Source organism: Aulonocara stuartgranti (assembly GCF_965226115.1).
Source record: "Aulonocara stuartgranti genome assembly, chromosome: 11".
Classification (NCBI taxonomy): domain Eukaryota; kingdom Metazoa; phylum Chordata; class Actinopteri; order Cichliformes; family Cichlidae; genus Aulonocara; species Aulonocara stuartgranti.
In genome coordinates this window covers 8036319-8108245 of record NC_138947.1, presented here as the reverse complement: position 1 = coordinate 8108245, position 71927 = coordinate 8036319, and the positions used below count along the sequence as shown (strand labels likewise).

The 71927-nt window shown below is 38.2% G+C and overlaps 4 protein-coding genes across 4 annotated transcripts; 2 read left to right on the top strand and 2 right to left on the bottom strand.

The window, feature by feature from the left end:
- The first annotated feature begins 17750 nt into the window (after positions 1-17750).
- Positions 17751-32354, top strand: tmod4 (tropomodulin 4 (muscle)). The gene is made up of 10 exons (XM_082552022.1): positions 17751-18026; positions 24091-24265; positions 24968-25124; positions 25648-25767; positions 29738-29830; positions 29985-30115; positions 30382-30489; positions 30967-31110; positions 31824-31968; positions 32093-32354. Exons 2-10 carry the CDS (start codon positions 24164-24166, stop codon positions 32113-32115), a joined length of 1023 nt encoding a protein of 340 aa, XP_082408148.1. The 5' UTR covers positions 17751-18026; positions 24091-24163; the 3' UTR covers positions 32116-32354.
- Positions 32355-35082: 2728 nt separating this feature from the next.
- Positions 35083-39325, bottom strand: scnm1 (sodium channel modifier 1). Its single transcript, XM_082553051.1, has 8 exons — positions 39173-39325; positions 38925-38995; positions 38745-38833; positions 37305-37399; positions 36868-36968; positions 36653-36777; positions 36446-36566; positions 35083-36310 (listed from the first exon to the last, which is right to left on the bottom strand). Exons 1-8 carry the CDS (start codon positions 39221-39223, stop codon positions 36199-36201), a joined length of 765 nt encoding a protein of 254 aa, XP_082409177.1. The 5' UTR covers positions 39224-39325; the 3' UTR covers positions 35083-36198.
- Positions 39326-39581: 256 nt separating this feature from the next.
- On the top strand, positions 39582-42828 carry lysmd1 (LysM, putative peptidoglycan-binding, domain containing 1). The gene is made up of 3 exons (XM_082553052.1): positions 39582-40160; positions 40588-40895; positions 41550-42828. Exons 1-3 carry the CDS (start codon positions 39930-39932, stop codon positions 41722-41724), a joined length of 714 nt encoding a protein of 237 aa, XP_082409178.1. The 5' UTR covers positions 39582-39929; the 3' UTR covers positions 41725-42828.
- tnfaip8l2b (tumor necrosis factor, alpha-induced protein 8-like 2b) lies at positions 42605-49202 on the bottom strand. Its single transcript, XM_082553053.1, has 3 exons — positions 48708-49202; positions 44010-44333; positions 42605-43411 (listed from the first exon to the last, which is right to left on the bottom strand). The coding sequence occupies exons 2-3, from the start codon at positions 44325-44327 to the stop codon at positions 43169-43171; spliced, it is 561 nt and encodes a 186-aa protein (XP_082409179.1). The 5' UTR covers positions 44328-44333; positions 48708-49202; the 3' UTR covers positions 42605-43168.
- Between the last annotated feature and the right edge of the window lie 22725 nt (positions 49203-71927).

Sequence of the window (71927 nt, the reverse complement as noted above, 5' to 3'; positions counted from 1 at the left end):
GATTTAGTCTTTTCTCTGTTTGCCTCTTCTCCCAGTTCTCCCTCCTTGCTTTAAACTTATCTTGTCTACGTCTCTCCTTTTCCTATCCCCCAGTCATTTCTGTTCCATTTGTAATAACTTAAAAGTTTAAAAGAAATTATAAAATAAAATAAATAAATAAATATCAAGTTGACCAGTATGGCAAAGCCATAATGATCCACTTGGAAAAGTAAATCCGTTGGGCATCTTTCTTGGCCTTCAGACAGTAATTCTGATTGCTACAGTGCCGAACGGAACAGGCAAAAAAAATCAATTATATTGAGAAAAAAATTGAACATTATTCCCCTTTTTTCTGAAAAGTTACTGGTAATATATAACCTAACTGACATTTAAAGGGTAAAAAAATCTTAATTTGAAGAAAATTTAGGTTTTCACCTCAAGGACTGATGCCAATTTGAAAAATCAAGTTGAAATTGTTTAATATATATTCATTTTATAGCATTTTGTGACCTTAAGCAGGAGGTGGCCACTTTTGTCCATGAACATGCTAAGTGGGAGCTTTTCTGTTTTTCTGTCACTGCACAAAGAAGTAATGATGCATATATAATCATTGATACTATTAATTATTGATGTATTTGGCCATGAACAAGCTGAGTGGGAGTTTTATCTATTTTGCTTTCCATGCACAACAATAACAATGCATAATAATCAATGTTGATGTTAATCAATTACATGTCCCAGACTCGACTATTAATAATACAAGAAAATCCAGTAGCACTGCGAATTTATGAAATGGTCATTTTTGAGGTTGTCTTCCAACAAGTGCAAACTGGTGTTTTAAGGGTTAAACAAGTAAAAAGTCATGTCTATTTTATATTTCTGAAAAGAACTGATATTAGTAAAAAAATTTATGCAGAAAAAATAGCAAAAAAACATACAAATAACCAACCAACAGACCTAATCTGTTGGTTGGCACTTTTGGCCATGAACAAACTGATAGGATTGTGATTTTGAACAAACCCAGAGGGTTGTGTGGGTGTGTGTGTCATTCTAGATTAAAACTCTGCAATGATTTGTTTTTGTGCATGTTTCTATACAAATGCAAATGAGGTTGTACTGCCATGTTGTGCACTTTTGTAAAATGTTCACCTCCTTTAAATCCCTCCCTACATCCTTAAGCTATGATTTTTTAGAATCCGAAACGTTACCCAAAAGCTCTTTTTCTGCAGCCATAAATGATTCAATGGAACCAAATACCTGTGGGCGGGCATGTATTTCTTCCCCCGTCTCTTTACAGTACAGTTGTTGGATGTCTCTGGGGAGTCTGCTGGATTATGGAAGGGATTTCTGTAGGATTTCTGTAAAACAAAGACAACTGTTTTTTAAAACACTAAAGAGCTCGCCTGTTGCATCAACCAATCACAAAGCCTGCAGACATGACATACCCTTAAGTGCTGTTTACATGCATTTTTAACAGCAGACGTCTCAGACTGTAAGCCGTGTATAATAGAGTATTGCATCAGTGGAACCAGAACGGCTGTGAGTATATAAACCTTTTAGAACAGCATTGGCCTACTTTGTTATCTAAATGAATAGCATTACAAAACTTCATCGGGATCTATTGTCTATGATGACATTTACACTAACCCAGTGACACCAGCTGACAAATACGTGATAAGACTTTCAGATAGAAATAAAGGACAAAGTGACAAAATGACATCTATGTAAAACATGGTTATATTTAAAAAGCAGAGGAGGTAAAAAACACAAAACAAAACCCATCTATACAGTGAAAATATATATATATTGAAGCCTTACAACCACAAAAGCTGATATTAAGATAGTATTAAGTTGACCTCACTCACAAGAACAGTGACGTGTCCCCAATGAAGAGTCTAGACAACATGTGTTCTGCAGGTACTAAATATGCTTACCTACATAACATCGGTTTAACAGTTGTGCTGACTGTCACAAAAACCCAAAAAACATGACAACTGCAGTCCATATACACAAACAGACTGTCTTGTGACTCACATTTTGCTGCGAGACTGGGCTGAGCACTCTTAGGAGCTATACTGACTACATCCTATCCTGTTTTCAGTGATAACTGAATAACTCCTGGGAGAAGATGTGCTCATCTGCAGTTTGTTTATGTGGTTGCCTGACATTCCACATGCATGCTGCATCAGTAGTTGAGAACATTGTGTTCTGAAGTGCAGTGGTGAGACAGATTCCTGCTAGAAACTGAAATAACTGCTCAGAAACACATGCCTGGACATGTATGCCTTACATAACAGGTCAGTGTAATCTCATCAGATGTGACCTGGCCTTACAATAACAAGGGAGGTACAAGAAGTCAGGCATTCACAATTTGAAGCTTGACTGATGACACACCGCAGCAAGAACAGGGCAAGAAGATCTGAAGACACGCTGCAGGGCATTTTCATTTGAAACACTCTGTGTCAGCCAAACAGCATCATTAGAAATGCTTAGCCCAACTGTGTATCTTAGATGTTCAGCTCAGTTCAGATTCAGGCATGTTGATAGTGTCAGTATAATTTTTTCATATTACATTTAAAATTCCCGAGTGCCTCCATCACACATCCCTAGCATCCTCTTCTGTCACAGCAACCCTCTGCATGTCCTCTTTTACTACATCCATGAATATTCTCTATTTCCTCTTGACTGGCAGCTTCATATTAAGCATCTTTGTTCACTTTTCCCACTGTCCCTCCTCTACAAATGCCCAAACCATTTCACCCTCTTGGCCTCTCTAACTTTGTCTCCAAAATCAGTTGTGTCAAGCTGGGTGAGGATTTACTAGGTTATGAATGTGAAAGCATAAAACATTCTGTGCTAAACAGACAGTGTAGGGTAGTTTCGGTAGATGACAGGAGCTTCAGGCATGTATGTTAAATACTAAGACGTAAGAGGTAGCATGCTTTTATTTAGATCCTCGTGGTTGTTAGGTGTCATCAAAATAAGTCCCCAACCAGGCTTTACCCATATCCGTCATTTTTCTTCCATATTTAGATATTATCACACTGGACTTAAGCTGTCATTCTCTCTGCTCATTTCTAGAGCTTCTACTGACTATCATTCCTCTTTTTTATGCAGAGCATACCTACCTTTCTGCCACCTGCATCCTGCTCTCACTACAGGTCACAATGTCTGTAACATCATAGTCCACTGAGACTTCTGCCTAACCTTATCTTTCAACCTGGCCGGTGTAAACAAGAAGGGGCTCAGAGCCAACCCCTAATGTAATCCCACCACCACCTTGAACTCATCTGTCACTCCTACCACACACCTCATCACTGTCCACACACATGTCCTGCATCACCCTCACATACTTCTCTGCCACCCCCAACTTTCTCATACAGTACCACAGTTATATCCTGGAATATTTTAAAGTGCTATTATCTCAGTATCCTCACCTTTTAAAAAAAAAAAAAAAAGCTCTCAACAGAAACAACTTTTTTATTACACTTATTTTCAGTATTTCTTTAGGAAAACAGAACTAAACCCTCTTCCCCTTTCCCCATTCCCCTTTTGTTTGGTTAAAAACAAGCACTGTGGGTCAAAACAGTACTGATTTTCTCTTTGTGTGCGGTAAAAACAGGCCCTGTGAGTGAATAGAGTAATTGCAATTTGTATTTAAAACATATTTGCTGTTTCAGTTCAGATGTATATAAGCATCACTTCTGGGGGAAGGTTCACAGCTGGGATTCTTGTGTGTTGTTTCATCCCTTTAAGGGTGAGCCATTGTAATAGTTTCACCTGCACACACAAATCTGTTCTGTTTAGGTAGAGGAGATCGTTGACCAATCAGAAGACTGATGTTTAGATCCCTGGATGCTTTAGTCCAAATGCCAAAGTATTCTTGGGCAAGATGAGTTTTGCAGAGTGTGCATGTTAGATTAAAACACTTGGATGCAGAAAAAAGTGCTAAGATAAATGAGCCATGTTGTATAAAGCAGCGGTCCCCAACGGGTCAAGGACCGGTACCAGTCTGTGAGTTGTTTGGTACTGGGCCATGAGAGTTGAGGCTCGGGTGTGAAATTTATGGTTTTCAGGGTTTTTATTGATATATTTTAAACTGTTTTTATCGTTATTTCGGTTTCACTGAGTCTTTTCCTGTGTGTTACGAATCTATTTTTCTTTTTCTGGGCACCGGTGCTGGTTTTATTTAGTTGTATTTATTCACGACACCTTAAAGGCCGGTCCGTGAAAATATTGTCGGACATAAACCGGTCTGTGGCGCAAAAAAGGTTGGGGACCCCTGGTATAAAGCACTCAGTTAGATTAGAAACATATGAACTACTTCTTCTACCATGTGTGTTTTAAGGCTATTGAAAAAAGAAATGGAAAATCTTCATCCATCTTTTTTTCCCATCTTTTCTCCAATTTTTTCAAATCTTAACTTTACTTTGCCAGGTTCAATTTAATATCTTAAATCCAAAAGGATTGCAGTAATTTAGTGAAACTAAGCTCAGCGTTTCATAAATTCAAGTTAATCACAGTTAATTCATGATTTAACAAGAGTTAACAAGAATTCCTCCACAGCAATGTGAATAACTGACAATTACTGCAAACACTTGATTGCAGCTCTTGCTACCAAGAGTAGCACAACCAATAATTAGGCTTAGTGGAAAATTACTTTTTCATGTAAGGTTGGGTAGGTTTGGGTAGGTTTTTCATTCAATAAATGAAATCAGTATTTAAGAACTACATTTTGGATTATTCAGGCTATCTTTGTCTAATATTTACATTTTTTTAATGATCTGAAACATTTAAGTATGACAAATATGGAAAACATTAAGAAACCAGAAAGGGGTCCAGTACCGTTTCACAGCAGTCACGACAAGAATGCGACAACTGCATCAAACTGGGTGAGGACGCTCATCAGTGTGAAAAAATAGAACATTGTGTCCTACACAGACAATGTTGGGTAGATGACAACAGCTTCAGGCATATAGGTTACGCACTGAGACTGAGGGAACATTCTTTTATTTAGATAACTGTGGTTGTTAGGTGTCACCAAAATAAATCCCTCCCAGGCTTTTGCCAGTAAGTGTATGTCATTGTTCTTGTGTGTTATGATGTCATCGTGTTCCTACTTGCTGAGTTCTTTAAAGTTCACTCACATTTTTTAATGTTCGCTTTGATACATATCTGTGCAAAATCTTGATCTGCATTTGCTTTTATTTTTATAAAAAGAATGTTGTTTGCAAAAATAAAAAAAAACTTAAAATCCAACTTCATCTGGTTGTTGTAATTCAAGGTGCAGGGCTTTCCTGGGCATGTTCTGATATTTGCATGATTCAAGAACAGGTTTCTCAGCTGTGTTATGGCTGGGTTTTGCCAAAGGCTTTTAAACAAGTCTGTCCTTTGTGGTTCTTTTGCTTTTATTTTCGCATTCTGTTTCGTTTTCAGTCAGTCTGTTAATTTAATCTGTCTGTAATCATGATTGCTACATCTAACTTAAAAAAAAGTGTCTTATTTTGGATGTTTAATCTTTGTTATTTTTCTGATAGTTCATTTGATCAACATTTTGGTGATTTCATTATTAACCACTTGTCAATTGTCTTGATGGATTTTTTCATATGTAAGCAGGTATCTGTGTTTTGAAAGTGGCTGAAAATATTTCAGTACATAAGAAACCCTCGTGTGATGGCTGCTTCCGGCAGGATTATGAACCACGTCACAAAAGCTTAAACTATCTCAAACTGGTTTCTTGAACAAAACCGTTAGCTCACTCCATTGAAATGGCCTCCACAGTAGTTGGATGGTGATTCATATCATGTATCAATTTAGTTTCACGTCCAGCACTTCTTATCAGTGACCTCGTGTGCTCTATTGCATCACTAGCCACACCCATCAGTACTTTCATGACATATGCAAAAATGTCATGAAGAGTACATTCCTATAGTAAAAGAGGCGTTTAACGAATGGAACGTAAGTTATTCATTTACTGTGAAAGAATTGTTAGAAATACAGCTTATTATGCTAGAATCAGTAAGAATAGAATAGACTAGAATAGAATAGAATAATCCTTTAATTGTCCCACAAGAGGAAATTTGGTTGTCACAGCAGCAGAAGAAAAGCACATATACAAACAGAACAGGACACAGAGCAGACACAATCACACACAATCTTTACTGAAAAAAAATATTTACATCTTGGACAATAGTAACAAAAACAGAGTACTGTACAGTTATTAAGATTAAAGTACAGTTTTTTTTTAAAAACAAAAACTTGGGTCTGTTAAAAGTATAAATAAATGTCAGTCCCATCACCATATTAATAAAGCTTAAAAATGTAGTTTTCAAAAGTATGACTTCTTAATTGATGTACATATATGAGGAAAAGAATGGGATCAAGTCATGAGCCCTGTGGAACGCCCAAAAATTGGGAACTGTGTAAGCAGGCTGTTCTTCATAATTAGTCAAAGCTCTTGCAGTCTTCAATTAGCAAGCACATTTTTTTCATTTCATTTTCATTGTGAATCAAACATAAAATAAACTTTTCACATATTTTTACTTTTATTTTTTACTTTTATTTAATGTGAAAATGTGTAAAACTATTAATTTGGATGACTCTGCTTTGAATATTTAAAAAAAAAACTGAACTTCCAAAGAGTGTACTTTTTGTCTCAAAATTTGAATTTGAAAAAAATATAAAAATATTTAATTAAAATGATATCCATTTACACGTGATTTTTTACAGCCGTTTCTTTTCGAAACATGACAGATCATCTCGTATATATTTCAGACATATCTCCTCAGACCATCAGGCAAAGTACGTCTGTACTACCTCAGACTGCTCTCATGTCGCCAGTATGTTTTCACTGTGTGTTATCCACAGCCATGTGTCTCAGGCCTCCCTGCCCCCTCAGTCCGACTCAGGCAGCGTGTGTGGCATGTGTTTTGGATTCCTGCCCAAGGCCTATACAGAGCACAGGAACAAGGGCCCCCTGTGTGTTCTGTTTTTCACATTCCTCAGCCCTGACATCAGCCCAGTTCCAGGAAGGACGCTGAAATGACTGTGTGCGGGAAGAGGCCCCCTTGACCTCTGCAGTCTGGCTAGCGTACCCTGGTTTGGTGGAGGCCCCTACCATCCCAGCCAAAGCCCCCACAACAATGCAATCAAAGGGATGCTTTACATACCACATGTTGTTTTGCAGCAGAAGTTAGATGGGTAGCCAGTGATCGTTAAGATGGATTATCCCCCCTTAGACTGCCATATGGAAATTTAGGACACATGCTGAATGTAAATATTATGCTTCACTAAAATGAAATATCAAACTAACTGAAAACTCGTGGCTTTTTTTGTGTTTTAGTTTTTGGTAGTTTTGGCAATAGTTTTCTTGGGTAGATACTATTGCCACTCTATCAGTGTCTGAGTTTCTTTTAATGTCAACAAATATGCATGCATACTGTAATATATCAGTTTGTTTTCTCAGCTGTTGTTCTTCTCCTCGTAATCCTGCCCCTTTTTTGTGTATCCAATGAATGATCTTCACCTGTGGGGTTGTTAGCATCTCATTGGCTGATTTAAACTCGAGTTAGCTGCTAGAGGCCTCTTCAGAGGAGACAAAGAATGATGCTCTTTGTCCCCTTTTTCACCAAAGGAGTATTTTTTTGTATTTCTGCATTACTTGATGGAGTTTAAGCTTTTATTTGGAATGTATTTACAGAAATGCGAGATTACTTTAGCATAAGATTTGTTGAATGACCATTATTTAATTAAACAGTCATTTTGACCTATCCTTCCGGTATTTACTTCTCTCTGTCTCTTGTCTTGTTATTGTTTGGCTTTTTTCAGTATTTTATTTGTTCCTGAGTAAATCGGTTTGGGTGAGATTAAAGTTATAGTTTTTACACAGCTGAATAAACGTCAAGCAGACAACTGATTATCAGAAGTGTGAGATGCTCGAGAATATACTCCGGTGTGCTGTTATATTTTAGATAGCAAGGAGTTTATTAAACTTCCCCGAAACAATCTGCAAATTTCATTAAAATTTAATAAACTATGATCTTGTCTTTATTTTTAGTTAGCACATACCTTAAACACTTACAGCTGTAAGCTAATGATAGTTATATAAGAGCAGATGCTGCTGGTGCAATAAGCTGTACGTTTTACATCCAATGGATGCGCGATCTGATTAGTCGACTAATCGCAAAAATAATCGGTGACTAGTCGACTATCAAAATAATCGTTTGTGGCAGCCCTACTACGGTATCAGTTTCAAAATCCTACATCACCTCATTCTCAAATGATCACATTCATAATCATGCATGTCCACCTGCCCAGCCTTGTGACGACAACACCGGCCGTTTATAGCTGAGCACATAAAAACACAGGCTCAGGTAAAACATTAAAAGGCGTTTGTGTCTTCCTGTCCAGAGACATTTAGTGATCAAATTACACTCCCCCCTCGAACCTGCTCATACCAGTTTGTGGTAGTTATTTCCTAGAGCCAGTATACTCTGGAAAATGGAAGGATTTAGATTTACTCGAGGTATTTTCCATGAGCTCACAAAATGGCTCAGATGGGTTTAGTTTGGATAATGGTTATTTTGTTCCACAGTACACTGAGAATGACATATTAACTCCAGAACCAAACTGTATGAAAAACAAAGTCATGTTTAAAAAAAGAATCGGTTTATTGTGCCAAAGTTTTTTCAGTACACGGTTTTCAGCACACATAATGTTTTATATGAGGACAGGAAATGTAAAAGCATTCTGTAATCGGGCGCAGAATGCTTTCAGTTCTGTTATTTATTTCTGGACTCAAAGCCAATGGCGTCGTCAGTTTCAAGTTTCCTGTCTGCTATATTTCATCTCGACTGCTTCATACATGAAGTCATTCGATGAGGTTTTCGGGCTCACGGCCAGCTTCGCCCACCAGATGCAGCCTTGTGTCGGGTTTCACACAAGCATAAGGCACAAGCATGTGAGTGAGTGAGTGTGTGTTCATGTTCATGTGTGTGGGTGAACAAGTGGGTGCCTCAACAGAAAGGAGGGTGGAAGCTTGGGAGGAGGAGACATCAAAGCCTCGGGAAATCGGATCCCCTCTTTCAACAAAGCAGGCCATGGGGTTTGGAGACAAAGGAAACGCGATCTGCCATGTGACTGTGAACGCCATGCATGCCTCCCCCAGTCTGGCTCCATTCAGCTTTTCACTCATTCAACTTTATCAGGCCCCACCACCACAGCGAGCATTTGGAACAAACTAAATTAACCTTTAGAGTAATGTTGTGGTTTGCATGTTTCTTTCTTTTGTTTTGTTTTTTGTTGTTTTTTTTAGCGAGAGCTTGGGTGCCTCTTTTTTTATATCTTGTGAGGTTCTTTTGTTTGATGTGGCTACTACTTTTGCTTTCATTGTTACTCATGTAGAAGCATATTTGTTTACACTGACACCGTGGGGGCTTCCCACCCTTTTTGGGGGGAGGGGGGAAAGCAAGCCTCGTTACATAAAATTGAAGTTTATGTTTAATTATTTGTTTCAGGTTGGCATGATTAAAGCATGTCTTTTTTCATGTTTTTAAGCACGTGTTAGTAAACTTGAACAATAATTACTTACAACTACCACAAAAGAAAACTACAAGTGTGTAAGCACTGCTACACATTTCATAACAATTTACTTTCATCCATATTCATAAATCTACTCAATGCTTTCTGCTAAAGATTTTCAGCTTTTCATGCTGTAGTCTCTCAATTCAACAACTACAGCATTCCCTGCTAAATGTTCTTATGATTTTGTATTAACACATACATGTCGTAATCAGTCCAGCTTTTCTAGTTTTGTTCTAATACAGATACCTTGGCTTCAGTTAAGATCAGTATCGGCTTATGGGTGGGGGGTATGACAAAGTCAAACATCAGAACTTCATTTGTTTCAGCATGTCTTGTATGACATGTCATCCAGCTGACTGCATTCTTAAAAGCCACTTTACCTTTAGAGTACAGGCTCACGCCCTTACCTGAGGTATTGTTAACATGTTCACAGGTGCTTGAGTAATACAGGAATTTGTTCCTCCTTGTCTAATGTCTGGATGTTAGTTTGGTGTGCTCTCCTGCAGATCATTCCTTCCAAAACAGCACATAATAAAGTGCTGGTGAGCAACTGCATTTGCAAAACGACAATATAAATAATTGCATTTCATTTAAAAATGAAGAAAAATCTGACTCATAAACTGTTGCAAAGAGCAAGTACCATCAGGAATGGAAAGGATTCATGACATGCAATGATGTGAGTTTATTAGAAACGACTGCAAAAACATTAAATCTATTTCGCTTTTATGGTAACTATTTCCACAGTGGTGAACCTTTTACTGAAAAGTCGACTAAGACCGAAAATTGTATAGGGATCTGAAAAACTCAACACCTATGTGTGTATTTTGTTGTGTCAGCGGCGCTTGAACAATCTTTATGTTTGCTTAATATGTCACCTGTATTTACGCAAAGTGTGATAAAGAACATCCGGACTGCATCCTTTGAACCCTGTGGGTCATAACTGCCACACCTCAAATGACACAGTCTGACCACACCTTGTGGGTGGTAGGTGTAATAACAGCATGTTCTCTGTTTAACCCCTTAAGTCTGTGTTGTTTCTCCGGACCCAAATGTAACTGAAAGAAAATACCCAAACTTAATCAGTAACAGCTCCTCAACTGTATGACGATTCTTGGAAAACAGACACTTGGGATACCAAATATTAAGAGATGGCCTAGTCTGAGTAACATTTATTAATGGTGTACTTTCGTAAAAGTCATGTCATGCATGACAGAAAGTTCCTGTTTTGCTTTTAAAAAGAACAATGATAAAAGCCAATATAAAAAACACTAACAGCAAATGTTTGCCTTGAGTCAAAGTGAAAAAAAGAAAAGAAAAAAAAAGGACCAAATTATTCAAAGACTTCCCGAGTTCACGCTATTGTAGAAGAGGCATTTCCGGCTCTGGTCAGTTTTCCTTATCAGTTTCCTTGCCCTTATTTGGAAGTTCCGGAAATTTCAACTTGTTCCCAACAGTTGATGTATAAATAAATTTTGTAACGAGATGCAATAATCTACAATCTCTTTGTAGATTATTGTAGATTAGACAATAGAGTGATCAATACAGAACATTACTGATCATAAAGCTGGTAGATATAGTCTACTCTGAAACTCAAACAGCAACAGTACAAACATGATGACTACAGGTCTACATATAGATCCTATACTGTGTATATATTGTATATTGCTGTAAAAGGGATAACGAAGGCGAAGATGGGATGTTTTGGAAATAAGAAGAGAACCAAAAGTACATTTGAAAAGCATTTAAAAGCTGAGAAGAGCTAAAGACAAAAAGAAAACTAAAGTTAAACAACCCAGTGTGGGCTAGGCTTTCACATTCCACATAATTACTATACAATCCTGAGTCCCTTTCAGTCATGTGCAGTGCTCGGCCTCACCCAATGCTTTATCTAATCTTTTTCCAACTTATATTATAATAGAGTTTAACCATTAACTCTTTTACATTATTTAGGTAGCTTTTAAGCAGATGCACAGATACTATTGCATAACAATTTTTTTTTCTGCACAACAAAACAGCAGGTCTGGTATGGCTGAGATTGAATCAGTCTTGGTAGATGTTCTAGAGATCCTCGTGCAGTTTGGCGTTGCCTACGTGAAAAGCATGCAACATTGTTGTCAACAGCCAATGTACCTTAACAGCTCTTGTGAGCATGCTCTGCACGTAGCACACACACAAGAGAGACTGGAGGCGGGGCGACAACACAGAAGAGCCTCTTTGTTTCACTGCACACGTGTCATTACGCCATCTAGTGGTGAAAAACACTGTATTTGCAGGAATCTGAGGTACGCGTATCCTCTTTTAAGTAAAAGAGGAACGAGGCATACTGTAGTTCTCGTCCTGTTTCCACTACCCGGTTGGCTATGAGAAGAAATCATTTAGACGTGTGATTGAGAGCAGAGCGCACACACAGGGAAATAACAGAGCGACGGATATTTGCAAGAGTTGGGAGCTGTGGCAGAAAGAAGGAAGAAAGTAAAAATGAAAGAAAAAACCCCTTTGTTGTTGAAAGTGACTGTCAAGGGGGAGCCCCCGCCTCTTCCTGTCAACGCGGGGCAATCCCCGCCTCTTTCACATCTCCGAAAAATTCAAATTAAATTCAGATTTAGTGACAGGATGCAAATACAGTGTATCAATAGCAGGCTTCAAAAAGTCTATGTAAAATGTATAATTCATGAAGAAGTGTCTCACTCGTGTCATTTATTGTGAAGTAAAAGGCGCACATTCACTTAAAGGACAAGGTTAAAGTATTTTAGAAGCATAAAAAGCTTATTTCCCAAAATATAGAAACATTTTTAGCTCAAAGTAGCAGCAAGCATCACTGCATTTGTTGGCACACGTAAAGCTTAGTATTATTAACTGAGAGCATAAACCTTAAAGCGGGGTAATATCAAAATTTCACACAAACTTGAACTGAGGTGTCACGAAACGAGTCATGTTTGATTTTGGAAGAACAAACAACACCAAGGTTGATTTGGCTAATCCACGTGAGCTGCACTTCCTGTTACTCAGAGCCCAGTCAAATTCCAGCGTCTCACACCTAATTTCACTTTTCCTGGTAAAACCCCAGATGGTAAATTTTTGACTTCTGCCAAAATGTGATTGGGCCATCTCCGGGGGATCTCGTTCAGGCTGGCTTTTTTTCTTTCTTTCTTTCTTTTTAAAAAAAAATAGTTTTCTAAGTTAGTATGCACTTCCTCTTTTCTTGTGGTTGCAACCAAGTGCCATTAACTGGAAACACCCCCACACCACACGTATGACGCACACACAGAACAAAAACCTTTTGTTTGAAAGAATTCCACTGACCTAAACATCTGGAAGGAAATTTTCAGAAGCGATGCGTTGTTTTGATTGTGTGGGCGAGGGGGCATCTATAAACCAGAGAGCGCATAACATTTAAAAAAAAGTGTCAAGTTGAAAATGACAACAAGAAGGAAGCAGACCTTGAGGGGGAAGAACGTATAACACTTTGATTATACTGCAGCAGTAAAACATTGTTGATTACTACTGTGTGTATGGACTATAAAGCTCAAAACATTTTCAGCGCCACGTGAATGTGAATGCTAATGTTTGATCATTTATCATTGAACTGCAGTCAAATGTTGCAACAAGCTAAAGATAATGTTGTTGTGGTGTTTCATCAGACTTCAGTGGAAATCTAATGCGAAACCGATAAGTCAGGTCAGGTTGGTATTTAGCCAAGTAAAACACACACACACACACACACACACACACACACACACACACACACACACACACACACACACACACACACACACACACACACACACACACTGTATGCTAACAAGGGGAACAGGGGAACACAAAAATATGTCTTCTTGTTATTCCTTGTTGTGGTTAGTGTGGATAATCCCTATTCATGATTGTTGGCAGGTCAAAGGGACTATTTCTTTGCAGAATGTAGTCCCTATAAAAAGGATGAGATGAAAAAGAAAAGCCCAGTATCAGGTTTGGGACAGCAGACCAGTGCAACACATCCACTGGTGTTGGTTTGGTGTTGATGCAGTTAAGTCCAAACCTGTGCTATACACCAAGACAACCTGAAAGGGCATGTCAGAATAATAACCAGGGATAATATTTTGAGTGTAACCTGGAGCCCATCTAGTTTTGTGTTTTGAGTGAATTTACCCTTTTGACACAAGCACATTTTATTTGCTTACACAGGCTGCAGGTGCAATAGATCACACCACGAGATCAAACAGACACCTGCACACTGAAGGTAAAAAACAGAACACAAACAGTTTGAGAACTCAGGTGTTTTTTTGTTTGCAGTCATAGATGATGCTGAGTTAATGCTGTGCTTGTTGTTGCTATGATTGGTATCTTTAAAGCGAGCGCAATGCAGTCAGTTGGAATTTCTGACATCTTTGGAATACAGAGAACTTGGAGTTACTCCTTTTATAACGACTAAGGATTGGTCATAGGGATGACTCTGCATGGATGTGCAGAAAAAAGTTACCATCATGACTTTGCAAAGTACTTGACCATAATGCAGAACTTTATAACAAAGTCATGTATCTTCACAACTGCTCTTTGCGTGACATTTTTTAAAACAGTGTTTGTTCTCATATATCGACACATATTACAGGCTATTGCCTAAACACCAAAAGCCGAGTCCTGGCAGGCATCACAGAGAGAAACACAAAAAAGTGTTAAAGACTTTTTCACAAGCCCTCGAAAGGTGCTGGGCTGTATTTGCAATGCCATCTAGTGGTGAAAGAGAAGGGGTGTGAAATGTATCTACAGTGAAGAGCACAATTTACATCTGTAGCTTGCAGATGTAAGATGATGGACTCTAAATTAAAGCAAAAATACTAAGAAAAAAATAGTAAAGGAGTGAAACCACGAGCTTCTTTTAATGGAATTCCCAAAGGGTTTTTTTGTTTTGTTTTTTCAGGGAAAACAGGGAGATCACAGTGGTTTTGGTGATTTCCCCTCCAGGGGAGAGTTTTTATCATGTTGTTTTTACATAAATGACAAATCCAAAGCATTATTGTAAATAATGATGTTATGATGTGCAGCAATCGGGTCTTAGTTATCTTAATTACGTCATAGTACTGTTACCGTATCACCCCCTGCTTTGGGGATTCCCATGATGTCACTTTTTTCCCACACATTTGTTTATTATTATTATTAATCTCTGGCTCTTTAGCCTGTCTTCCTCCCTTCACCCCAACAGGTTTCGTCAGATGGCTGCCCTGAGCCTGGTTCTACTGGAGGTTTTTCTTTCCAACTGTGACCAAAGCAGTTGCTCAGCGGAGTTTATATGATTGCCAGTGTTTTATCTGTGTTCTGTGTATTATTGGAGGGTCTTTACCTTACAATATAAAGCACCTTGAGGCAACTTTTGATTTGGTGCTATATTAATACTATTGAAATGAAACTGGAATTGAATCCATTGTTTACTCCATTCTATTCTTTTATAAAGTTCCAAGCCTTGTTGTGTTTCAGGGATTTGTGTGTTCCAGTGATCTGAGGAGCTACGCTATATTGCCAAAGTGTGTTTATGGGATTTTTTTTTTCTTTTACCATTCTTCCAGAAGTGCATTTGTGAGGTCAGACACTGATGTTGGGTGAAAAGGCCTGGTTCGCAGTCTCCGCTCTAATTCGTCTCATAGCTTTTCTACTAGGTTGAGGTCAGGACTCTGTGCTGACCAGTCAAGTTCTTCCACACCAGACTCCCTCAGCCACGTCTTTATGGACCTTGCTTTGTGCACTGGTGCGCAGTCATGTTGGAAGAGGAAGGAGCCATCCCCAAGCTGTTCGCACAAAGCTGGGAGCATGAAATTATTCAAAATGCCTTTGTATGAAATGGCATTAGGGGTTCCTTCCACTGACACTAAGGGGCCCAGTCTAACTCCTGACAAACAACTCCATACTATAATCTCCCTTCCACGAAATGTTTCACTTGGCACAATGCAGTCAGACAAGTACCGCTCTCCTGCAACCGACAAACCCAGACTTGTCTATCAGATTGCCAGATGGAAAAGTCTGATTCATCACTCTAGAGAACGTGTCTCCACTGCTTTAGAGTCCAGTGACATCGTGTTTTACACCACTGCATCTGACACTTTGCATTTTGATTGGTGATACAAGACTAGGATGCAGCTTTTGAGCCATGGAAACCTTTTTTCATGAAGCTTTCTACACTCTATTCTTGAGCTAATCTGAAGGTCACATGAAGTTGGAGGTCTGTAGTGACAGATGCTTCAGAAAGTTCACTTGAGCATCTGCTGATCCCACTCTGTAATTTTACATGGTAATACCATTTCATGGCGAACTTTCCGTTGTTCCCTTATCACTTCCATTTTGTTATAATACTTTGTTACAAACCAGCTCACTGTGGAATATTTAGTAGTGAGGACATTTTATGATTATATTTGTTAGACAGGAAGCATCCTATCATGGTACCACACTGGAATTCACTGAGCTCCTGAGAGTGACTCAATCTTTCACAAATGTTTGTGGAAGCATTTTGCATGCCAAGGTGCTAGATCAGTGAATACTTTTGGCAATATAATGTATGTTGTTGGGGGCAATTCACCCCTGGTAGGGTCTCTCAAGTCTAATTGATCCTGGGTGAGAGGCCAGACCAAGAGCAAATTTGGCAGCTCCTATTAGTAAAAAATCAAGGGTCCAATTTACTCTGCCTGGGACAGTGTCGCCAGGCAGGCCCTTCTGGAGCCCTTTAATCTGAACATTGGCTGCTGTTCTCTTAAGTTGCATTACATTTGTGGGCCACTGGAGTAAAAACTCTTTTGACAGTCCCAAGAATTATTATTATTTTCATTTTATTTCAATAATTATTCATTTTTCATATTGACAAGACAATGAAAAAAAAACATAAACTGGATTAAAAAGTAACCAAACAACAGTCTCGTCATAGTCATTGTGCTTTTATGGAACATATTAGCTGTACATAAAAACAACAACAACAGCAACAACAACAACAAAAACTGTGTAAGATAAAACCCTTAAATGGTCGAAAGATATATACGTCACATCTACTGATTCTAAAGTAAAAAACACTTTAATCCATTCTGCAGTCAAAGGTCACTGTTACACAGTTATTGGGAAATGCAGTTAATCTAAACAGTCATACGGAAACAGCTCAATGCATGTAGATATGGTCAAGACAACCTGAGAACGACCACACTGCTTCAAGTCAACAGGACAGTGCTCAACAGTGACTCAGACAACCACTGGTTACAGTTAAGGTAAGGAGCAAATCTGAACACACAAACTGTACCTTAAAACAAATGGACTGCAGCAGCAATATATTATAATAATAAATAGTAATAATACAGGATACCACTCCTGTTAATAAAGAACACAAAACTGAACATTTCTGCTGTGACATTCAGAATTTGGTGAAACATTAAAATAAAACATGAAAAAATGTTTTATATTATGTCAATATGTATATATGAACCAAGGTCATAGATTTAGACAGCAACCTGTTGAATCTGTGCTATGAAGAATTAAAGCACTTCCGTAGACAAAAGAGGGTCCTGCTACTTTCAAGGTCTATCTGATTGTAGTGTAAAAGTGTATTTTGTGACACTTTGACTATTTTAAAAACATTTCTTATGTACAAATCTTTTATTATTTGTTCAATTTGAAGTCATTGCAATAAATGAATAGAAATAAAATGATGTATATAATGTTTGCACTAAAACACTAACACATTCAGCGTCATTACCACTTGTTAGCAACACCATCTAAAACCAATTCATGGCACAAATGTGAGAAGCATCTATTGCTGAAACAAAAAATGATCTCAAATGATGCCAACATGATGCTTTCTGAAGTACAATTCTTCACTTTATCAAAGCAAAAAATTTACAATGAAGCAATGATAAAACAGACAAAAGTGTGATAAAGGTGCTGTTAATGTGAGTGTGTCATCTCATTTCTGATTGAAATGGCAGTTTTATTTATATACCACATTTCATTAAAAGCAAACTTAACTTCAAGAACATGAATTGCCAAATGAAGTAAAAAACAATAAAATATAATCAAACAAAACCAAAACACCTACTGAAATAAAAAAGGTTTGAAGTTTTACCGTTTTGATGTACATCTCAGCTCTGACCACTAGATGTCAGCCATCCTCCTTCTGCCCGCCGCTAAGTTTTAATTGAAGGATGAATGTGGTTGATTCCCCACTTCAGTCTCTCTCTTTCTCTCTCTCGCCCCCCTTTCTACACGACTCTCTACCATCTCCGTCACACAGCCAAAATAATAAAATGCTGACTTCTCAAAGTGCTGTCAGTATGCCGGTCTCAGCATAGCAGCCCTGAAGCTTGACACACAGGAGAGAGGGGTGGGGGGTGGGGAGAGAAATAGGGGATCGAGAGAGTGAGAGGAGGGAAAAAAGAGAAACAAGTTTCTCTGACAGCAGGCTCTGCCTTGCCCAGGGGCTTCAGCACTGCACTTCTGTGAAGGTAGGTGTGAGGCTGCTCTCTGTGTCTGTTTCAGTGAGTTTTTACTGGCATGTTTTAATGGCACCTCTTTGCCTCTTTGTGGGGCTTTCCTTCATCCACACTCTGTTGTGTCACTATGAGGTGTTTGTAAAATAGGAGAAAGGTGCTAGACAAATGGTATTGTCCAAAAATATGGTGTTTCTGTAAAGTTCTGTGCTTTTGTGGTTGATTTAACTATAAATCAGAAATGAGTTTTTTGGGGTTTTTTCTCCCAGATATAGCATCTAAAAGACATTCACTTAAATGAATCTATCAGTATGGTATTTGTAGGCTGCCCATCACTGTGTAAGTAATTTGTCACCGGGGATTTGGAGATGTTGTCTCAGGAGTCTGCAAAGTTTGGAAACCAGAAAAGGCTAAAGTTTACACGTGGCCTGCTCGTCCTCTCCATTTAACATCCATTAGTGCCTGATGTTTTACTATTATCACCAGGTCAGATTGTCTTTTTGGGATTGAATGGTGTAATTATATTAAAAGCAGGGACCTTTCATTTTATGTAGATGGGACCTTTTGGGTTTTTTGGCTCAGGTACAATGTTAGTGAAAGCCACAGTATGTCTTAAAAATGAATTTCTTCAATGGAACCCCCCAGCAAAGTGGTTCTTAGGGTGCTCAAAATGGTGCTCTGACTTGGTCTCACGGAGCAACCCAAGCTGGGGAGGATTCACACAGCTGTAAGTAGCTGACTTGTGAAGCTAAAATTAAGCTGAAGGGTGATTTGGAATGTTACACTTGGTCGGTAAGACGTGGAGAAGATGGCTCGCTGTTGGTGACAAATCTTCTGAGCTCTCGGTGGCAGAACGAGGCCTTAGCCTGCTCACGAGCAAAAAGAAAAAAAAACTTTTTCTGCTAACGTTACAGAAAATTGGATCTACCAAAAGAGCAAGGGAAACAGTGCAGTACAGTATTTGGAATCCCTTTAAAGTTTATTTATGTTCCAGGAAAGATAATGCACTGACACAGAAGCAGAGTGTAAATCATCTTGGAGCATTTATGAGTGCGTAACCTTTGTCACTGTGAAATCTAGACGCTTGTAATGGTCTTTTACTTGTAAAATGCACTGTAACTCATCCCTGCTGCCTGCTTAAATGCAGTACTTTGACATGTATTCATTAGAACTCCTTGCATTTAAATTAAATATGATAAAAGTTATACGATGATAAAAGTTACCTTATAGTGAGTCATGGTTTTAATGCATTCACAATAAGTGCTTCTATCCTTCAGACCTCTAACAATCGTTGCTCCAAAATGAAGCTGCACCCATTTTTTTCTTCAAATAACTTCACAGAAGTTCAAGCATTGAAATCTCTCAATACTGGAGCTGCTGTAGACAACATAGTTGTGAAAATGCTTGTAGAAACTCAATAGATGGCTTGAGATGGAAGGTTTGTAAGGGCAGGATTTTAACTGTTGCAGACACACACACTGACAGCTGCAGACACCATGGATGAGCAGTTGTTCTTATTCCACTTTTTTCAGGCCTTCTTGGCATATGCCTGGAGACACTACATTGTGCCTGAGCAGTGCACAGTGTAGTGTAGTGTCTGCTAAAACAAGTTTGTGTGATCAAAACAAATTTATGTCACTTGGACCCAAGCGGGCATAGTTGTAGATGCAGAAACTGTAACACTGGCTTAACACTGGTTTAATAGGTGCAGTCATCAAGGGGAGTGGAGACCAGGCGTCTGTTCCTGTTGAGGAAAACTCCGTGTGCTTATCAGTCTTAGCTGAAATTTGCCCTGTGAGCTCAGTTATTCTGACTGACTGGACTTTTGCTCCCTTTGAGCAAGTTATATGAAGTTGGCCTGCATAGGTGTGATCTAATCAAAGGAGAGTGGGGGATACGTCAATAGCGACAGTCTTTGATTTACAGCTAAAATAACATTTAGTTTCTAGTTTTAATTTTTAGGAGGTAGAATTACTTGATGCAAAACAGTTTATACAAATGAGTCAAAGCAATGGGTTAAAAGGGACCTGGATTGAATGCTGCTTACAAAAGCAGTACTTATCTCAAGAGACGGTTTAAGGTTTACGTAAAATGACACAGTCTTATCTGAAACAAAGAATCAAATTTATCTGAATTTGAAAAAAAAAACTTTTTCAGATCAAAACAGAAAAAATATGACCCATTGGACTTTTGTGATCTCACTAAAGGTTAAAAACAAAACTGTATTTCAATGAAACATCAATAACATGTAGCTGTACATTTATAGCCAGGCTTAGCTGAGATCACGACTCCTATAACTAGAGCAGCTGCAGGTGCAGGACGTGGTTGAGATTTTAACTGGAAAAAGAACGGTCCAGAGCCAGCTGGCAGCGGCAGGTGACGGTCGTTGCACTGCTCCACACCCACTTTGCTTTCTATCATGCAGAAACCCTGCTGGGACTGCTGGAGACAGATGCACATGCACAAATACACCATCTGTTTCCAATGTGGACAGGGGCTTCCTGGAATGTGTCAAAACACATCATTTGATCAGACTGTTAGTTTACCAGAGTGCTATTTTCTATAGTCTACCAAAGCTGACAGCAAGCAATTCCCTCAAAATTGTAAAGTTTTGGCTCTGTTTTGTAGTTTTCATGTCTCAGTGGTAGTTTTGCCTTTTGATACTTTGAAGGTTAGCTTTCTGATTTGTCATTTTCCCCCTAATCTATCATCCCTTTGTGATTATGTGACCCTTCAAGCCTCTATAAGTTAAGAAAATATGTTCTTCGGCGCTGGCAGGCTGTTGGTATCCAGTTGTCTGAGCCCTCACTCTCAGCTGGTCAGAACAGCCATGTATTTAGCTCATCAATAAGTAAGGCTCAAAGGCTTGACAGCAGGCAAATCACATGAGCTGAGTTTGGCCAGAAACCACTTTAAAAAAAGGGAAAAATGAATGATCTAGTTAGCCTCATTTTTTTTCATGTCACAATGTTTTGGATTTATTACACTGTCTGCTTCAAATGCATGAGTCAGACTAACATAAATATATATGAATAGGTAAAAAATGACATTTATCAGGCATTGCAGATTACATCATTAGTTTTCTTTTGATCATAGAAAAAAGCCCCACAATGCATCTTTAAATTTACCAATTTATTGATTTGATTTGACAGATTACCAGATAGTGTTCTGTGGAAAAAAAAGGCATTTTAAAAAAGGAGTTCACTGTAATGACTTTTATTGATCTGAAGTCACATTAAAGCATTTTTGTCTGCATCTGTGACATGATGGTCCAGCAAAAGATGAATGACTCTGTAGCTGACTGATATTTAGTGGGTTTTTTTTATAGCTATGAGTCTACTTTAAAGAGCTGGGGGAGCTTTACTGTCAAGAGACTGGTAAAACCTTTCATCCGTGGTAAAAAGTGAGTATAAGTAGATTGATGCCTCACCTTGACCTGTAAGCTGCATCTTTTAAATCTCCTCTATCTTCCTCAACACTGGTTTATGCGATCCAGTGTTTGCGTCCCTGGCTTTACACATTAGAGGCACGCAGTGTTGATGAAAATAAAGATATACTTTAGTACATGTTATTTTGTGGGGTACAATATAATTTAATGGCCTATATTTTGTTTAAAAAACTCTGAATTCAGAGTTTTCACACATATGTGTATACACAGTACTCAGTATTACACAGTCACATTATGTGTGGGGACTAGACTTTACTGTGGGCATGAAAAGAAATCCCCACAATAAAGATTTGAAATTTTATGGGTAGAAACATGGCTTTTGGTTAGGTTAGGTCTGTGAAATTGATGTATGTCATTGTTTTGTCCTGTATGTGTATGCGTATTTGTGTGTTTGTGTGTGTCTGTCTGCCCTTTCTAATAAAATGTAACCTGATCGGTGACTCTAAGAACACAAACAAGCTTTCAGTCTCAGACGTTTATGAAGAATAGAATAGAATAGAATAGAACAGAACAGAACAGAATAGAATAGAATAGAGTAGAATAGAATAGAATAGAATAGAATAGAATAGAACAGAACAGAACAGAACAGAATAGAATAGAGTAGAATAGAATAGAATGGAATAGAACAGATTAGAATAGAATAGAATAGAATAGAATGCCCATTAATCGCAAAGTTATTTAGAGCTTCTGGAATAATGCAGAACAGTGCAGTTCAGTTCTATTTCCATGGTAACCAAGTTCCCATGGCGTCGTCAGGGAAACCAACTCATTTGGTTGTGTTGTATCACGACATTATTTTTTACTGATTTTCTAGAGAAACTCTGGTGACACAACAAACTCACAGGGCCTTACAAACAAACACAAGGTGTGCCTTTCCACCTCAGGCCGATGTCCTTATTCAACTTTTCATATCAGAAATTTTGTGTGTTAAATGTTTCAGCTTTTTCATGTGTTTGTGCTTTTGTTTTGAAAAAACAATGATCAAGAAAACAAGTGAAAATCCTAAAAGGGGATGTGGCTCATTTGTATGTTGTAAACCATTGTTATAAATAATTTATATCTTGATACACAGCTTTTATTTTCAATTCATTTAAAAATGGAAATGAGAAACTTGACATCTGCTGCACATATGCAGTCACTAATTTGGACCATCTTGAATGTGTTTCGACAAACTTTGTTTCAGTATAAATGAAAATAAAGAGCAAGGGCTCCCTGAAACACAAAACCCCGCAACCACAATAGAGTTATTTGAGTGCTGGAAAAGTACACTTTTCAGATCACTTTGGATAGTGGAAAGTTACTCTGAATTATGCTGTCCTAATCCATCCTTGAGCACGTGATTATGTTGTCATGCAAAAGAACTGCCTGCTATAAAACACTCGGAGTTATAGATGTGAGTGGTTTCTGACATCACGCTAGCAGACTGCCTGCAAGATACAATATTGTATGACCTGATCTGCAATGGTTTTCGCTCTGTTACCAAGTTGGGAAAAAATTTGGAGTAAAAATGAAAACACTGGCCCTTTAACCTGATAGCTGTATTACTCATACTTTGACCCAGATGTATACATGTTCTGTCACTGTGGTATTTTCATGTTTGGGGAGCCCTGTGGTGTTGTATGTAGACCACACTCTTTGTTATTTGAGGCTGGTGTGAATTAACTGCAACGTTTTAATGTGTCAAAAGCATAACTGTGTCACTGAGTTTTCATCCCTGGGTGCAGATATGTTTCGGGTGGGTCCACAACTGTATCAGCGAGTGTCTGTCAATGATAAATAAGGGATTGCACTTTCCACTCCTCTCTTCTCTCCATTTGACTATTCTTAGTCACTGTGTGGTAAGCTGAGGGTTTAAAGTTACAAAGACCTCATTCTCGCTCTCAGTCTTTCGTTGCTTACACTTCTTCGTGTCACTGACTCTCTTCTGTTAAAACTGCAAAGCATCAGTGGGCTCTTCTGCTGCAGTTTGCTTTAAGGTGAAAATAAAGACTATGCAAGAATGTGATCTGGGGGCTGCTGTAGCATATTTCCACAGACACTGCTTTCCTGAGTATTGCAGATGTATTATTGGAAGCGCATCTATTATTATCATAATAGCATTATTGAAGCACTCTGGATAGGGCAGCTGATAGGAGATCATGATGCTACTTGCCAAGGACAGTGGTTGACAAAATACAAAGAAGGGGACCCCTTGTGGTCCTTGACAGGTTTCCAAGAGGATCCCAGATAAAATAAGAGCTGGGTGGTTTACCATTCACTTATATAGTCAGTAGATCTGCGGATTAAGCTTTCTGACCATGAGCTGTAACATCCTCTGTTAGCATCTGGCTGAGGATTTCAAAAGCCTGTGTTTACACTGCAACATGTTTAATGTAGGCTATAGTAATGCTAAAACAGTACTCAGTCACTCCTTTGTCTTGCATGATTAACAGTCAAAGCTAAGCTTTTTACAATGAAACTGATATTATTGTAAGAGTTTCTAACATAATAAGTGACAGCACAAGATAAGTAAAAGAGGGTTGGAAATAGGACACAGTAAAAGAAGCCATGGTATGACAGAAAAAAGATTTTAGATAAAAGAGTATAAAGATTGATTGTCCTCTCTTCTTTTCCCCCCTTTTTTACTGGCAGTGCCCTCTTACCCAGGGGTGCGCAGCAGTGTATGAGTGTGTGTGTGTATATGTGAGTCACAGCCTCAGGAACCATGTCAGACCCCAGGGACATTGATGAGGATGCCATCCTCAAAGGCCTTAGTGCCGCGGAGCTGGATCAGCTGGAGTATGAGCTGCAGGAGATGGACCCTGAGGTATGGATGATTTGACCTAAAACCTGCTTTTCCATTGTCATGGGGCTTTAATAGCTGGTTCCTGACATTCACAAGTCTTACCTTTGTGCCGAAAATCTACCCGACATCAGGAGTAGCTTGTTAACCATCAGACATGTGGGAAGTATGTGACATCTAAAGCAAGAACTACATTTTTTGTACCCTTTGTTACTTGTAAATTTTTTACTAGTAGGAGAGTAAAAGCAAATGATGAAGTTTTAAAGCATACCTCTCAGTCAGTAAACTGTAGTGTTGCCATATCAAACATTACCCAATTATAAAGATAAAATAACATGGTTCTACAATGCAGAAAGTGCATGGGTTACAAATTACATTTCATTTTAGTGACTTCTTTCATAAAAGAAAATTTTTTTAATGGGTCTCTCACTTTTCACATTAGATGTAAAAAAAAAAAATAGCATCCATTTGCAGAAAATGTTCATTTGATGCACTTTCAGTGCAGGGTAGAACATTACCTGCAAGAAGAGTGAGTCTAGACGTTTTATATAATTCTTAGAAGGAAAGTAAGATAACAAGGAAGGAAGACAACAAGGAACCTTCTCAGCTATCTTTTGGGTAATAAATTCTGCTGCTTCTCTGTTCAGATCATTTGATATACCTAAAACTTTCTACTAATTTAGTCTTATTTTCCCATCAACATAATATGATCCGATGTTCTCCCAGAATGCCATGCTGCCGGCTGGCTTTCGGCAACGAGATCAGACAAAGAAGACCCCGACGGGGCCATTTGACCGTGACGCCCTGATGAAGCACCTGGAGAAGCAGGCCATGGAGCACGAGGACAGGGAGGACCTGGTGCCCTTCACCGGTGAAAAGAAAGGTGGGAAAGCAGATTCTTTGTCTGAGGATTTATGTAGGTGTCCTGTTACATAATATGCAGCAAGTCATTTAATTTTGTTTTCAGGCTAAAGTTTGAACATACAGTAAAAATCTATCTAAGCACTTTCAATATCTCCCCTTTCAATTGGGAATAGTTAGTCACTAATATCAACAATGGAATTTGCAATAAATGGAAACTAGTGATGCGAAAAGCAGATGTTCTTGGGATTCACCACTGAAATTGTGAAGATAAATGAGCACAAAAAAGAGCTGAGAAAGCACCGTGTAGGATTAAGTGAAACCTGAGTTTATTAAAGCTCCATTTGTGATATGTTTTGGGAAAAATCATACAAATAAAGCTTTCATGAGAAGTGAAATTATTAGATAGATAACTTCATTAAGAAATATATATATAAACAAACATCAGATATTTTGTAGTTTTTTTTAACTACCTTTTTTGGCCTTTGCTACCCTTTTGCCTGCCTTTGTCTTCTTATTTATCATCTTTTTCTTTCTGTATCTAGGAAAGCCTTTTGTGGCCAAGAAAGCACCAGAGATCCCCCTGCATGAGCAGGTGATCCTGGAACCAGAGCTAGAGGAGGCCTTGAAAAATGCCACTGATGCAGAGATGTGCGATATTGCAGGTAAGATTTACTATTGCTACTGTTTACTATTACTACTAATTGTTTGGCAGCACTATACTTATGTAGTATATATACTATATACACATTGGTTTTTTACAAGTGCAACTTAGTAAACAGGGCGCTTTTATGACAGGCTTTATCAGGCTGCAGATAATTCCAAAATCTATATTTAGTCTGTATTTCAGGAGCTAAACATCTAACGATCCTACAGGTAATCACAGGTAAAAGGGAACTGCAACTACTACTCTGACCACAAGTTCTTAGAAAAAAAACAACTATGTTTCCATCCATCCATCCCCTTATCCAGTGGAGGCTTGCAGGGAAGTTGGAGAGGTTGGGTGCATACTGGACAGGGTGGCAGTTTATCCCAGGATGCACAAAAGACAAAACATAACAGCAATCTCATATTTAAGGAATAGTCCTTTAGTTTGTTCTCTCCCTAATACTGTAATGAGGGGAACCAGTGTTGCCTTCATGAATCACATACATACAATAGGAGACAGATTTCTCAGTCAGATCTGCTCATCGTTTCCAGTGAACAGATCTGACTGAGAAATCAAGGAACAGTGCATGCTCAGCAACTTGTGAAGTAAAGCATACGTTGCTTTATCATTCATTCCAACTGTAATGAGGACCATTAATTTATAAAATGAACATTGTTTTTATTTGATAAGATTTGGAACTAGAGACCGAGACCGTAAACTTGTTAGGGAAATGTTTACTGAGATCACAGGCAAAGGAGCTGGAGGGTCATTTTCTCATAGACTTCTACATAACCAAACATCTTTTTGAAACCAGAGCCATTGCCCTCTTGTACTTTTGTGAGGGATGAAATGGGTAAAATAAAGTGTTAAATGCGAATATTAGCAACGGTTCTGTCCCAGTAAGCCGTACTAATGAGCCGGCATTCATAATACCAAGACCCCGACTCACCTATGACATGTAAAAATGTCTGTAATTACATCTTTTTTATGTGTGATGTCATCTGTTTGTCCTCATGCAATTTCCCACCAGTCGGTGCTTATTAACCAACAATGACATGCACAGCATACTGTGACCTCAGTGTTTTCATCACAGCGGCTTTGACCCACATAGTTCTATTATACAGATCCATTCTCTTTCTACTGCTAGCTTTATATTGTTTCCCTCAACACTGAGACAGCTCGGTTAATGACATGGCCAAACATGTGACGGGGTCCAATTCCCCACGCTCAGCAACACAAAAATAAATAGGTCTGGCTCCAGGCCACCGAAGGAAGGGTGGAGTGGACATGGGGATGGTGGAGGCAAAGATATTGTATCTGTTTAAAACATACTGTGTTTGCAGATAAAGCCTCAGTTTTCCATGTTTCCAGAAACTTGAAATTAAAAAAAAAGTTCACACTTGTTGGATTGCTTTGTTCTTGAATAATAAAATAATTTAAGAGGTGATTTTGACATTTTTTAATGTACTAATGCATCTTAGGTTAGTAGTAATGGTAAACAGCCAAACTAAAGAAAATGTAGTGACAGTATGACAACTGCAGCTTTGTCAAAGTTAACAGTATCCTGTGCAATGCCCTTTCTGGGTTTCTTAAATGTTAGAGAGAAATCAAAACCCTTACAGCCTTCCTCAGTGAGTTACGTTGCTCATCAGTAATTGGACAAGACCTATTTGGGGGAGCTATTTTACAAATGCAGAAAAAATGAAAACGGAAAACCTTAGATTTTCTAAAATCCTCTACACACCATTAATCCTAAATGCCGGATGGTATTTTAGGCAAAGTCAAACTGAAGCATAAAACATGCTTTATTGAGTGTGAAACCCTGAACAGGCGGTTAGACTCCCCTGATGTGCCAAACAGGCAGGCAGGCATCCGGAAAGGCATAGTAGGGGAACATGTTTGTCCAGCACCATGAGTCTGACAGAGAGACCGCCGTTTTAAGCTTGGATAGAGTCCAGATGGGGATTAAACCTCGGTTAGCCTCTGTCAGTCTATTGTTGGGGCTTTCTGGCAAACAGACTGAAGGGAGTGAATAGCCTGGCTGGCATGTCCAACAAATCACTTAAGGATTTTGATTTATATAAGACAATAGCAGTTTATTTGAATTGGTTTAAATTGATCTTGTCTTGATTTATTTAGATTTATCTCAGTTTATTTAAAAGAATTCCAGCATTAATTTTTTTTTAGGTTGCTGTTAGTGTATTTAGCCACTTTAGGATGGCATGGGTGTCCATGGCAAATACTCCCCTTAACCGACACACACACACACACACACACACACACACACACACACACACACACACACACACACACACACACACACAAGGACCTTCCCATGGTTAGAAATACTCCGACGTTGAATGAGGAGGTTGGTGGGAAGGTGCTATGCAAGGAGGTGTTGCTGACACAGCAGTTGGTTTGTCAGAGACTTTGGACCTGGCAGGTTTCGACAAGAGCAAAAAAACACACAAAACAACTTGAAGTCTGCCTCCTCCTGGTTGTAAAGAGTAACAGCAATAGAAAAAGAAGCCCCGATTCAACAGCTGTAGAAGGTATTCATTAGTAAATATTTTATATAAGTGTAAGTTCTATTTTTTTGCGTGAGTTCTATTTTTTTTCTAGTTCACATGAATATAATAATGAAGACAACAGTAATTTTATCCAATGATAAACTGCAGAAATTGGGAAAAAAATTATCACAGTATATTGTCACCTAATCTTCAAACTACTAAAACTACCGTGAATATTATGATACTATAATATTACAGTGCATATTAAACACAATAAAATAACACAATACTAACTCCTGCACTAATATGCAGATTGTGAGGTTCTTATTTAATATTTTATTATTTCCAGTTTGGGTTCCTCTTTGCTACATTTCAGCAGTAAATGCTACTTTGACATTACTACTCTAATATGACAGGTATACTTTGTATTTTGAAATGGTCTTTATAGCATTTATGGTCAGCTCATATTGCTATACAGTTAAGCTTAGAGGTATAACATGTAAAAGCAGGAGAATATCTTTTTACATCACAATTTTAGCATATGTTAGCAGTTACTGTAAAACAAAAAAGGTATAAATAATTATTTTTAACATCTAACGCTGAACACAATTATTGTGCATCACGTGAATGTCTTGGTTTTATTGTCCTGCAGTGTTATTGTTTTTGTTTTGCTGAGGTGTCAGCTGTTTAAGAAAATCTAAATGCGATACGCCCGTCCTGCACTACCACATCAAACAGCTGACAGACATGGGTCAGCGTATTGCTGATTGTGACCACTGGCAACCTCCATAACAAACCTAAAAACAGGAAAACAAAAAAGCCAGTGAACACTGAACTATAACTTCAACTTAATGCAACAGGAATGATGCAAAGATATAGTTAGTGTTACTTAAGAAAAGCAGTACTTCCTTCACCTTTTCTAAATACTTGCTATTGATGTATTTTTAGGATTAGTTTGACCTGACAAATACTTTAGGTGCCCCTAAACAGAGTCTTTTCTTCTTTTAACTTTGTGTTGTCACAAATTAACACTGTCTCAATGTCAGCTATAATAACACTAAGAATTCTAGAGGCCCGCAGCTTGACCCTGAAAGTTGTGTATTGTGCAAGGTATCTTTACTTCCTTGGGGGCCCCTCGAAAGTGTAAGATTAGAAGTCCCCACTGAACTCAGACAACAGTTTCCTTATCTCATCAAACACCTGTGCACACACACATAGACACACACAGGAGATGAAGGAAAAGGAAAAACTAACTGTGGCACTTTAGGTTTTGTCCTCGCCACAGAAACATTTTTTCCTAGCAAAGCAATATTAACAAACTTGCCTTTGGTATATCAGTACAGGGACACAGGACACACCATTAAAACTAGCTAAAAAAAATAAGTATAACAGGGGCACAACTCTCTGATTTTATTCAAATAGTATAGATATTTTTATCTGAATGTATTCATGGTGATTGTTTTCCTGTATTTACAGCTATCCTTGGAATGTACACGCTGATGAGTAACAAGCAGTACTACGATGCTCTGGGCACCACAGGCACCATCGCCAACACCGAGGGCATCAACAGTATGTCTGAAAGCCAAAGACATTTATGAGCTATTGCTTATACTCACACAGACAGACGTTAAAATGAAATGCAGACAGACATGTGACAGTACTGTATGTTTTATTGTGTACCGTTTACACTGTAGCCAAAGTTGTGATCATTTATCTCCTTCAGGCGTTGTGAAACCAGATCCTTTCAAGGTCTTCCCTGAAGAACCTCCAAACCCCACCAATGTGGAGGAAACCCTGGAGAGAATTCACAACAATGATAGCAGTCTGACTGAAGTCAACCTTAACAACATCAAGGTCAGCTCATTGGAACGTCACAATTATGAAAAAATTATGCACAGATAAAAAAAAAAAGTTTGTCAAAGGGAGCTTGAAGCTGGACTCAGAGTCCTTAAACGCCCAAACAAGATTAATTTCCCATATGACAACAAATATTACACAATCGTTTCAGTGAACCAGCTCATGTCATATGCTATACTGATCCTTGGCTGCAAAACCCGGATCTGCAAGCTTATCAAGTATTCCTTGTTTGCGAACTGAACATCTCCGTATTTTCCTTGCAGGACATTCCCATCCCAACACTAAAAGAGATCTTTGAAGCGATGAAAGGAAACTCTCACGTGGAGTTTCTGAGCATCGCTGCAACCCGAAGCAACGACCCTGTGGCATATGTGAGTAAATTACCCACTGTAATTATCAACTGCTTGCCAATGACAGCAAATTTCCTCAAAGTTTAAATCAATTTTTATGGTATTTATTTCTTTGATATAAAAATCTTAGAAATGTCTTACAGTTTATATCTCGTTCTAGCTACAGATCTGTTTGTTTACTGAATGACTCTTGATTGAGGGTATTAGAGGATATTTATTTGTAGTGTAAAATATCAACTTAAGGTACTGTTGTACCTCTACTGTGTAATATTGTTTCACATAAAAAGAGATTAATTGCAATGACTGAAGTTTTCCTTCAGATTCTATAAAGATCTCCTTTTCTTTGTCACCTGCTCTTCAGATGCACTGTGGTAAACTATAGTTTATATCCGAATGTGTCTGCCACCTGACTATAAAAAATATTTTTAAGTCCTTAAGAGCTTTTAAAATGTGGAAGAAAAATATAGTTTCAATGTGCGTTTCTGTCTGTGTTTCTAGGCATGCGCTGAGATGCTGCAGGAGAACACCAGCTTACAGAGTCTTAACATCGAGTCTAACTTCATCACTGCAGACGGCATGATGGCGATCATCAAAGCAATGGCTAATAACGCCACACTGATGGAGCTCAAGATTGACAACCAGGTTAGAAACAAATTATTGGACATGCTGTGCATCTACAGCTGATAATTTGCAAGCCACTTTGATACTCACCTGTAGAATAATTTAAGCCTGGCACACAAACGTACCATTTGTGTGCAAAACAATGCCAACATCTACAGTTTTACAGACATTAAATTGTAATTTTGTACCAACAAAGTGATTCCAAAAGAGCTATTAACCGAAGACTTGGCATATTTCAGCATGATGTGCAGTGTAATCTAAAAAAAAAGAAAGAAATTAAATTGAAAAACACAATGAAACATGGAATGACCTCCCCAGAGGCTGGACCTGAACATTACTGAAGCAGTGTGGGATCGTCTTGGCAGAGAAGCTTTAAATGTCCTTCAAGAAGCCTGGAGAACTGTTCCTGAAGACTATTTAAAAAAAAATTATAAGTCTGCCTAAAAGAAGAAAAATGGTGGTAACACCAACTATTAATTTTCAAGCTCATTAGAACTGTGCAGACTTTGCCATTTCCATCAATGCATGCATTTCCCATTTTCATGGTAACATATAAAAAAAGACTTATGCACAGCAACCAAAACAAGACATCCTAATTTTTATTGTCCAAGTATGAAATAACTGAGTTAATACTCATACCCAATGACATGCTTTTCTTACTGCTTTCAAATTTAATTCACAATGGAAAAAAGGACTCAGTGCTTGATTGTGTTATCCTTTCATGTATCATATAGCGACAAAAACTTGGAGACTCGGTTGAGATGGAGATTGCCTCCATGCTGGAGAACAACTCCAGTATCCTGAGATTTGGCTACCACTTCACCCAGCAGGGTCCCCGAGCCAGAGCCGCCATGGCCATCACACGAAACAATGACATGAGTAAGAAACCTGAATCCATGGTCAGATAGTCTTGAAATATTCATGTATAATACAAGGAATCATTTAAAGTGTTATTGGATTGTGCAACAGAATATGAAATCGGCATCTTCTCTCTTTTACATAGTTCGTCAGCAAAGATTAAGATGAACACGACAAGGAGTGAGCAGAAGAGCAACCATTAGCCCCTCGAAGCCTGCAAAAACGGATGACTCTTGTGCCAGCTCACTGTGGTGCAGCAGAGCTGAATGAATTCTTCCAAATTAATTCTGGTCACTGTGCCTGGGGGAAACCATGTCTAACATCCATGTTCAACCATTCATTTCATTTACTGCAGCAAGAGTTTTGTAGGTTGCTGAATTTCTCATAAAGGCATGTAGAGATCACAAGCACAACCTGAAGTGTCTTTTTTGTGCTTTTAGTTTATGCGTCACCAACATCAACCCAAACAAATAGTTAACTATTTTCATTCACTAACTCAATGTGGTGCTATATCATATGTGGGAGAGGGGGGAAAAAATCTGTAAATACTTTAAATAAAAATATATATTCGATTATTTTTTGTAATTGTTTGGTAAGTTTAATTTTATTGTTTCTAATTCTTATTGCACACATAAATATTATACTCAACAAATATTGTTTTAAATGCACCAAGAAAAAAAAGAAATCATACTTTGGCACATTTAAGCAGACTATCTACAGGTTGTGAGTAATCTGTATTTGAGCCACTGATACTGGATAAACTGCTATTTACAAAAGTGACAGCATTTTCTTTTCAAAATTGTGTCCATCAAATAATTGCCATCTTGTAAACCTGAATCAAGAAATTACTTAAATAAAACCTGACTGACAAAGTGAAGTCGGCTAAAAGATTTAGACTCAAGAACAGAAGAAAAACAAAGTCCTTGACATCTATATGGGAAGGCTTTGGGACTCCAATGAACCACGGTGAGAGCCATTATCCCCAAATGGACCAAACTTAGAACAATGGTGAACCGTACCAGAAATTGCCAACCTACCAAAATGACTCCAAGAGGACATCAAGAACTCATCCTGGAGGTCACGAAGGAACCCAGCATAACATCTAAAGAACCAAAAGCCTCCCTTATGATTGAACAATAACAAAGAGAGTGGGCAAAAATGGTATCCATTGGAGAGTTCCAAAGAGAGAAATCACAGCTGACCAAAAAGAACACAAAGGCTCATCTCATATTTCCCCCCAAAAAACATCTTGATGATCTCCAAGACTTTGGTGAAAATGTTGGGGGACTGATGAGACAAAGCTGAACTTTCTGGAAGGCTTGAGTGGGGTAAATCTGGCACAAAGCTAACAGCATTTCATAAAAAACAACAGCAAACCAACAGTCAAACCTGGTGGTGGCAGTGTGATGGTTTGGGGCTTGCACTTTAGTGCTTCAGGATCGGTAACTGATGGAACCGTGAATCAGAATATCAGAATGTCCGGCCATCATTTCATGACCTGAAGCATCAAGCCCACTTAGGCGGCAAAACTGAGTCGTTAAACAGGTTCATGCAGGAAAACTCTCCAGTGTGACTGCATGAAAACTATTCTGCAAAGAACAGCAGACCAAAATTCTTCATCCCTTCAATTCAAAATTCCTTACAAAAGCTTGGTTGCAGTTTTTGCCGTCATGGGTGGCACAACCAGTTATAAGGTTTAGGGGGCAAGTAGGTTTGGATAACTCTTTTCCCCTTAATAAATGAAATGATTTTTAAAAACTGCATTCTACAGGTTATCTTCGTCTAATATTAAAATTTACTTGATGATCTGAAACATTTAAGAAATCAGAAGGGGTGCAAATAGTTTTTCACAGCACTATACATAATCGGAACTGTTATAATCATAATCTCATTTTCTGTGGTAAATATTATATGAAATTATTTCCTAAAACTAACACATTCAGCATTTTAGGTAACCCCCCCTCAAAAAAACCCCTTGATTTAATAAATCACAGCCCTTTAATCGCTTACAGTTTCTTCTGATCTTTAGACTTCCTCCAGGCACCTGAGCTATTTTTACATCCCACCCGGCCCAACGCAAATGTGAAACGGATCCTAGCCCACTGAGCTTGAGTTACCTTGTTCCAAATATAAGAACTAACTTTAAGAGGGTTGCACCCTAATGCACCCACAGAAATTTATGAGCAGAAACAGCTGCTAACCTCTCAGGATTTTCACAGCACTGCTTGCATCCCTGCCTTCCACCTCTCGTTTCATTAATCCATTTCTTGAAAGACTTCTCACCTAATGTCAAGTTTGACAAGACCACATATGCTTTTTAGATTTCTCAAAGGTCACATTTTAAAACTGCAAGCTTCACTGACATTTGGCTTTGTGTAAAACTTTCAAGTCAGTGTTGCCTTACCACATCTATTCTGAGAGTTTCTCTTCCACTTCTTAGTTTCCAGTAAAGCACGGATGTATTTTTGGACTGTAACCCTGTCACAAATGTATTCACCACATTGTATTTATGCTTCTACTGTTTCGTAAACAATAATACTGAAATATCAGATTTGAATTTGTCTTAAAACGCTCTAACATACTTCCAAATCCCTACAAAGACGTTTTAAGACCGTGGTGACGCTCTTAACTCCAAACTAATGAAGTGAGTGAGCTTCTGAAACATATTAGCCATGTCATCAGAAACTAACCCATGTTAAGTCCCTTTGCCCCCTTCCACTGACCCTGATGTTATCCAATTTATACCAACTGTGCTGAGAGGAGCTTTAAACGAACGCACAGATTAGCACCAATACAGCCAATCTGCTGCTGATTTATAGGAAAGCTGGCTGAGAATTGATCGTATCAGACAGAGCTCACTGAACTCAAATGGAAAGGACACGATGAACAAGAAAAGGGTAATGAAAATAGTCACAATAATTATAAAGGTCAGAAGTTCAGCTGAAAATTGTTGCCCGAGCTTTTAAACCTGCTTCTTTCATTCTAGAGGAGCCATGAAAAAGATGTAAGGCTAATGTCACTGAGGATGGCACAGTTTATCCAGTCTTTCCAGACTTCTAAGATGTTTCATGTTCAGGCGGGATGTTTTGGCAAAAGAACATCCTGGTGATCAAGAATGAGAATGATTTTCTTATAAAACTAATTTCATTTAATGAACACAAACCCCCAACTACATCACAATAACAAGTTTTAAAAAACAGAGCTATCACATATGTTGGGACAATGTTTTGTGAGTGATCCACCACAAAAGAAGAAAGTTGTTCAACAGTCCAGGATGACTTTTTCAGTCTTAATCTTTATGTCTTTAAAGCTAAGGCAGATGTTTTAATGTATAAATTCTATACAGATTTTAAAAATGTTCTGAATTTCTGCCAGATAATCAGGCAAATGCCAATTTGAGTATTTTCCAACTTCTTAATAACATGAAGAGTTTGGTCAGTCGTATTGAATATGAATATTTCCAAAATCACCTTTCCCAGAATTCTGATGTTACCTTAATCTGCTTGTGCAAGTAGGGAATCAAACATGCAGCAGACAAAAGAGCCAAATCTTAACACATCTTTGGGACAAACTTGCTCTTCCCGCATGAAGAAGCACAACCTGTCGGGGGGGAGGGTCACAAGCAGAGGTCACATTACACAAATCTTTTCAACAGATTGGAGGAGCGGTGTTGGATTTTAATGTAACAAAAAATATTCACAGAACATTTTAAGGAAAAGTGCCGGTAACTGAGTGGTTTGTCTCTGTCACAGGTGTAAACGATTTCAGACTCTTCCATTCAGGACTCTTTATGGGTGTAGAGGGATTTCCTCCCTGATAAGTAAGCTGTTAGAGAATATAAGTACTCAAATTCAGAGACCATTGGTTAATTCTTGTCACTTTCCTGCAACTCAATGCTTTTCAGGGTGGACTATGATAAGCCAACAAAGGTTCAGCCTTAAGCATAAAATATAACTGGATATGAAAAGTTGTCACTTGAATAAAGACTGACTCTGTAGCAACCTCTATTGATCACATCCTGGATGGAAGAAATAGTTCGACGCTGAACACTCAGTAGCTTTAAAAAACAAACAAACAAACAAAAAAAACAACAAAAAAAACAAAAACAAAACATAAAAAGGCTGATGAACAGAATAAATCTGTTAAATTTTTGTTTTCACATTGAGCTGTCTGTTTTATGCAGCACTGTGCCTCGTGAACGTACCACTGTGGTACAGGTTTTATCTGTGTGTCCACACCATTCTGGTGCTCTCATTTATTTGCAGGCGCTGGGGCAAGCGTGAGCGGCTCTTCCTCATCTGAATCAAACTCGACATTCTCGTCTTTAACCCACTTGCCGCTGTGGTCTTGCAGCCACCCGTCACTATGATAAAACAACAACAACAACAAAAAATAGATGAAATGCACTGAAAATCTAATAGTGACCTACATGCAGATGTGATAAAAGTAGTGAAAATGTAGAACATTAGAAAGTGAAAGTCCCACAACATTTAGGCACCTTTTCAGTTTGAGATAGTGCTCCAGCTCCCTCTTCCTCTGAGCAGTAATGGGTTCAGCCTCCTGTCTCTCTGCAGCCTGACATTCGGCAGTATCTTTTGATGGATGTGGCTCGTTATTGGCTACAAAAGGAGTTGAAGCAAAATCATGACCGAGGTTTGCTCAAAATAAAAGCTGACAATAAAACATTTTCTCTAGCAGATCTTACCTGTTGAACAGACAGTAGAGTTGCTTTGTGACGTGTTCACTGAAATGCCAGACTCCCAGCATGCAGATGTCATGTTGTCACTGAGGTTTGAGCTGGTGCTTGCTGTCACTTTTTCAGATTTTGTACTTAAAAAGAATGACAAATAATTTAAATTGTGTTTTTTATTGTATGGCTTTAAATACAGACAACAACTCTCATACCAAGTAATCACTCACCTGGTTTTTCTATGGCAGCTGTTATATGGTACCGTTTTCAGCAAAGCATGATGGGTGAGCTTCCGTGTTTGTGCTAGTAATGGGGCTGAACAGGAGGGCTCCTGAAATCACAACAAGAGTAGCTCATATTTTCCACCATTACACAACTACACTGAATTGTTTAGTAAGGTGTAATTTGTTAGGGTCATATGGTAGTCACACGGGCACCACATAAGTAATTTAACAGGAGACAGCATGGAATAACAATGTCATGCAGTAATGAAAGATTACATCTGTCGAGCTTGTGATGTTTTTCCTGTGATGATTCATTGACCGTCTGCTGGCAGAATGACCCAGCTGGTTCTCATCTGTTGTTGCTTTGTTAAACACAGCTTTTTTCTGTTGGCTATGAGAGACTTGTAACCTTGACAGAGAACGCATGATTAACAGTTACTGACCTGCCTTTTTTCTTCAGCCTGGACATAGTTTTCATGTTGCCGTTTTGTTATTTCAGTCTTCAGCCGTGCTTTCTTGCCATAAAATGCTTTTAGCCCTGAGTAGAACACACAACAAACAATTGGGTTTACTAAAAAGTCAATGTAAAATGAACCAAACCTGAAAAAAAAAAGAAGTCATACTCGTTTCCCTTTGAAGTACAGCAAGTTTGGTAGATATCATGAAGACGTGCAAAACTTTACCTTCATACTGTAGAAATTAAACTCGTATCGAAATGTAGGTAAAAACAACATTTTTTATATGCTGTAATTTATCTAACATACATGTTATACGGTGATACCCTTATTCAAAATACACTTTCCGGCATTTTTTCATCAGAAAATAAAGAAAACCTCCAGGGTACACATGCTTGTCTTTGACTGTTTGTGTAAGAGACAACAGACAGAGTTTTGCTTTTCCGAATGAGAAAAGTTGGATATTTAAAAAAAAAAAAAAAAAATGAGGTGAAGAAAAATTAGATAGTTGTACAAGACTCTGATACTTAAAGAGTACAATTTGTTTGACAGCCATTTAAAGTGATGGAAAAACTAACATAAATTCAAAAGCATGGAATTTTTACTTATCCCTATGTACTTGTAAATATACAGTTTTAGCGTAAAAAAGTGCGACAATGTATAATTGTTTGGGTTTTTAATTCTTCCAAATAATGAGGGGATATCAAATCCAGATAATTTGAAAAGAAAAACACAAAAACAGCTTACCAATGATGCAATCCAAAAACTACTGAACTTTCCAATATTTCAACTCTTTGTTATCTTGATTATCTTGACTTGATTATCTACAAATCCAATACAAAATTTCCCCCTGGCTGCTGCTTTTGAGTTTTATTGAGTGTATTCATTTACTCTGTTGGGTTCTCAACTGCTGCATCAAATTACAATACAGGTCTTGTTTTGACTGTTGTTTTGCCTGATGACTACATTGGCATTTTACTGAGGACACAACTACTGACCAGCACATCTCTTTCTTTGATCCTCAGTTAGTTATGTAGCTTCTCCCTCTCACAAGTAGCTTTTCAGTCTTCAGTGTTGTATTTTATTTTTGAGCAGATTGTATTAAATATGCATAGTTTATGTATCTGTATTCCTCTGATTTTGTGTAGCATATGTAGCAAGGATGGCATATTAACCTGCACTTCACAGCACCTCAGATGATAGCACGACCTCATACAAGTGCCCCTCCTGCAGCATTGACTTTGAAATGCAGAGCCATTTAAAATATGGGGCACTGTCTCAATTAATAGGGCGAAAGACAAGGGATAGAAATGCTGTGCAGATGGCTAACCCTTGATACAGTGCTTCTTAATAAGACTGGGAGCGAAACTTCAGGTCCCCTGGGTCCCCAAATTGCTTTAAATAACTTTACAGGTTCAAGGTGCTCACCGTCTAGATGCCTCTTTCCTTTTCTGTGGACTGCCAACATGTCGACTGTATCAAACACAGGACGGTAGGAACACACAAGGCAAGTGTACCTATAAGATAAGGGGATAAATTACATTTAATGCCATTAGCTACACAAGTTTTTCTTTCCCAAACATATCAATGTTTTGAAGTTCACTTCACCTTCCGTTTTTCATAAGAGCAGCCTCATCTTCTGGAATAAAATTAGACAAAAGGTCTGCCACACGACGTTTCTGTAAAACGAAGTGAATAACGTTAGATAGTATGTAAGTATTACTACTTATTTTATTCTCCAAAGAAATAACTACAATATGTTGTTAGCTTAAAGATGCTAACACTAGCCGCATGTGTGCTCTTAGCTGAAGTCTCTGTTATTAAGCCAACATAAAATGCTGCAAATTGATCCATACCTTAAGGAGATTCAGCTGGCTTTTATCATCACCTTCTCTTTTAAAAGACATAACTGTTATGATCGATAATCTAAAAACTAATCTGAATAGCAGCGTATAGCTTCTTGGCTATAATATATAAGCTAATAGCAATGCTGCATTCATGGACAAACGGAAGATGGGAAATATAGACAACTCCCCCCCCCCCTATGTGCTCAGCTTTGAGGTGGATAATTGTTCCGGCTATCGGAACTACAACGATATCTGCTTGTTTTTATAACATAAAGTCCGCATAGTCATTTGAAAGCTCGATTTGTGGCTATAGTTCATATTTACTAAATTTGCGGAAAAAAAAACCCAAACTCTGTCAACTTAATATAAAACGCACAATTTTCCCCTACAGTCTTTAATGCAACACGTTGTGGCGAATCATCGGACTAGTCAGTGAACACGGCAGCCATGGCAACATATGGTTGTAGACAGCTGACTGCAAGAGTTTTGAAAACAAGTTTTTCAGCGACTTTTAGGTGTGTATTTGACAGATAAGGTACGTTATATTTGTAATCCAAGAAATTTTCTATAGAGTTTAAACGGCTGTCATTTGGAGAAAATATTGAACGCTTGGAAAAATAACGCGCGACGACATTAATTAAGTTGATAGCCTTAGCTAGCAGGCTAACTAAGCTGCTAGTTTGATAGTTATGGGCTAAAGCGGAAGCCATTATTGTAAAGATGTTATCAGCAGTGAAGTTCGCTGGTAAGCGCATTTTAGGCCCACATGGTTGTTTACCACCACACGAAAAAAGAACAATATAAGTGTTTTACGACAATGTCAGGGGAGCGAGCTCCACTACCAGCCGGAGGGGACGGCCTACTCCGAGGGAACCGCACAAGATCTTACGGCAGTTTGATCCGATCTCCGCTGTCCCCGGTGCACCAGAGACGCATTGAACATATAATTCAGCCGGGAGAGACACTGCAAGGCCTGGCGCTGAAGTATGGAGTGTCTGTGAGTATGACTGTGTTGATTTGACTCTGAGACTGAATTAGTTCAAGTATTCATTTTTTGCGCCTTTAACAGTTCATATTAAGCTTATATTGAAATTTACTTGTTGCGATATGATGTCTTCTAACTGAATACTTGATTTGCCAATACTGAAATGTAAATGTGGGTGAATATTCACTTTTCTTATAGTCGTTGTTTTATTTTCATATTTATTGAGGTAGGTTATCTCAGTGGTTCAACAAAACGTTCAACTACATAATTAAGTTGTTTATTCAGCTGTTAGGGCATACTATGAAAAAGTGTTTGCCTTAAAATGGCATGTATTTATTTGGTTTCCTGTCTGCCTACTGATCTCGGTAAAAGTGAGACTTGATTTAGCCAAGTCTAATACTAATTAACAAAAGGTTCACAAGGACATCTTCTCTTTCAGATGGAGCAAATCAAAAGAGCAAACAGGCTTTACACCAATGACTCAATATTCCTGAAGAAGTCTTTGACAATCCCTGTGATATCAGACCTGGATGACTGCAGTAATGGGTTGGATGTGGCGGAGGAGGATGGCAACAAAGGCAGTGGTAACTCTGCTTCACTTCACAATGGACACATAGGGAGTTCCTCTGAGAAAAAGCAAGAAGACAGAAAAGATCTCACTCCAGGGGATTTTTTGAAAAGGTTGGATGACTTGATAAGCCAGTCCAAGCAGGCTGCAGTCAAAGGATGCCAGGAAGCAGAGAAAAGGTATAACTGTGCCTGTCGCTGGTTGCTCTTTTCTTTGCACAGTTGTTGTCCAGTCAGGGTCATTTGTAGCATTACAGAGACTTACTCTCTTCGTATTTAAGTCACTAATAGTTAGATCAGTTGGTCCTGCTTATGCATATGTTTTTAGTCATAATCCCTGGGCCATTATACTCATGCCATTCGTATTCCTAAACACAGTTCAGTGGAAATATTATGTTACTCAGATTAACATTTTTTCCTCCAGGTTAATATTGGAACATATTACTGCATGAGAAATGGTCAGTGGCAGTGTAATTTGCAAATATTGTACCTTCACTGATGTGTAAGTAATGTTGAGGTCATGGTCAAATATAATGCATTTTGATGCTAAGCATAGATATGCATGGATAGTATCTGATAGTCAGATTAGCCTAGATTGTCATGTCAAGTATAGTCATCCACCTTTCTGGCCTTCTTAATATTTCATCAGCCACTCACAATGTGGCTGTTCAAAAGATTCCCAATGCTTAATAGCTGCTTTAAATGCAGTTTCTAATGGCCTGGTGATAGTACCAGTGCAACAGCGATATTTTTTTTAAGAATACCAATCAATTTAGCCTAAAGTCAGTACACTCTGAACGACTTGCTCTGTTATATATTTATTTTATTTGCCAGGTTTGCTGCACTAGAAGCAACTTGCAACAACAGGACATCAGATTGCCGGCCGCTTACGAGGTCACAGAGTGTCATTTCATCTTCCAGGATGGCAGTACAGGGGACAGTACCGCTCACTGTCACCAAACTGACCAGGAAACTGAGAGACAAGGAAGATGAGATCTTTGAACTGTGACATGTCTGTCACTCAGAACATTAATGGAGCTTTCCCAGGGAGCCGTGATGCGCTGTTTGATCTCCAGAATAATGGAGCGTTACGGATAAAGGAATGAAAAGGAATCCCCGGTGATCCCGCTGCTGCTTAAAGTATAAAAGTGTTTTCACACTTCCATTTAAAAATTTATATTGCACAATTGTAGACTTGTTATTTATTTGGTGAGACATGCTGTAGGTTGTGAAAAGCTTCATATGACTATTCACATCTGGGAAGTTGGAAACTTGAAATTTGAAGAATTAAAAATCAATCATATTTATAGTCAGATGATCATATGGTCAACACAAAAAGGGTTTGTGTGTAACTGCCTCATATTTTCAGACTTGTAACGTTAGGAAATGGAATCTAAAACACAAGTCGTGTTTACTGTAATAATGATGATGACAATGAACTGGTTAGAATGATGGTTTTTCTATTAATGCTGAAAATGCAAGAAAAAATGTTGTAGGCTTTAGAATATTTGATAGCAATGATTGTATTGTTAAGGTTATATTTCTAATGTCTTTTCAATTTTGTATTGTTTGTTTTAAAATACATATTTTTATCCCATGTTAAATGACATTTGTTCACATTACTGCTAACAAATATTTCTTTTAGTATAACATGTAGATTTAGCTGTTTTGGGAGATTTAATGTCCAATTGGAGTTGATTTTTATCTGTTTTAACTGCCATATAAGACCAACGAATAGTCAGTAGGCCAATGAATTTAAACATTTTTTAAGCCCTACTGCGATCCAAAAATCATGAATTATAGATTGGATGTCCAAGCAGTCATGAGTAAAGAGTCTGTCTTTTTGTTGAGCTAAACATGTTTTTAAAATACAGTCATGGTCGCAGTAATTGTGCACTCTGGGGTCATTATCTTTATTTTTGGCTTGATTGTTGTCTGGACACCTCAGTAAATACAGTTTGTTGCTGCAGAAGCATCATCTTAACCACCAGATGGCAGTGCTGTACTATAGTGGTATTGTTCCCAGGCCTAACTTGCTTATGCATCGGTCCACCTGATTCATATCAGTGATTATAATGCATAATATCAGTAGTTCTGAATAATACAGTTCAAAGTCACAAATATTAGATGATACTTTGTGTCCTAGTAAAATAATCAATGCAGAATATATCTGTTTAATTTCAAGTTTGTTTTCTCTGGACACTGTCTGAATAGAAGATTAGCATCACTTACATAATATATATTTATGGCCCCAAAATATCAAAAACTTGAATGACTCCACAAAGCTTTTTTTGTATCCCTCATGTTCTTTGAGAACTATGGGAAAGCAGGTTGGTTCTCAAATGACTTGTTTTATGTTGCCAGTCCTCAGTAACAGAAAAACAAGCAGTTCGGAGTCCTAGTTGAGTCTGTCTGTTGTTCTCCCAGTGTCTGTTTGAAATTTAGTTCTGATGTCATATTGTCCCATCCTCCACTAGTTTATTCAGTCCTTTACAGATCTTGGTGAGGTTGGGTCTGAAGGGCCCATCAGGGTTGTACAGTTGGGTCAGGAGCTGTGGGTCGGAGTAATGGTTGAAGACATGGTTGATGCGACCATGAGATTTAGTGGTGAGGTGGGTGTTGACCAGTTTCAGCAGCAGATCCCTGCAGCTGGTCAGGATGTCTGCCATCACTGTTTTTTCAAAGGTAAAGTCCACCTGCGTCAGACAAGACATGCATTCATGTTACGTATTTCATACAAGTCAAATTGTATAATATCTTAATGTGAAGTAGCAGGATATGATGTATGAATATTCTACCAGGTTTAAAGACTTCTTAGAGATTGCATATTTTTGTTATTTTGCATCATTAATCTTCCTGCATATTCAGTTTTAATCCCAATACAGAAGTTTCAATATCAACGTATTATGTGGAACTGAAATAAAACAAGCGACCCTTTAAAGCAACGTCTGAGCCACGCATTGATGCATAAGAGAATCCTATTCAACAGTGAATTAACCTGGACGTTTTGATGCCATGTGATTAATATATTTATTTATCTGTTTTAATTGGAAATATTAACACAACTGCAAATTGCATTTATTGTGGAAAAACTAAGGTCAGAAACCTCTTGAAGTTGCCTGATTTTCCAGCCTTGAAGTTCATGCTGCGCACAAAACATTTTCCCCATTTGAGAGTAATTGGCATTCTTTTGCAATTGGAGCTAGAAAACAAGTGCATTGGCACAAATTTCTTTCAGGTGATGTATGCTTACTCATACATCATGGATTAAAAAAATAAAGTTGGGAAGTGTACCTCATAGAAACTGATAGCTGTCATTGCTCCCTGGTGGAGCTTCTTCTTAAAGTCTTGGGCCACTGCCAGCTCTTCTGTGCTGAAGCGGTTGTTCCTGAAAAGGACGCCAATCTTGACTGCAATCTTGATGAGGTCTTTGATGACTTTCTGAGCCTCTGATTTATTTCCCAAGTAGTCTCTGGAGACCCGGTACAGTTCATCTAGGATCTCACTGGTGGTGTCATCAATGAACATTTGTACAGAGCTTTTTGTGGCCATGCTGCTGAGGATTTTCTTCTGTGCCTTCATGGCCATGTCCTTGGCATTGAACGCATCCATTGTTGCCTGAATTATGAAGACAATTAATTTAATATTTCATTTTAATGTCTGTCCTGATAAAGTTATTATACAACTATTCAACTGTTTTAATATCCACATAAACATTTTACAGCTCAGTTTGAGCGCAATTAAATTTGTGTATAGACAAAAAAAATTTCATAATTATACCTGCAGAAAGAAAGCAGTGAAAAGAAATAAAATATTCATACTTTATGCTCATAAATAGCCCAACAGGATATCATTACACAGTGTGTAGTTCTCTCAGCTATAGAGGCAGAATGTTCAACATTTACAGTTTCAGCTTCCTGTGATTAAACTGATTGGTAACCATTTTCAGTTTGAAAGTTTGAATTTGTCTCTTCAGGCAGATTTCCTGTCACTACCCATACCCATCACAGTAAATCGACAGCAAATCCTGTTGGTAGGCAAGTAAAGACTAGATTGCACAACTTTTTTTGGCTGAATGAATTAGCATGGAAGTGCTAAAGAGGTCCTGTTTAAACCTGAAAGGAGAAGACACACAAGTACACTCTTAAAAGAAAACAGTTTTTCTTTCTGCCCTCGATTTAAAACAGCAGTTCCAGTTGAGTAGTTGGAGAATGATTGCTGACTACAAGGTTTAACTGTTGGAAAGGGAGGAGAAACATGTTTTACAGCAAAGTGGCGAGTCTTCCCTCATTACTTTTTAACTTTCAGATTATCATCCACTGACCCTTCTTACACATCATAAAACTCCATCTTAGTGTCAATATTAGTAACAGTTCAAGCCTTTTATTTGTCATCTTTAAATTAGAAACATACATCGACACAAACACTGAACATGTAGTGTGTTAAATTCTGAAGCAATGCCTTCATCTTATGTTAGTTACAGTGTTTGTTTTGATATCTGACATGTACTTACATTGCCAAAAGGGAAAACTACCATGGAGGAGCCTCCACAGAGGCACTTAATTTTCACTCCTGGGATTCTAACCACACCTAACATCCATCACAGAACCCCCCCCTCGGGAAGTCATCAGCATGCATACAGCACACTATGACAGAACTACAAAATCCACAGTTTTATCTTTGATTGTCAACACAGTTTGAATTAATTCTTTTTTAATTCCATCTAATTTCCCTCTAATCTCTAACATGGAAGCAAGCAGATATGAAGTGGATCACTCTCAGAGGAAAACTACATTTGAATTTGATTTCTCTGATGTTCTTGTTAGAGTGTTGCAAAGAGTGGGCAAGCAAAATAAGATTTAATTCCCACATCACCAAAAGAACAAAGATTGAAAGTATCACAGCAATAAGACTCTTACAATGGATGAAGCAAACAAGTGTGTTTGTAGAATATTAATGCTAAATAGATAAGCTCTAGCCTTATATCTCCAGTTCCAGAAACACGGCAGCTTAAGCATGAGCCTAAATGCTTAGCTTCTGCTTCATATTAATCCATGTTTTATGAGTAACACAGAATCAACAGATATGCAGTATCTTTAGCAAACATCAGTGCCACCGAGGCAGCTGTGCATTCTCTCCTACTTCCTGTGTCACTTAGTATTGTCACATGTGCAGAATCTCAAAGTCTAAACAGGTCTCCAGTTAATAAGACTGTTTCTGAACCTCTTTCTGAGTCATTTTCTGCACTAAACCTGACTTGTGGCCTGTATGGACAAGTATATGAGGGGTGCAGGGAGGCTGCATAGCTCAAGCATGTCCGCGCCTGCTTTTTTCACATTGCATCAGTGCTAGAACAAGAACAGGAAGTGAGCACCCTGAATCCACACGCTACCTCAATTTTTCTAACTGGGTCTACCTTTGAGTGGAACGTCGAAACAGGATGTAAACACTATTTATTAAGCGCATATTTTCTGTAAGCTGTCAGCTATCAACAACTGTAACCCCTGTGATGCATTTCTTTCCTCCCTGTTTATTGTTATTAGCAACATCATTTAAAATATGATGTTCAAGTCGCCCAGTGCCAGCAATGCACAGTCAGCAGTGTGAGCAAATGACTCCACCATTCACTCATGAATGAAAAAGTGATCGAGTCACATTAACGATCATATCATGCAAATAAGTAGCACTCGCTGTGATTCTCCCCATCACTGTTATGCATCCCACTCCCAGCTCCAAAATTCATTATAAGCAAACAGTCACTTTTATAGCATATCTCTAGTAGGGTTTATTTTACATGCACAACCATTAATTTCAAACAAGTGTCACATTTCTAATAGCTCCCTTTGTTACAAAAGCTTTGGGGTCCCTGTGGGGAATTCAAAAACATTCATAAGATTAATTTCCCTTAACAGTGATAATGAAAGTAGAGCAGTGTGACAGCTATTTCAGTTTCATACTTCAGTCTCATTTATTTGCTAAAAAGACTACTGGGATCGGAAGGATGTGCACTGTGCGCAGTCATCAGCCAGTATTCCACACAGTGAAACTCCCACAGCACGAGACAGGTCGCTGTTTGGCCTTTTGTGCATCAGCATTGTTTATTTTATGCAGCGCTGTCAGGGGGTTGAGGCTGTTTGGGTAACACTGGAACATTTCGATGCTACAGCAGCATATTGCCATAAAACCAGTGTTTTGTAATGGACATCATTCAGTCGATCATGTCGAGGATGCGCTCAATGTTGAGCAGCAATTTTCTGGTACAAATGGATAGAAGAGGGCCTTTGAGCATTTATCAGTTTGTTGTTGACATCCACAGGGAGTGACTCCATTATATGTTCAAGTGTTTGTTTCCCTCCCAAATGCCTGAAACTGCATGCTGTGTGAAATCTAATGCTGGAAGGAAAAGCACAAAAATGCAGAAGTAGAACTATCAGAGCAGAGATGGCCTTAATCAGTTTCAGAGCTGCTGTAACATCCAGGCAGTGCAGAATCTTTAAATGGTAGGTTAATGGACAGTCAAAGAGAGTTGTCCTTATTGGTGGAGTCATCCAGGCAGGCAGGAGAGGTAAATATTTAGCATTCCTCAGATGACTCAAGCATTAAGCCTGAGTGTTTTTGTGTTTGTTCTTGTTTCTACATGTTTTTAGTTGCAAGGATGACAGAGTGTATGGCCAAGCAAAAGTCATTTTCCTGCAGTTTTTGTCTGCAACTTTTTAGCAATAAAAGATTTGTTTGATGTTTCGTGTGTACTTACGTGCTTGCATCTTTGTTTATTCTACTGTTTTTGTGTTATGAAAATAGATCTGCTCGCACGCCCCCTTTGACTGAGCCAATCTAAATATTCTTTGTAATGTTCCTAGAGTGCAGCTGAGCATTATCTATGAAATCCTCACTGTTTCTCATACCAGCCCTGAGATTTCTATACTGGATTGTAGCTTCTGGGACCTAAAGGAATGTATGTTCCCTTTAGTTGCCTTTTTTCATACTGAACACTGAGAATATTCTGGGAACAGCTCAGAGACACGAGTCTGTCATGCCATTTTTAGAAAGGTCATCATTGATTGGCGGTAGTTGCATTAGTACCTGATGATATTATGGACAACCTGAGACAATAACAGCATAAAAAATAGGAGAAGTTTCTGTGTCCTTACTCAGCAGGTTTTTGTAATAGATCAGTATCTTGCTGAATAAAATGTCACTTCCGTTGTATGTTTTGAACTGTGGGTAATTGTTGTAGTTTGTGATCCTGTTTTTCAATTATATAAATATATAAGTATATAAAGTGTTTTATACAGGTTTCTAAGAATTAATTTTGCTTTATGTTATTGTTATTAACCAAGTAATACTTTTGTTTCAGTAAAGATGACTGCTTTATAGGTTTAGGTTAAACGAGGAAGCGTTTTGAAATCCTCTTAAAGCAGATATTGCAGTTTCTCTTTCAACATTGCACAACTTAGCAGAGTTGTTCAAGCCTGCCACACATCTGTACTGCCTCAAAAGGGAAGCGAAACAGAGCCGTTGGCGCACTGGCAAGGAGTCATTACCAAAGGCCCTCAGCGTTGTATTTGTCCCTTGAATGTGTGCGGCCATGAGAGCTATGTTGCAAGCTTTCACTGTCTTTGGCTTGGGCTTAACATGCTTCAAATCAAAGTAGGCCAAAGAAGAACTAAAGTTCACTGCCTTGAGATTTGAGTTGAGCAACTCTCAGCCTGTGCAAACAAAAAAATGAGAGCTCTATATCTGTGCCTGTCACTGTACTTGTCCCAGCATGACTGTGAGCATACATGCATATCTTCCAACTCGTGTTCAAGATGGGGAAGTGAAGCAAAGTCACACAGTTTCCAGTCATCCCTCTTCTTAGCTAACCTCTGTTGGAAACCCTTAATTAATACTCTTAATTTTTAGGAGATTAAAGAAATGGAGAGACCACAGATATCTAGTCCCAGAGGTTGTTTTTTTTACTGGCATATGAACACAGCAGAAGTTTCTTACCTGTGTGTGCGTGCTGAGTCCCCCTCCCTCCTTGTCTGTGTCAGATGTCTGCCTCTGCTCTGTGTATCAAGTTGACAGCACAGGCTGGTCAATTTAACGGGATCCCTTCATCTTAACTACGAACAGAACCAAAACCTAAAAAGAGCCCTCCTGCAGCGCTTCTGTCAGTGCTTGCCACCCTTTTCTTAAGATAATGTTGAGTTGTACTTCCTTGAGGAACTAAATTGCTGTGACACACCCCTTAGTGTGTGTGTATGTCTCTCTCTCCCTCGCTCTCTCTTGCTCTCTCTCTCTTGCTTTTTCTCTCTCTATACGCTATCATGTGTTTCCCTCTGAAATTCAAATTCAAACTCTTCCAAACCACTGTATTTCTCTCTTAGCCTCGCTCTTCACAATTTGGCACTCTGAATCGGCTTGTCTCTTTCCCTGCTCTTCTCTGTATTGCTGACGCTGTGCCTCTGCTTGTTCTGACTAGTGAAAAACCCAGAAAGAATTTACGAATAATCCAGTGATGCAGCCCATTGAAAGGGGAGAGGCTTAACTCTTTTTTTTACTGCTGTTCACCTTCGCTGGAATGTGGCTCCTGTCAGTTCTGCTGCGCGCCATGTCCCTCCCCGCATGTCTCTTTTTGAAGGTAGAATCAAAACAATGAGTAGCCAGGAGTGTGTCTGACGTACACAAACAGTCAGAGATCACTAACTGTTCTACAGCTTTTTTTTTATGTTTAAAGATTGTGTAGAAACACAGCACCAATGTGATAATTAACAAAGTTAAAGCTTTATATTAGTTCTTTTCTTTAGTTGTTTAATAATGTTGTAGTAAGTTGTCCATTTTAAATTTTTTTTAAATCTTTACACTAACATTTTAATTACAAGCTAACTTAGCGCATTGTCGCTGAAATGTTTCTGTTGTTATCAGATTACAATAAAAACTAAAGTCCAAAAGTGTTGCTCCCCTGAATGAACTATTGTTCAATCAGTGGCCATAAAACTCATAAAGTCTTATCTGAATCGGAGGCATGCAAATACACATAAAGGTCTCAATAAGTCTCAGCAGTTACAGCAAATGTCTGCGATTCAACGATTCATTTAGAATCAGGAAGTGTCCCCTGCCTCTTGAGCTGTGTGTTTATCTATATATATTTTTTTTCTGAATGACAGCCAGCTGTGCTGAAAGACTTTTGGCCGAGGCCTGTGCCATTCAAAAAGACATATCCACTAAGCATTTGCAAATGGTAATTGTTGTCAGATGTTGAGGTTACAAGTCGCACTGAGACCCAGCTGGACTAAGAGGAGTGCCTGGACAGGATACAGCCCACCAGTATCCGATCGAGCACACCTGCCTCTTTGTTTTGCCACCTACCCTGCCCTTCTGCAAGAAATTAACATGAGTAAAGTCGTGGTAAACTTTTCTGCAATTGCAGAATGAGGTCTGTCGCCTTGGCAACAGACAGGAAGTAGTGCTTAAGCGGTTTCCTGATGGCTTCCTCTTTATCATGTAATGACATCTCACAAGGAAACATCAGCAGGGAGTACTCAGCTGTATATCTGTGAGTGAGAGTTTACACCCTTGCCTATGTTTGTGCATATGAGCGAGTGTGTTTTTGTGAAGGAACGTGCACGCGGTGAAATTGAGTTCTTAACTCTCTCACCTTCATACTGTACACATCTGACGCATGCTCCTCTTTTGGTCATGAGATAATGTGAGCATCTTAAATTATGCCTGTTATGTTTCATTAAAAGATCACAGGAACCTTCAAAGCCTCCAACTTTGCACACACACACACATCCAGGCACTCACATAATGGCAGTGTGTTATCACCAGATGACTAAGACAAGAATAACCACTGAGGTCAGAAAATTGGACCTGAAGATTTGGAGTCTGAATTGGATGGAGGATTTGGTGAGCTTAGGTGCTTTCTGCACTCATGCTGGCTTTGTGTTATACGGTGAACAAATGCTGTTTCAGGTGAGGCTAGAGGCGTGATATGGTCTTTCTGAAGGTAACAGAGAATCAGTTTTTAAACCCTTACAGCTCAGCTTTTTTTTTTTAGCTGTGAAGAACCTCAATGATCCAAAAAATAACTAGGTCATGGTCTCTAATTCATTTATTTGTTGCTGTGTGTCTAGTGCATGACCTCCTAGTGGTTGTTAAAATTAATGCCATCTGTTTACAGATAACACCTGAACAGTAGTTGTTTATCATCATCCTTTTGCAATCTCGTGCTTTTTTAGACACACCTTTTTAATGTCCTTACAATTTCAAGAATCTCCTAAGTTTTGGGAAACTACAACAGCAGCTTATTATCACCACTTAAGCTGTATTTTTGTAATTCAGATAAACTTTTAGTTGTCCACAGTATAGACTTTGTCTAATAGAGATTGACCATTATAGTTATAATGAAACATTCATAAATGAATATTTGCTTATTTCAATGAAATTCTTCTTTTTTTATATAAATGTTATCAAGTGATATAAGAAATTGCCTAATTTTTAGGAATTTATGCCTGTGTAAATTGAGGTCACCTCATTATCATACTTAGAAATCAGGATTGAGAGTTCACAAACATTCCAAGTCAAGAACACATTAGATGTGTATTTCTGTAGGTCAGTATTTTATCAAATCATCACTTAGGTGTCACTGCCGTGTCACTGTCGTTTCCAAAACAGAATTATTTGAGGTTGTAAATGCAGTTGTTTAAAAAAACAACACAGTCAGCAAAAGAAAATTGTAATCACAAACAGGAAGAAGAAAGTCTATCATAGATTTTTCATATACTTGGACAAAACAGGATAAACAAGTTGACTTCTGATTGTATCTATTCTTGATTAATCAGGCTTCCATTTCTGTATAATCCCGCACCTCTTTTAAGAAAAGTGGAAAGTAATATCACTGTACTATTTGCAGTGACTTCATAAATGTTTTACTGATATAAAATGCAGCAAATAGCACATGAACAATTCCCATGCTGGTCACTACCTGTAGTACAAGTTTTAGGTTCTCTGCTTCTGTATATGCCTGCTGTTCTCGCATGTAGAGGAAATTGGACTTCCTCTTTTTTGAGAAAAAAAACAAAACAAAAAACCAACCCATAAGGCAGGCATGTTGTAAAACCTGCACAGTCTCATTATTTAGAATAGTAACAAACCTATAAAACAAGACAATGTCATTACAATTCTGTTCATTAGTAAGAATTTTTATCTTGTCCCTAATTGACGTGAAAAGATATAATTTTTTTATTTGTTTTAATCGCACTACAACACTGCTTATAGGATGCAGCAGGCAAAACTGAACAGAAGTGGGTTGGTGGGCAGTTTGGCGTAGTCCTGTTTGAAGCTGTTTCTCTTGTTATTGAGTAAAGGACCAGGGTTCTCCAGCCTATCAGCAAGGGAAGAGGATTCTGACATTATTGAGCTTTCGTCACTTGTTCTTCGCCTTTTTGGCTTCCTCCTTCGCTTGAAGTTTTGCTGAAGTGGTGGGGGGCTCATTAGCAGCTTTTCGTGTAGGCAAGGTGTTGCAGGGAAGGTCACTTGGGCTTGGTTTACCTTCTGAATATGCCTCATTGCCATTAATGTGCAGACTACAGGACATGTGCTTAGGATTGGTGCTAGTGCAGTTATACATTAGTTGAATTCACAGATACAACATAGAAAATGTTCAGAAATTCTACGGCTTAAAGCAGGCTTTGGTACATCTGATCACACGGGCAATAGTTTGGGGAAAAAAAGTCTTATTTTCTTACAGCATCTCTCCTTCAAGTAATACTATTCCATTAAATGGAATATTTTCCCTCAAAAATAAAATGTGTGCATTTCTAATCCACTCTTTCAACAAATTGTTGCTTATTTTTAAGATAAACCTCGGGAAATAAGGGAAACATCACTGAGTAAAAAGTGCAGTTATGTTGCTAAAGTTAATGAATCTTTCCCCTTCTTTTTTCATTGTTTCAGGCCCAATGTGAGGCTAAGTTGTGTTCTTCGTAGGTAGTATTGCTCCTTCCAATAGACAAACGCACCTTAAGTGCCTTCCAGTTTGCTTTCTGTCTCATACTGCAGGGGGCAATGAGCACAACTCTGACTAAATCAACAGGGGGCATCCTGAGTCCACACTGTGTGAAAAAGATAAGTGATTCTTTGGTGCTGACTGCTCTGCTTTTCTCTACTCACCCATTAGAGCTCATCAGAGTCTTTCTGTTCACTGCTGTAGTGCAGCTCTGCTGGGGGCTTGAATGATAGATCTTTCTTTCCTTTAAGCCAGTAGTTTTTCATGTTTACCCTGGAAAAATGTGGAAGATATATTATTTGATTAAAAAAAGAAATTCTTGTGTACATTTTGGAATGAATATTTCATGCAATATCTCAGAGAGTGGCTTAAGATAGGGGGCATTTTTTAGGAATACATAACAGCAATGTTCCCCTGAATTTTGCATCTCATCGTAAATTAAATTGCTTACAACTGCAGTTACAACAACAACAGAAAGTGTGTAAAGTTGTAATCAAAATGTTCATCTCGATGCTTTCTGGGAGGATAAGAATGCTTTTTTTGTCCGAAGCATGACCGACAGCAAAAAGATATGTATGCTTGGCTTCTACTCGCTTTTACAACAATTTTGCCCTTGGCCTCAGTTATATAGGGCTCATGCTCCAAGTGGTCTTTGGTGGTCTAATGTATGTGGATCTGCATGCCCTGCTCAGTCACACAAACACAAAACTAAGCTAAAGCTGGCTATTGAGATATAAGGCCTATTTGTTCTGAAATATCTTTTTTTGTGCAGTTTACTGAACTCGTAAATGACAGTTGTTTTACTTGCCTTGTGGGAATGTATAGCGAGGAAATTATGTCTGCACAAGCGGCTTCCTTTTTTTCCTTTTCTTTTCATCAAGAGCAGATTTCATACACAACATGACATCAACTTCTATTATTGTAAGTAATTGAAAGGAAATGAAGTGAATAGCATGTTGCATCAACCAAAGAGTAACACGCATAGTGGCATCATTACACGGAAAATGGTTTTCTATTCTAAACTATATGAAATTTGACTGCATGAAGTCATGAATATTATTACCGTTTTTTTTATATTTTTGCTGTTGCTTATTTGGAACATTTTGCAGGACAGTTGGTTATTAACAAAGTTATTGTTGTCACCACTCCACTGCTTTTCATCCTTGAGGCTGCGTTAACAGTGTCACCACGCAGACAGTAGCAAGGCTTCTTCAGACCCGCAACGCCAGCCACCCCCATACTCGAATGAATACCTTTAGTGTAGTTATTGCTGACATATGAGAAGAGGTTTACATTTATTTCTCTAGCTTCCACCCATAGTTTAAGCAATTAATTCAGAACTAATTCACATTAATAAAAAACTCACCCATTCTTTCTTTGAAGGTGCAGTAATTTTAAATGTTTGCTATTGTTAACATAGCCATGATACATGTTTAATCACAATTAATAAGTGTCTCCAACCTGCAAATTTTCTGCCAGTTGAAAAACAAAGTTTTCTGTATAGCAGTGCTTCCTTCAGATGTTTAAAATCTAGAATATTAAAATTGAGCCAATAATGATCTACAATAATCTATCTCAGTACATGCTAGGATAGGCTTCACGAGAAGCTGATCAGAATAAGCTGTTTACAGAGTAGATGTACAGTTTAGTACAGTGATATTTTAACTTAGCTTTGTGTATATGTCACACCCCAGTGCAACATTACGACTTTTCATTTTGTTACAGATGGTAGGAAAACACATAAAACAGCTGTTCTGTTGCGTAGTATAGTACATTAGTCATGCATTGTTTAATGTTCCTTTAAATCGAAGCATTTAGATTTCCCCCGTTTGCTCTAATGATGTCAGGGACAAAATCAAAATAGAGACCCTTTGTGATCTGTGTATTTGAAAAAAGATGCATCTGTTAAACTTCTGTCTCTCAAAATTTCTGTTTTTGAACGGTTGCTTGAACATTGCTGAATAGCTGAGTAGATAAAATGCCAAAACCAAGACTGTTTGAAGTGCAAGGATCAATCCGCTGAATCCTTTCAAGAAGTATAGTTAATTGTATACCATCACCAACATATGAACAGCAATATTTAAACCACAAACATCCAAATAATCTTGGTGCCTTATGACTTTGAAGCCACCAAAGCTCCAGACAGTTTTACTGTTTCACCAACTCTGATTTGGATGTTATTCCCGGCGGAATGATCTTTAATATGGTCAATGTAGCTCCATTTATGCGATGTAGCTCCATGCTCACCATATCACAGATATGGTGAGCATGGAAGGTGCTCTTGTTAGGTGCACCTGCAACCACCATGTAAGCATCATTATTGTTTCCACCTGGACAGAAAGTGGAAATTCAAAGTGAAAATATAATTCTTTCTCTTGGCCAACAAATGCCAGAATGTGTTTTATGCTTTATTTTAAAACTAAAATATAAGATAAGATAAGATAAGATAAGATAACCTTTATTAGTCCCACACGTGGGAAATTTGTTTTGTCACAGCAGGAGTGGACAGTGCAAAAGTTATGAGGCAAAAATTAGAATACAATAAGAATAAATACAGTACACAACTGTACAGAATAGAATAAAATAAAATACTATATACAGTAGAATAAAATAAAATAAATATACAATAAGATAAAAATAGAATACAAATACTATATACAACTGAGTAAAAATACAACGATGACAGAAAGAATTATTGCACTTAGTATTATTGCATATGTATGGATGTGTGTGCTTGATCAGTTAAAGTCTTTATTATGGAGTCTGACAGCAGTGGGGAGGAAAGACAGAATAAAACAAACAAACAAACAAACAAACAAACAAACAAACAAACAAACAAAACTCAGTGTATAAATAAAGTCAGTAGGTATTTTAAAGTATTTCTAATTCATTAAATATTAATTTCATTTAATAACTCAGAAATGTTTCATTTTTTAAATCATGTATTTATTCACATAAGTGATATTTTCCTTTTCCTTTATCAAATGAAGTGTTTCCACCTTTGCCCCATGTCAGCTGGGATAGGCATACATGGATGGATCTGTTTCCACAGAATTGCATGCTGAACAGGGAAAAGGCCAAATGTAACAATCATCAGTTTTTCTTTTATTTTCCAGAAATAACAACCAGACTCCTACACACTGTTCAACTCGCAATAAATATTTATATGTTCTGCAAATAAATATATTTCTCTGTTTGCAACCTGAGATGTGTTTCCCTCCCTTTCCTATTTGTTTTTCTTATCAAGTAAATGTGCTAAAATATATTTGTCATATTCTGAAATATGAAAATAGGCTTCAGACAGACCCTAAAAACTGCATATGTCAGATAATTTGGTTCAGAGTAATATACAAATACAATTGTTTGTGTTGCTTTCTTGGACTGACTTTGTAGACATTGTGTTTAAAATGTCAAAGACAATGTAGATCTCATTAACATGTCTACCACCTGTATGGGTGTAATGGGGATACAGATCTCGCTAAACTTAACTTTGTCCATGGACAGGACAATCACATCTTGGAAGACCCGGGACACAAGACGTGTATTTCAAATGATGACAAACCTGCACTGTTGCACTTGCCAGGAAAAAGTGCATTTAATTCATAAAGTGTTCTTCTGACACCTGAGTTCTTTTGTGAATGAATAAAAGTTACTTTAGATGCAAGATGTGCTTTCCCTGTGCATGACTTGGGTGCTTTGGTGATCATTTCTTAATAACTAGAACAGCAGGACTTTCAAATAACAAGAAAAGTCTATGACCTCAATTTCCCTCTTGACCATTTTTTAAATAGCATAATGTTTTTATATGTAGTTCAGACCAAGCATTTTTTTCTACCTGGCATGTCTCCAGAGCAGTGATTCCCTTTCTGAGGCGGTCAGCAACGACTTTACGGTACAGCCCAAAATCGCGTCTCTTCTTCTCTTTGTCCAGCTCCTTGAGAATTTCCTAAAGCTGAGTAAATTTTTGTTGCTTTTACAGGATGAGAAATGGGACACAAGAGTCTATAGTTACAGTCTCACCTCTTTTAAAGCTCAAAAATCCCTCTTTGCATTTTCTAATCCTCTTAATCCACATCTTTCCTGCATGACTGAAGTGGATTTAATGGGTGAAATCAATAGGGTAGCAAAGCTTTTCACCTGGGTTCACTTGGTCAGGTTGCTTTATGGAGAGCTGGCATTATTTTGTGCACTTAGTGTATCATTCTACAAAATCACTGATGCTTTAAGCCATACAAGCCTTTTACTTTTTATAAGGTTATGTGAGCTACCTCAAACTCCCTTTAAAATGCAGCATTGTTCGGTTCTCACTGTTGAAGAAAAGTCAGCTCTGTTGGCATAATGTGCTCTCTCTCCCTCTCTCGAAGGAATGGGCATTCTGGGTATTTTCTTCACCTGATCCAGGGCCAGCTGCAGCTCTGCTGATTGCTGTGTTCAGGCCAAAATCAGCTGTGCTAGAATCATGCAGGTTCAGATCGTTCACATAAACACCCATTTTCAGCATGTCCTCCGCAGTCTATACTACAAGAATAAAGAAAGAAAATGAGGCAGTGATTGGGAAGCACACAATTTAGTATCAAATGTCAGCACATTAGGCTAAAATGTGGAAGTTCTGTTTTTTCCACTGTTGCACAACAGAAATAGCCCATTTTCTGTTCTGTTCTGGATGTTATTACTTTTTTCTAATAAGCTGATATTAATAAAACCATTTCACTGTAAGGAAATCAAAGGAATATGCTGTCTTGAATTATCTTAAACAGTTAAACAGTGTCAACAGCAAATTAAGACCACAAATAGGAGGAAATCAGAATGTAAATTTGATATTAAGAGAGCTTGAAAAGACATTTGACCTCTTATCTAAGAGACTTCATAGGATCTAAAACTGACTGAGAGTCTGCTTGGGCCTATCACCAAGATGCCAAGATGTGAAAGATCTGTAAGATAGTCAAAAATGTGAACGCTGGGTTCTTCAAAAGAGTATCCTTTCTCTTTGAAGTGCAGGTGTACAGTAGAGTCTTGTCCTGTTGAGGTTGCTCTGCTATGTTGTGCCTTAATTTGTGGAGTGGTTGTGAGCAGGGCTAATATACTTTGTACTCGCCCTCACTTTGATAAGTCTCTTCGAGCACTCGGGGATATCTCATAGTATGAAGTCTACATTCTAATCTTCTATTTCTGGTCTTGATTTGTTGATGATGCTGTGTGATCCTTCAGGTAAAGAGAGCCTCAATTTATGTGTTTTTAATACTTAGAAGACAAAAAAATCGACTATAATGATTAAACATGATGTAGGTGGATCCATATTGGTGTTAGGCGCAATAAGCTACAGACTAACACGACTGTCTGATTGACCCTCTATATGGCCAGTCAGACATGATTAGACTGAATATACCCAGTCTTTCTTGCAGCTTGTGTTAGGTCTCTATTATTAAGGATGTGCCTAGATGTCTAGTCCTGAATCAGTATCATCAGTCACTATTGTCACAGTATGCCTTGGTCTTACATGGGTGTTCCTAGGAAGATGAGAATCCCACTAGGGGACTTAATCTGGCTCTTCAGGTGTAGAGGCTTCTTAGGAGGCTCCCACATGTCTTCAGAGATGGTCTCGCTACATTTGCCTGAATATCATTTAAGAGAGTTTTTTTAAATTGCATTTTAATTACAGAGGTTTTTTTTTTTTTTTAAATAAAATTAATTAAAAATATTTTCATTAAGATAATTAAGGAGGGACAGTGATAGATTGGTTTTCCTAAAACAGCTATTTATTTACAATCCTACTGATAAGCACAGGGAAAGTAAGATATGCTGTGTTTTTGTCTTTTCAAGACAAAGGCTGTTTGAAAAGGGTAAAATGTTCTGACCAGTTACAGTGTGGAATGCCAACAATTTGATGTCCTCGCCTACGGAGTTGGCAGAGCTGTTCTACTGAGTGAGAAAACTGCTGCACTCTTCTACCCTTCATTTCCTCCACTGCCTTTGGCTCTGATGGAGGGTGAGAAATGGAAATTGTGAGAGGATAGGTGGCCGAATGAACCAGGAAAAGTTAACTATGCAAAATTAACAATGTGTCAAGATGCAAATCCAAATCACACAGTTGGGCAATAGCCGAATAATGCTGGCCGGCAAGAGGATAAAATAAAGGGGATTTCCTCTTGAAATAATTATACACAGTATTGTGCTTCAGATTAATTTCCTTATTTCATTTCCTCTAATCCCCTTTTATTCTAGTGATGAATATTTGAGACATATTACTCAGTCTGTACTGGGTCTACAAGGTTTGCATAAGGGTCTCTTATGTACTGAAAGTTTATCTATTTCTTTCTACATTTTTAAACTTGATGGGGACTTTTATTTCCATCAAGTTGTGATCCCATTTACCGTATTAAAAATGTTTTTAATACACCATGAATTTGACATTGAAACGACAAGCAAAAAACAAATAAAAAATGACATGGCAAGACCAGTACCCCTTTCTTCTCCTCTTTTTGCTTCGTCAAACTCCTTCCTTTCCTCGTCTTCCTCCGTACTGAGTTTCAGGATATTTATCTTCTGCTTGCTTTCCACCACAGATTTCGACAAAAGCTCAAACACACTGTTCAAATGGGCGTAGATCAACAAGTAGAAACAAGTAAGAAGATACATTTTTGTTAAGTATATTCAATAGTGACGATAAAACAGGAAGGTGGGACTTTAAACTAAATTTGAATTATGACAAATAACTCCTGCCAAACTCACATTATTCCAGCTGAACTCCACATTGGTCTGACCAGAGTGAACTCTTCATTGACTTTCTTGCCTTGGGGGTTGGCGAAGATCTCTTTGAAGCCAGTACATGTTGGTCATATTAAGATTTTGTTTCTTCCCAGTACACCAAGTAGTGAGCAAATAATTTGGATAAAGTGCTGGTTTACTGTTTCAGAAACATTAGCTCGAGGAACAGTTCTAGAATAATAAGGATGACAATGTCCATGTGAAGCCTAATATGACATTCACTTATATACCTCTTTTAACTCCCAAGATGTGTCTAAATGGATATTGCATAGGCACTTAGACTCTATTAAAAGTTGGTGGACAATTTTCTTCAACTGAGAAAACAGGAGTCCTTGTTTGTGGCCCTGACAGATTTGTGCCTAAGGTAATGGAAACTTTATATTCCTTTGTCACTGTTGCTAAATCTTCTATCAGGAACCTGGGACTTTTGACTCAGCCTTCACTTTGGATACTCACATGAAATCTGTGGTTTGCTCTTTGTTGTCACTCAAGAAATGTTGCCAGGTTAAGCTCTACTGTGTCACGGTCTGAATACAAAATTATTATTCATGCCTTTATTTCACCACATCTGGATTATTGTAATTCAGTGTTCGCTTGTGTTGGAACGTCTGCTGCGAGGCCTCTAACTACTCACATTTCACTGTTGCATTGCACTATTGTTGTGGTGGCTGACCATTAACTTCAGAGTCCGCTGTAAGATTCTGGTTTTGACTTTTAGAGCTCTGCATGGGCAAACACCAGTGTACATCAGTAAACTTTTACATCCATTCATCCCCAGCGGGTCCCCAAGGTCATGTGATCAGGGCCTGCTGGGTGTGCAGTATACAGGCCTGAGAACTAAAGGAGACAGAGTTTGTGCAACAGTGGCCCCCATAATCTGGAATGCTCTCCTACTGAGACTGAAATCTGTGGACTTGGTAATCAGTTGTTTTTTTTTAAAGCAGCTAAAAACTCATTTTATTAAACTTGCTTATGGTTAGTTTTTATCTTTATGGTTTCAGATAATGTTTTGTTATAAAGCACTTTGTCATATTTATCATGAACAGTGCTATAAAAATAACATAATATCCCAATTCACATGTTATATGTTCTATGGTTGTAAAAGCTAAAACAGAATAAACATTCTCAAAAAAAGTCCTTGTCAGGATTAATGGCCTCAAATGGATTGACATTTCAGTTAGTTTCAGGGGCCCCAGTTAAATATTTCTGGAAATTGATCAGTGGAAAAAAAATTTATAATGCCAATGATTCAACCATCCATCTTTGCTGTAAATGTGTGGGTCCATTTTTGCTCTTTCCAAAAATGCTGGCCTTTAGACTGAAATGATCCTCTGCAGAGAGTTAAAAAAAAATCCTGTTCTGTCTGGCAGCTTTTGCAATCAGAGTTGTGATCTGAATGCACTGTGGTGCCAAACACATTTTTCTTTTCCAAGAACAGCTATATAAAATCTTTATAGCCTCCTCTTGTTCATGTGAATCATTTATCTGTTTATTTTGTAATTTCTATTTGGGTAATTTCATTTATTATATGTTATAGTATGACAATGTCCAAAGCAGAAAAGGCAGAGGAAGAGGGGGTGGGGATTTAGGGAGAATGCATAATGTATCACCAACTGCTTCACCTTCACGAAAAAACAAACATACAATACCTGGAACACAAAAATTTGAAAATGCACTCATATGTAAATTAACAGTCTTCTTGTAGTGTGAGTGTTTGTGTGTGTGAGAGAGGCAGAGTGCCTGTGTATGTGTCTTTGTCACAAATGTACTTGTAATGAGTAATGAGGGTGGGAAGCCGCAATAATAGGGATTTATTTTTCCCAGTATGGATTTCAGTTGCCGAAATTCAAGAAATTTACCTTTGCTGATTCTAGATTTTGATACAAATTCTTCAAATGACATAAACTTTCCATCTTGTACAACATGTTCCAGATTTTTTTTAACCTTTTCTCTTGCCAAATATCTAGATTGTTCCAAATGGGTGTTAGTTTACATGGATAAGTGATACATATTTATTTATTTTTTTAGAATTCCCACCAGGCTGTCAGAGAAATGTTTAATAGTGGGGCTAATGAAAGGCAGTTTTACATTTCCACAGAATGCTTGTTCTAGGCCCAGCCAAGAGCTGTCGAATACGCTTGGTTTAAAACACTTTGAAAGATATAGCAATCTATTGGATAGGAAGTGGTGATAAAAATTTGGTAGTTCTACACCACCATTGTGTTTTGGTTTTAGGCTTATCTGTGATGGTTTGATTTTCCATAAAAAGTTCCAAATGTTTGAATCTAGTGATCTAAACCAAATAAGAGAGGGTTTATTAAGGATCAGTGAAAATAAGTAGTTTATTTTCAGCAGAATCATCATTTTCATGGTCTCAGCTCTTCCCATGAGTGATATAGGTAAAGTTCTCCAACGTGTGAGATCATCCTCCACTGTTTTTAATAAAGGAATATGATTTAACTGTACCAGGTCTGAGACCTTGGTGGAAAAGTTAATACCTAGATATCTAATGTTACCTGACTGTAGTGAAGTGGTGGTGTTTTGAAAATTACAATTCAAAGGTAAAACTATTGACTTACTCCAGTTGATCGAGTAGTGATTGTCTTTATAAGCGAGGTTTGTGAGTTCCCGAGTAAATGTAATACATCATCAGCATATAGGCTTATCTTATGGTCGGTATTTTCAGTTCTTTGATATCTACACTTTCTTAGATTACTGCTGCTAATGGTTTGATAAAAATAACAAAGAGGGAGGTGAAAGTGTCTGGTGCCCCTCTGTAGGTTGAAGCTTTGTGAAGTAAGATCATTTGTTCTAACACAAGCATTTGGAGTGCTGTACAGTGTTTTAATCCTGTATATGAAGAATGAACTAAATCCAAATGTATGTTTTCCAGTTTACCCAGTCAAATGCTTCCTCTGCATCTGGGGAGACAACTGTGGTTTCAGATTTCTTGATGGAACAATAGCCTATTATATATATTAGTCTGTGTATTATTCGATGAGTGTCTGCCTTTAATCAAACCTGTTTGATCAGGTCGTGTTATGAATGGAGTGATTGTTTTTCTAATTTTCTCTCAAGGACTTTGCAAAATATTTTAAGGTCTATGTTTATAAGAGATACTGGGCTGGATGGGGAAGCAGGATTCTTGCTTGGTTTAAGAAGTAGACTAATAGGCCATAAATCTTTGTAAAACTCTGCTGAAAAAACACCTGGATCTGGGGCTTCATTGTTTGGGAGATACGGTAGGGTTTCATGGATTTCAGAGATTGAAAGAGGTGAATCCAGAGCCACAATCTGTTTGTCATTTAGTTTTGCTAGATTTATATTGTTAAGAAATTCTGCGACATCAGTGTTGGAGGGATTAATCTGTGATGAGTATAAAGCATCATAAAATTCTTTAAAAGATTTGTTTCTTTGTTGTGGATCATGAGTAATGTTTTCCAACTACCTACTACCATCTCCAAAGTTCTCCCAAAGCAAACTGTGCATCAGAAGGTTTGTTCTTCTGTTAATTATTTCATTTAATACTACTTTTAGTTTTCTCAGGTTATTAATTACATGTTCTTGTGGTGAGGCAGCATAGGCAGATTCTAGTGATTAAATTTTTTGTTCTAGTTCTAATACCAGCATTTTTCCCCTTCTTTTTCTTATATGAACAGTAAGATAATATTTTGCCTGCCATTACTACTTTTCCTGCTCCCCATAAAAAACACTGTGATATTCCTGGCAGGTCATTATTATTTAAATGCATTGCCCATTCCTTTTTGAAATAAATTAATGAAATCTTGTTCTTCCAATAATGATGTATTAAATCTCCAGCTCATTATTGGTGGTGTGACTCTTTTCTCTGTCAGAGAGATAGATATCGGTGCATGATTGTTGATAGTGATAGGATGAATCTGAGTGTCTGTGATATCCCTCAAAATGACACTGCTAACCAAAATCTAGTGTAAGTGAGACAGTGAGTGGTGTACTGGTGAAAAGGTGTAATCCCTGAGAGTGGGGTGATGTTGATATGAGCGCCAAGCATCGCAAAGACCAAATCACTCATGTATTGTTTAAGAATATCTGTAGACTGCCAGTTCCTTTGACTCACTCCAATTCTAAGTGTGGTGTCAAAGTGATCCAAAAGGGAAGAAAAGAAGGAAATGATCCTCTGCAGAGAGTTAAGACTCTTAACGAATTAAGAGCAACATAATAACAAGATCTAGGAGATAGATATTTATCTTCAGGAAGCTAATCAAACACATGAAATAAGCTATTCGCTCTGGAAGAAACATGCATGACATATTCAAAACTTGTTACATTGTTTCCATTTAATTGCATCTGTGCATGTAAATACCAGAGCGAGTCCCATTTCATGTAAGCCAATCTGAAATCACAAGTAAATATGGAAGAAAAGAAATGTGTACAAGTAACTGCAGACAATACTGACAGAATCATGCAGGTTTCACTAGGTTGCATAATTCATATTTGTTCCGTTGTGAATCCTGTCTTTACCCAGAGTCCCATCCCAATAAACACTTATCTATCACTTGCTCTCCAAGTGAAAACACAAACGCTGCCTGGTGCCTCACTGAAGAGGATGATATCTTTTGCATGCTCAACAAACTGACATAGGGTCAAGATCAGGCATACAGTAGCTGGACTGATAGTTCAAAGTCTGAGTACCTACCACATATGTCATTTTCTCAGTTTCCTCCTAAGATAGGATTTCTACTTCAATATCTGTGTTGTAGAATTGTCGTCCCACTTAGGAGAGCTACCCTGCTGCAATCAGACAAGCGCATGCTGCTCATGAATGTGTAGAGGTCAACTTCGTGCACAGGAAATTAAGTTACAATCGGCTTGCGTAACCTTAATTTATGAGCTGTCTGTAGTAGGTTTATATTTAGTTTTATTTTAAATGAAGGACTGAATAGGTTAAACCTTTCCGTTTCAACAACTGTGCTCATTCATTTGTTGACAAAAGGTTTTTCTCTCCATTTCCTTAAAATACATATACATATACATATACATATACTCTTTGAAGTAGTTTGGCCAGATTAAAAGCAGAGCTTTGTTAATATACTACAGCAGCTATAGTATACAGTACATACACATGTACACACTTTGTATGTATACTATAGCTAGTGTAGAGTGTTAAAAAACACTCATTTTGTGTTTTTGGCACAAATTGGCCAAAATACTTCAAAGCAACTTTTATTGTTAAAGAACTTTTTCTTACTTGATCACACTTAGACCTGTTAGACTAGACCCTTTCCCAGCATGCAATAAAAAAGAAAGTCACACAAACACAGGAGAGATGTAAGCATTGCATTACAGATAGGTCTAGGGTTTGGGGTCAAACCAATTTCCTGTTGCTCTGGTAAACCATTTTGCACACCCGCTGTTTACCCCATCATGTTTCTTGTTACCTTTGACAAACAGGGTGAAGCCCTTGCGGGTGCTGCGGTAGTGCAGCATGAGGCTCGTCTCACAGTCCTCCTCCACACAGAAACTTGGTGGCTGCAGCTTGGGGAAGCAAGTTGCCAAACTTATTGATGAAATCATGCACATTTCTCCCCAAAACCTAAAAAAATGGTCCCACAGTTATTCATAAGCAGTAAAACAAAATGTTGTTTGTATAATTTAAATAACATTTAATGTAAAGGTTTTTTTTTCATGTTGCCACAAAACTTAGTAGTTTGTAATCTGTTCCTACTCTGTGCTGTTTCTACACACTCCTCATTGGGGTTGAAGATCACAATTCAACCCCACTATTGCTATATAAGGTACTTATATACAGGTTTCCCCCCCCCTATATTACCTTGCAGGAACAAGTTGTCACTGTATAAAAGAGAGAATACCCTTTTTTGGGTATTCTCTCTTTTGTGCAGCATCATTAGTTTCTGTTCAGAATTTGATTATTTCTGTTTAAGTACAGAAATCCAAGATATTGTGAAGATTGTTCCTAAACCAAGCAATCATCACAATATACTGTGGCATGAAAAACAAAAACAGACTTATACATCTGATGTCTCAGAAACTTGAGATTGGGTCAGCTCTCAGTCTCCATAAAATAAAAAAAACAGGGCATACAGTTCATATTGAGTCCACATGTATTCATTGATTAGAACAAGATAATATCCTTTTTACCTGTGACACACACAACAGTCATGGAAACTCGGGCAGCTTCTCCAGACTCCAGCTACATCTAGGAAAGAATGTCAGGGAAAGTATTAAACAAAAAACTGCTATAGCTGTGCACACCCACTCCTGCTTTGTTTTACACATACTGTAAAATTTTATTGTTATAGAAAATACAAGGCACTGAAGATGCATCGCTAGGTAATCAACCAGTGTGTAATGCTTGTAACCCATCAGTTATCGACAATAAAATCCATAAAATGAAGACAAAAAACTCTGCAAAGCATGAAAAAGTGCAAAGACAAGGCCCCTTACCTACATTCACTTAGTGCTGTATTACCCAAGGCTCTCCGACTGTGCCTGCCAGCATTACCCAGTGCTGAGAGTTTCCACCTGCAGCTGACGTGTGCTCTCCCCTGACTCTTGGATGCCAGGTCAATAGATGACCTCATCCAACATAGTAACACCAAGGCATGTTTGTGGCAGGTAATAAAAAAAATAAGAAAGTTTAATTTGTGAGGCATTTGTTAAGAAAGAGGTCTGTGGCTGGTTGTGACTGGTTATGGGAATCCCTTAAAAAGAAGCTCAGTTTCCATCTTAGTTCACAGTGTCAGGCTCATTATCCGAAATTAGCTTGTACTCTTTTGCAAAAACTCATTAGGGCTACAGGTTGTTTGACTAATTACTTTAAATTTGCATAATTACAGTCAGGTGCACATTAAACTGACAGGCATTGTGTTGAGATTGGCATTTGAAAGGTTTTGTTGCTTTGTGAAGTGTAGCTAAATGGATCCATTCAAAACATTCGGGCCTCCTGTTAAGGCTACTATTATCTACCCCTTGATCAGTGAAGGTTAAAATTTGACAAACATTTGTGTTTTGACTCATATCATGACTGTTTTGACCACCAGAAAGTACTTTTGCATTTGAAAAGAGTATTTTGTCATACTGGAACAGGCACATATGATAAGTGAAGCTTTATTTAAAATAACAAAAACAAAAGAAAACAAAAAAAACCTGTCAGCTATTGGGGCTTACTCAGTTTCTAAGATGAGGTAAATATTTAAACATATCCACAAGGGGGCACTGTTACAACATCTTTTATTTATTACTGGCTCTTCTTCTGCTTCCACTGGCAGAAATTAAAAACTAAAAAATGTGTGGCTGTGGCCTTTTGGTAAGGCCAGACAGCGAAGATCAAGCATTCTGTCATTTTCTGACATTTGTGGCCTTTTATATTTGGCCTGTTGCAAAATATACAGACCTAGTTCAAAATATCCTTTTACTCCATGAAAAGACTGGTTTTAGTCATGAACAAAGAGAAATACGTTTTTTACTTTAACTTTTTTAATATTTAAATCTTGACCTGGAAGGTTGAGAGACTTACTCCTATCATGTGGAGGTCTAATTAAGAAAACACTTTGAGCCATCTAGCCACCGCTTTCCACCGCACCTACTCTCCACCAGGCAACCAAAAGGGTGATGACAGCTAACCTGTAATACCTGCTCTGAGCGATAATGAGGCACTCTCTGTTCCATTTATTGTATGGCTTCCTGCCCCGTTCCCTGCCTCTTTCTTCCAAGCTGTCCCCTATATTCTACATGCTGCCTTCTGTCTTTAATGGCCTCTAGTGCAGCTTTTACCACACTCTGGTCTGGGAGGTCTGCTGCTGCCTCTTAGCCTGGGAACAGAGGGAGATAACAATGTGCTGATGGTGCCAACCACAACTCCACACAGATGCTGCGAGAGCTTTCATTAAAGATGACATGACTCATCTTCTTTTGCTTCACCAATATTACACCCCGCCTTCCTTCCGTTCTCACAAAGACAGAAGTGCCGCTGTTTCAAAAGGTGTCCATTCATACCATTTTTCAAACGCTAACAGGGAGCCAAGGAACACCTCCCTCCTATTGTTTGATGTGAACAACAGAAACACACACAGCAACACACTTACACAAATGGGCACCCAGCCCTGTTTTTCCTATTACTCCACCGCATGCACTGGCCGTATCTTTTTCACTCTTACTCATATATGTTTCTTTTCTGTCCTTGCTGGTTATCTGGGCTGGCTGACGCTGATAACTCCCCTAACAGAGCGGGGATCCAATCTTTGGAGAGAATCGGGGTCACTGGAGGAAGCCATGCATAGTTGGGCTTATTCAGCTACGGCAAAAAGATAGCGGTTTATATAAGTTTTATATCATCGAAGCACGAAACGACTTCACCATTCAAATAAGAGACATTGATTAAAGCATCAGCACAAAGCACAATCAGGTTATTGGAGCATTTCAGCAGACTCGGGCGATGGAGTTATCGGGTGACAAACTCGCACCATAAACTGCTGCTTATATTTTATAACCAGCAGCCCTTCAAGATAAAATTACACATCCCTTTGCTGTAGCAGGGCTGTGACTGCACTAAAGCTGCAGGTATGAATTCTGCGATGTGACAAAATGGAAATCTCTGCCTCTGTGGAGGAGCTGTAACTGCTGTGACCCTGTGGTGGAATACTTAATGGGAGTCTATCTGTATCCCAGCCGTCCTATCTCTCAATCCACTGAACCATGCCCCCCACACCTACCCCTTTCTCCCCCGCATGCACACACACACATGCGCGTGCACACACACCTCCCACTGCAAACGAATATTCCATATTTATCCTGCACAATCCCATGATACCACACTCTTATTGGTTTTACTGTAGACACAGCAGGAGCTGCTCCATAAAGCGACGCTAGCTGAATGCTAACAATGTCGAAGCATCTTATTGTGACTTTATGCAGCAACCAAGGTCCTCACTTTTGCTGTATTTATAGCTCCTCTGTGAGTTCTTCCCCCTGTCTTCCCTCCCTCTCTTTTCAGTTTCACCTGTCAGCATCTCTATCTTTCCCCGTACTCTTTACTTCACCTGATACTTTTCCCTCTCTCTCTCTTTTTTTACTATTTCTACAAAGACCAACTCTCAGTCTCTTCCAACACCAGCTGTCTCCAGCTTTCCACCATCATTTAAGGCAGCGTTTCCAGATTATTGCTATGATTCATCAAATAAGGAGCCGTGAAAACGTGTTTTCCATCTCCTTGATTCCTTAGTTTTTTGCACATTTGTCACACTTCAGATCATCATACAAATGTTAATATTAGACAAAAATAACCAAAGGAAATCCGAAATGTAGTTGGGTTGGAAAGTGTAGCTTTTTTTCCTTTCATAAGAGATGATTTCATTTATTAAAGGAAAAAAAGATCACCAAACCTGTTTCACCCTTGGCACAAAGAACTACAATCAAGAATTTGCTTTTACTGGCAATGTTTTTTTTTTCCATATAACTGTGAGTGATTTTTGTCCCAGTCTTCTCTGCAGAATTATTTTAATTCAACCACATTTGAGGGTTTTCAAGCATGAAAGGTCCGATTTAAGTCCAGACTTTGATTAGGTAACTCCAGAAGCTTTATTTTGTGTTTTTCTTAGCCATTCAGAGGTGGACTTGCTAGTGTGTTTCAGATGTTTGTCCTACTACATAACCCAAGTGTGCTTGAACTTCAGCACACTTGGGTCCTTCATGGTTTTCTTTTAGAGAGCGGAATTGCGGATTTGTTTTGGTCCCTAAAGCAGCCTAAGAATATCACTCTAACACCACCATGTTTGACTGTTGGTATGATGATCTTTTTATGAAATGTTATGTTGCTTTTATGCCAGGTGTAACGGAACTCTAAAAAGTTAACAGATTGTCTTGTCAATCCATAGAATATTCTCTCAAATGTCTTCAGGTTATCAGGATGTTTTGGGGTTTCGCGCTGTTTTTGATCAGCAGTGGTTTTTTCCTTTGAAATCTCTCATTGATGCCATTTTTCCTCAGTCTCTTTCTTATTGTATAATCATGAACACTGACTTTAATTGATGCAAGTGAGGCCTGAAGTTCTTTAGATGTCATTCTGGGTTCTTTTCTGACTTCACTGATAAATTGTTGACGCTCTCTTGAAGTAATTTTGGTAGGCTGGCCATTCCTGGGAAGTTTCATCAATGTTCCAGTTGTTCTGCACTTGTCGATAATGGCTCGAGTCCCAGAACCTTAGAAATGGCTTTTTAACTGCTTCCAACCTAGAAGGAGGTTAATGACTTTGTCTCTCAGTTGCTTCTTTAGATTGTGGTATGATGTGTTGCTTTTGGAAATCATTTAACCAACTTTAATTTATCAGACAGACTCTATTTAAGTGTTTTCTTGGTTTAACATATCTAGTAACCCCCCGTCTGCGTTACTCTGCATTAATTTAACTGAATCTTCCTTTGACATTTAAAAGCATGTGGTGTGAGGATGTTTTTACGCCTATTTCTGTGTGCCATTGCGAGGTGAAGGTAACAGCACCTGACCAAACGCTGCTCATATTCACTCAGTCTCTCTACAGGCCCTTTCAACTGCAACCAATGGAAATACAGTGCTCTTGGAGGTGTAAAAATAGTGTCAAATCCTAACAAAGGCAATTCTAAAACTAGAGATAGGAGAAAGGGAAGTGCGTAGGGGGGGTGCTATTCGGAAAGAAAGAGAATTCAGGGTTCCGCAGTCTGCATATAAATATTCTATTAACTTCAGCTGGCTCCATAACGGTATGGCTCTGCGGTTTTGTATTCAGAGCCTAGAATTTGAAATGAAATTATTGTGGAGGTGGAGGTAGAGAGGGAAGTATTGGTGGTGAAATAGCCGCTTCCTTTCTTCCAATTTTCTCTTCTTCCCTCTTTCGCCCCTTCTCCTTATCACGGGTGACACTAATCCAATTTCAGCTCTGCTTGTGACAGCTCTAACGTGGTTTGGTGTACCGATTCCACCCGCCTTATGCACCCACATAAACACATAAGTGGTTCATGCACACTTTGAAAGGTCACATACAGTATCTACACAATGCACACGCTGAGGGATACATATATGTCCAGGTGTGCACTTTACAATGCATACGCACAAAATCTCACACACATTTGTATGACGTTCAAAACACGACTAGTAACACAGTATGAAGGGAATCTTTGCTCAGGTTCTAATGTATCTATCAGCAAGACTTACCAAAATGAGACTGGAAACCCATTCTAAAGGCAGCTACAGTAGTAGCTGTCTGGGCCAATTTTTCTTTTCCCACCCACTCATAAAAACAGTAAGAAGGGTAAATCATCATCATCAGACACTGGTCGATGGTTTTGAGATTTGATGAATGCTATCCACGCGGACGTTTTTACCTGCTAGAAGCCTTTACCTGCTTCGAGACTACAAATCAAAAAGCTTCCTTAATCAAAAATAATTTCAAGAAACAAAAATCTCCACAATAACATGCCTTTCCAAAAACTGTTACTTAGTTTCTCTTAATAATGCACAGGCTTCATTCAATATTGGAAGAACTGATCCTTTAAACCCCACTATATTACTGTGATAGAGCAAAACTCAAGGTTCACTTGCTGCTGAAAGCTTGAGCAATATCTAAGTAAATGACAAAATGCTATAGTATTGTATTGTGGCAGTAATATAATTCCAGAGTTGAGTGTTTGCTTTACTTTCCAATCACATTCTGCCATATTACTAAGAATTCATTAACTGTAAAAATACACTCCAATTTTGTTAAATTAACATGACTAGACTTCTGAAGCAGATTTAGACACTGTGTTAGTCTTTCTTTTACTCTCAGCACGAAACATGGCTGTATTGCATCAGCCTCTTGGGGATACTGCTGGTAGAGAAATTAGTCTCTGTGCGCCTTCCATGATGGATTTCTCCCTCTTTGATTATTGAATCTTGGTGCAGAATTGTGAGATTAGGAATAAGTCCATGGCTCTTTGATTCAGAGTGACTGACACCAATGGCTGACATTAACCGATGGTATAGAAATTCCATTATAGTTGCTGGAAATGAGAAAATTGCACTCCCATACAACAAACTCGGTAAGAAATGCAGCACGACACCAAAAATGTTCTTTAAAGGTCTGGTAAAAATATTACTGCTCAATAGAAACTCAAAATTGGGTTGTGAACTGTTAATTGAAATCTGTAGATCTTTTAACACACAAACACAAGGCTGCATTTTTGTTTTTTACCTCAAGAATATATTGCATCACTTCACAATTTTGTAGGCCTCAACCTTTATTTGTCTTATGTCCAGATTTCTGGCAACCCAAGATTGAGGGACCTCCAGTGGCTGTCATATCATCAGTGAGTTATGACTTTTCTTCATCAGAGATGTGGCTTTAAGTAGTATGACATTGTTCTTGAGCTGCTAAGCCTTGAATGAAGGATGGTAAACTTCATGAAGCAGGAATATGTGGGAATGGGAAGGAAAGTTTAGTATTT

Bases quoted from the DNA above. Each gene is read 5' to 3' on its own strand.
- scnm1 (XM_082553051.1), bottom strand. From the start codon at position 39,223: ATGTCTTTTAAAAGAGAAGGTGATGATAAAAGCCAGCTGAATCTCCTT. The intron at 38,834-38,924 runs GTGAAGTGAACT...CTTATCTTATAG, and splicing joins GCTCTTATGAAAAACGGAAG to GTACACTTGCCTTGTGTGTT. The intron at 36,778-36,867 runs GTGAGTGATTAC...ATTCTTTTTAAG, and splicing joins AGCTGCCATAGAAAAACCAG to TACAAAATCTGAAAAAGTGA.
- lysmd1 (XM_082553052.1), top strand. From the start codon at position 39,930: ATGGTTGTTTACCACCACACGAAAAAAGAACAATATAAGTGTTTTACG. The intron at 40,161-40,587 runs GTGAGTATGACT...CTTCTCTTTCAG, and splicing joins CGCTGAAGTATGGAGTGTCT to ATGGAGCAAATCAAAAGAGC. The intron at 40,896-41,549 runs GTATAACTGTGC...TTTATTTGCCAG, and splicing joins TGCCAGGAAGCAGAGAAAAG to GTTTGCTGCACTAGAAGCAA.
- tmod4 (XM_082552022.1), top strand. From the start codon at position 24,164: ATGTCAGACCCCAGGGACATTGATGAGGATGCCATCCTCAAAGGCCTT. The intron at 24,266-24,967 runs GTATGGATGATT...ATGTTCTCCCAG, and splicing joins TGCAGGAGATGGACCCTGAG to AATGCCATGCTGCCGGCTGG. The intron at 25,125-25,647 runs GTGGGAAAGCAG...TTCTGTATCTAG, and splicing joins CTTCACCGGTGAAAAGAAAG to GAAAGCCTTTTGTGGCCAAG.
- tnfaip8l2b (XM_082553053.1), bottom strand. From the start codon at position 44,327: ATGGATGCGTTCAATGCCAAGGACATGGCCATGAAGGCACAGAAGAAA. The intron at 43,412-44,009 runs GTACACTTCCCA...TGTCTGACGCAG, and splicing joins CAGCTATCAGTTTCTATGAG to GTGGACTTTACCTTTGAAAA.